The 72,089-nt window shown below is 39.3% G+C and overlaps 2 protein-coding genes across 4 annotated transcripts; one reads left to right on the forward strand and one right to left on the reverse strand.

Moving 5' to 3' along the window:
- Positions 1 to 1,082: 1,082 nt before the first annotated feature.
- LOC135595152 (probable transcription factor At5g28040) lies at positions 1,083 to 10,095 on the forward strand. 3 transcript variants are annotated; one of them, XR_010480288.1, is made up of 3 exons: positions 1,083 to 2,584; positions 7,150 to 7,290; positions 9,134 to 10,095. XR_010480288.1 is itself a non-coding variant. In XM_065085700.1 (2 exons), exon 1 carries the CDS (start codon positions 1,254 to 1,256, stop codon positions 2,562 to 2,564), a length of 1,311 nt encoding a protein of 436 aa, XP_064941772.1. In that variant the 5' UTR covers positions 1,083 to 1,253; the 3' UTR covers positions 2,565 to 2,584; positions 9,134 to 10,095. The 3 variants fall into 3 exon arrangements, 1 of the variants encoding a protein (XP_064941772.1); XR_010480289.1 differs by having other exon boundaries at positions 7,182 to 7,290; XM_065085700.1 differs by lacking the exon at positions 7,150 to 7,290.
- Positions 10,096 to 34,050: 23,955 nt separating this feature from the next.
- Positions 34,051 to 36,788, reverse strand: LOC135595153 (putative L-cysteine desulfhydrase 1). The gene is made up of 2 exons (XM_065085701.1): positions 35,199 to 36,788; positions 34,051 to 35,124 (listed from the first exon to the last, which is right to left on the reverse strand). Exons 1-2 carry the CDS (start codon positions 36,591 to 36,593, stop codon positions 35,095 to 35,097), a joined length of 1,425 nt encoding a protein of 474 aa, XP_064941773.1. The 5' UTR covers positions 36,594 to 36,788; the 3' UTR covers positions 34,051 to 35,094.
- Between the last annotated feature and the right edge of the window lie 35,301 nt (positions 36,789 to 72,089).

The raw sequence follows: 72,089 nt of genomic DNA on the forward strand, positions 1-72,089 counted from the left end.
GCATCACTCAAAATGCAGTTTAAATCATAAACACATATCAAGTGGTTTCATCATCAAAATACGAGATTCAACATAGTTTTTATACACCCTTCTGGGGTTCGACCGTTTGTAAGTTGTTAGCATTTGTCGATATTTCAGACCAGTGATTCGTCTGTTCTGGAACGATTATTTTGATCCCATGCTGTGAGGGGTTGTCTCCTCACTTTCCGGTGCCGCTTTATATGATTTCGAGCGATGTAGATTATGCTTTATATTGCTTTTGAATCGGGTTGTGTTGCTTTAGGACATAGTCGTTTTTGAGTTGGGTTGTGTTGTTTCGTACCGTTTTGAGATATGTATGTGATTTTGACTGAAGTGGTACCACTAATATGAGGTGACTGTCAATTGGGTGATGCCAAAATATCCTCTATCACCTGCTAATCGATCGTATTCTTGTAATAATTCATCTATCTTGAATGAAGATAAACATAAAAACATAGACAATATCAAATTAGAGAAATAATTGGATGAACCCTTAGTTTCATGGTTGGCGTGATCTATCACCTGATTTGATGGGACCAATTCGTATTAGCTACATGAATCAGACATATAATACTCCGTATGATTCATCACGCACGCGCGGTAGTTCTCCAGCCCATCGAGTGTGAATAGGACACCTCACACGGGTCTTACATTCGGGATGATCTCACCTACTGGACTGCGGATCCCCATAACGGTACCAATTGGTTCTCAAACTAGGGATCCCAATTCAAGAGCCATTTCACGTTTGGACGTCCGACACGTGCATAATATGCCTATCCAACAATCATCGAAGCGCTTTGCCTCGTGATTCTGATGGGCACCTTCGTCAACTACGACGGTCAAAGTCAAGTGGGCCGAACTCGACAGCAACTCGAACAGAACAGAGTCGTTGCACCAATGCTGACCGTACGATTGGTGGAATCTTTCCCATTGACAAACGAACCAGCGGTTATGATTGATACAGATGACGACGCACAGGAAACAAATACGAAACGTGCTTTCTGTCACGACTGTACGATTCTCCCGGCAAAGAGTCACATTTTAGGGGAGTCACTTAGACCGTGACTCGAGTGAACGTCCAAAGAACCGCTCGGTTCTTATCCGTTCAGCGAGAGCTGAAGCAATCGTCGTGCCTCTCCGCCCCAAGTGTCCCGATTTCCAAACCCAATCCCAAACCCGAACCCCACGCCTACGTCGTCCTTGATCGATCCATTAAAGAAGAGGAGGAAGAGATGCCGACCGCCGAAGAAGCAGAGCAGGAGCGCCCCGTCTTCGACGACGACGACGACGATGACGTCTCCGAGAGCGTCGGAAGTGAAGACGATGACGTTGACGGCAACGGCCACGCGACGCCGCCGTCTTCTCAGCTGCAAGCCACGACGGAGCCAAGCGTAGTGGTTGCGGCGGAGTCCGGCGGTCTACACCCTTCCGCCTCCTCCGATCAAGCCACAAACCTTAACCCTAACCCCAACACCACACTCTTCGATCCCACTGCGGCCGCTCTTTCTCCTCCCCAGAACGGCGCGATCCCAGTTCCAGTCCTCCCCATAGCCGCTATCTCTTCTCCCTCGGCTGATGCTGCCTTCTTCAACCCCACTTCCTCATCCGTTGCTGTCCCCGGCACCACCACCTCTGCCTCTGAGGAGAGGAGGTCCCTCGCCGTCGTCTCCTTCGATGAGTCCCGCCGTCTCTTCCAACGCCTTTGGACCGACGAGGAGGAGATCAAGATCCTGCGAGGGTTCTTCGAATTCACCTCGAAGCGCGGCACTACCTTCGCCTCCCACCAGTACGACACCGGCCCCTTCTACGAGGAGATCAAGAAGCAGTTCCAGATTGAATTCACCAAGAACCAGCTAATTGAGAAGCTCCGTCGCCTGAAGAAGAAGTATCGGAACTGCGTTAGTCGGATGGGGTCCGTGGGGAAAGGCTTCGCCTTTAAGAGCTCACACGAGCGGGCCATCTATGACATCGCTCGCAGGATCTGGAGCGCTGGCTCCAAGAGGGTCCACGAGAGTGATGATGAGGACCTTAATACATCAAACAACGCCATCTCTGACGAGATCATTGCAGTTCCGATCAACGATGGTTCTTTGGGTTCTCATAGAAGGATCTCAAGATCAAGAAGGTGCATGAGAAGGAGAATGGCAGAAGATGTGGCTACAGTGGATGCTACTACTGCAGTCGGTGGAGTAGCTATAGACCATTCCACTCCAGAGATGCACACACCTTTCGCTTCAGCAGCTGGGATACCAAACATCATCGAGGAGACTGTAAAGGACTGCCTCTCACCACTGTTTAAGGAACTCATCCATTCTGCTATTGGGAGCCCGCTTGGTCCAGGACTCATTGGTGGGACATCACCATTGAACCTGCTTCCCATGAGCCTCAGGGGTGGTGGTTCTTTGGCGGCCCCAGGGATGACTATAGATGACAAGTGGAGAAAGCAGCAGATTCTAGAACTGGAGGTTTATTTAAAGAGAATAGAGCTTGTAATGGACCACATCAAGGCAACAATGGAGGAACTCAGGTCTGCAGCGAGCTGATTAGAGTTTCTGCTACAAAGGTTGTAACCCTTAGTGCTGGATCCTTTGCTTTGTGATTCTTGTTTATTTGGATACTTCCTGTTATATCAGTCTGTTAAACTAACACTTTTTTCTCCTTATATTAATCTCTATTTAGTCTTAGCTCCTTTTGATTGTGTATTTTTCACTTTCTGGGTTTTATGTGGAAGAAGAATAGGAGGGAGTAAAGCTGGCAGCTTTTACTTGAATTTGTCTTGTTGGTATACTTCTTCTTTTCCTTTGAGAGTCACTTGTTTGTGGAAATGCTTCCAATTGCTATGCTTGGATATAATAGAATCCTAGATTTTGTTTCTGCTTCATGTCCTTTTCTGATTCGGCAGGAGTCACAGGACTGCTTGTTTCTATAGGATGTTATCACTTCACGAAAATTAGGAATAACTACTAGGCATAACAAAGATATGGTTACTTTTTAAAATGTCATTATCCCTTTGATGGGACAATATTCAGAATACATGTTCTCCATTCTCTTCTAGAGCATGGTCTTTTCTTTACATTGTGGGTATGATGGTATTATGAATTTTATGACACAACTAAACTGTTGTTTGGGTGTTGTTGTATTTGCTTGAGTTTGTTAAGCTACAAATTTGTTTGCATGAATTGGTAATTTGAAGAAGGAGAAGAATTTCTTTAAAGTTGAAGGTGCATAAGAGTTGGCAATTATCACTAGATAGGCTATAGGGAGACCATTTTTTTGGATAATCAACATTGGGTCACAACAGAAGTAGGATTAGGCATGTAGTAACATTGCAACAATTTAAAGAGAGTAACAATGTGTTTCATCTACATGCATTTTGCTTTGACTTGTTGTTCCTTAAAGATGGAAGAATACAACTTTGGACATAATTGGGAAGCTGTAAAAGCTAGCTCTAATGAAAGCCAAATTTTGGTACTAGCCCTTATACATTGTAGAAATGTACTTAAATTGCATCATACAATTTAAATATGAGCAATCATGATTTAGTAGTTGTTTTATGTGGTATAAATATCTTTTAATATTTAAATAATCTTATATGTTGACGTGTTTAGAATTAGTGTTTTTAGTTATATAGGTTGTATTTGTTTTACACTAAAAGATAGGCTAAATAATCAAAGTGATCAATCTTAGTGGCCAAAAGTGCCCCAGTAGCCCATAATCCTCGATATTGACTCGTGATACCTCATCGGATGTGTAACCACATGGAAGTCATGACTCCTGAATTTTGGAATCAAGAAAGTACCTTGAACCACTATGTGGTCATGGACATTAGAGAAGCTAGAAGAGTGGACAAAGAGGAAAACGAGATAAGGATGTATTTAGGCTCCTTCGGCCTTGGGCCATCCCTGCTACTCAGTGCTGTTGCTGTGATCCTATGCTATTATTGCTGCTAGCTTGACAGAGGGGAGAGAGGGAAAGGTAGCAAAGTGATTGAGAGAAGATATGACCACAAGATATAAGTTTCTTTTTAGTTGGAACATTTTGGATTTTGTCCAGTTGAAATTTTAAGTTTGATTTTAAAACATTGAACTCTAATTGGCACAATCTATTGATGAGGGAAAGTGAGGATAGTAGACAAAAGAAGAAATGAAAAGCAGGGGAAAAGAGAGGAAGCGAAACAAAGACAAGAAAAGAGAAGAAAAAGAAAAGAAGATAAGAAAGAGTAAAAGAAAATAGAGAAAAAAATATTTAGGACATTTAAAATAGATTTACTGATGTAAATTGTTTAGGAAGCATCTCACATAGATGCTTCCAAGGTGCTCCCTACCTATGTGGTTTTAAGTCTAGCTGCTACCTCAAATTGCATCTAGCCACCCCCTCAAACTGACCCCTAGTTTTCCATATGTTTTCACTTTTGGCTACTGACTAATCAACATGCAAATATTAGGAAAATCAGAAGGGATGAACTTGTGTATATAAGACGTAGGATTACAGTTATCAGATGAGTCGGTCCACTTGTGGGTGGCCTTTTCTTGGCGCGCTTGTATCACTATGCCAATTTGTTTCAGGCTGAGGGTTTATTGGCTGTGACCTGCACTCAGCCAGCCCAACCAGGTGTTAGACCAAGTTGGCCCAAGACTACATGCTGGTATGGCTAGACCCAAGTTCATGCTGGTGGGTGCATTGTTTTTCTGCACAGACTGTATCATCAGATCAACCAGATTGCCACAAAAATTTCTGATGGATTGTCTGCGCTACATATATAAATGTCCTTTATCACTTTAATGTTGTTACTGCAAGGGAATGTAAAGAACTTGCCTTATATTCTTTCGCAAAGATCATTTGTAGTTAAATACTTCTGTTTCTTTTCAGGTCAGAAGAATAAACCAAATTGGGGTTCTTGCTTAAGGAACTTTTATATAATTAGTTGAGTGAGAAGATACATTTTTTCGATGAAACTGTGCCATTCTAATGGTTTATCAACGGATCTTTGCTATTGTTATGTTCTATTGGATTGTGTAAATTGACTTTTAGTGTTTATCTTATATCAATATTTTTCATTTTGTTAACATATGAACTCATATAAGTTTATGTTATCACTTTAATCTAGCTACTGTAAGGAAATGTAAGGAACTTGCCTTATATCCTTTACTGAAGATCTATTTTAGTTAAATACTTCACTCTTAGGTTAGCAGAATAGACAAGATTGAGGCTTTTGCTTAAGGATTTTTTTATATAATTAGTTGAGTGAGAAGATAAATTTTGTAGATGAATCTGTGTCATTCTAATGGTTTATCAATTGCTGTTTGCTATTGTTATGTTATATTGGATTGTGTAATTTGATTTTTTGTGTTTATCTAATATCAATATTTTCCATCTTGTTAAACAGAAAGGACTTGATTGTAGAAGGTTTATGAGTTTGGTGACAGTTGTTTCATATAGCCTTGTGTTGCATTGTTTGGCAATGACCACTATATCATTGGTGCATAAGAAATCTTAGATTGTGGTTCACAGTTTCAAGTATTGTTGGAATTTTCTAGGAGTATATCTTTGTCTCCTATAAGGAATTGAAAGAGCCTCAATGCCTCATATATGGAGTGGTGCAATCAAATTAATTTTACCACTATTTTATGCCATATCACTTATTTCATGAAACTTGTAGATGACCTCTTTGTAAAAGTCTCATAGATCGGGTTATATCTATGTTATCTCCAGAATGTTCTATGTGATTGCCAGCCCTTTCTTGTTGGAAATTTGTGTTGCTGACTTAATATAATGCTATGTGGCTGACTTAATATAACACTATGTAGACAAGCAGTATTGTTTGACTGGTAGCCTCTTGGATTTTCTAAGTTGCTTTTGTTTATGATTTATGTATGATTCCTGCAAATAATAATAGCTAATCTGCACAGACAGTCTTCAGTGCTTGCATTGACTATCCTGACATTTGCAGAATATTTCTGGAAATTGATGGTTCTAAATAAGTATAATATATAAGAGTTCATTTTAAATCTTATAAAAAATTCAACTTTTTGAAGAAAAGAAATTGGAAATTGGTCATTAATTTGCAGCTAGTTTGATTTATGTAACCGTAGAAGATAGTTTTCTGTGTTCTTCCTATTTTTGTTGGGGAAGTTGAATGAAGGTTCATGAATGTTAGTACCATGACAGCAGACAGAATTCATGAATGTTAAAGGTTCAAATATTCAAATACAGTGAATTCTCATTTATTTAGGGAGTACAGAAATTTAGATAAGATTTGGTGAGTTGGAATCCTTGATGACATTTTAAATTCAACACAAATTTAAAATATTTATCAAGAGGGAATTCATGAATGTTAGCACCATGACAGCAGACAGAATTCATGAATGTTGAAAGTTCAAATATTCAAATACAGTGACTTCTCGTTTATTTACGGAGTTCAGAAATTTGGATAATATTTGGTAAGTTGGAATCCTCGATGACTTTTTAAATTCAACACATTTAAAATATTTATCAAGAGGGATACCAAGTTGGGCTTGGTGAGATGGAGAGATTTGATGTATTGCAATTTGCTTAGAAATATTGCTAGTATGTACCTTCACAGAGTTGTATGCTGTCTTCTAAAATCCATCACTGCTTTCTTTGCGTTGTTTACAATATTGTCATGAGAAGCATAAATTGTTCAATTTTGCTGCTTGGCCCAGATGTATCCTGCAGCTGAGTATTAAAATACAAGCTACAATGTCATGAACATAACGCATCAGGTAGAACTGCACTTTGTGGATGTCATAGTTAGATATACTTAAATGTGCTATCCATCATTCTTTTAATATATACGTAAATAATATGGTTGATTTCTCTCTGTAGTTTGGATGAGGCAATTTTGTTGCTGGAGTTTGATTAATTGGACACATCTTGTCGCTTTGATTTTATAGATAGTGGACCGGCTTTTTTTTATCTTTAATCTTGAATGACCTTTGCCTCCATCAGTAGATCTGTTAATAATTACTTGCTTGTTGCTGTTTCATTTGACTTGATTATGGCAACATAAATAATCTGAGCTAGTCTGGATTTAGTCTTTGATTTATCCTGCTTGCTGGATGGGATATGGATTTACTGATTTTGCAAATAGAATCAGTACATTTTCAGATTTTCTTCTGGATGTGGATAATTGTGGGCAGGTGGTCAACTGCCGCACATCACACAAATCTGGGAAGCAAGAATATGACAAAACTGTTGTATTTTTAGATTGTCAACGTGAACCTTGCCTGGATAATTGGTGCTATTAGTGTAAGTTTCAAGTTTCAGCCCCTTTTTATTTAGCATCATCAAATGCGAATGAATCTGGCAACATTACCGTTATGAATGTGATTTTATGTTATATTTCAGTTATGTTTACATCATATTATAGATTTGCATTTGCATGAAATTTATTGAAAATTTTTGTCATATTAGAAGTATGCAAATCACATTCATCACTAGTTTGATGAAATTACTGAAGTTATTTTTTTCTTTCCGCTTGTAATTTCAACCATATGGTAAACACTGATCACTGATCTTCGTCATTTTGTCTTGGTAAACATTATTTCTCCTTGTTTTACCCTCTGCTTCAGTCTGGCGACATACATAACTGACTGCACTTAATTGTATTTTGTTTCTACCTCTCTTGCTCAGCGATTTAAAAAGGCTCTCGGGCGCTCGCCTAGGTGCTCAGGCGAGGCGAGGCGAGGCTTGAGCGCCTCGCTAATCTCCTAGGCGACGCGCTTCAAACAGGCGCCGCTTGGGCGCTCGCCCGAGCCCAAGCGCTGGGCGCTTCGGGCGAGCGCCTGGGTTAACTAAGGCGATCGAATCAGGATTTTAGGTCTGGTTCGGTCCTGGTTCGGTCTCCGATGGTTAGTTGGTTCAATCGAACCAACTAAAACTACTATAAGTGACAACCGAACCCTAACCCTCGTCGCTGTCGCTGCTCACAAATGCTGCCGCTGTCATCGCTCGTCGCTGTCGCTGTCGTCGCTCGCGCCTCCCGTTGCTCGCCGCTCCTGCTCCCGCTCCCGCTCCTACTCCTGCTACCGCTGTCGCTGCTCGCAAACGCTGTCGCTGTCGCCGCTCGCGCCTCCCGCTGCTCGTCGCTCCTGCTCCCGCTCCCACTACTCGCCGCTGTCGCTGTTGCTGTCGTCGCTCGCTGCTGCCGCTGCCGCTGCCTCCTTACACTCCGCTGCCGATGCCGCTTCCTCTTTTCTCAATCAGCAGGATCAGCACCCCCTTACACTTCCTTCTTCTCCTTCTGTTAACGGTATACAGTATACTGTTAACAGTATACTATATACTGTTAATATTGTTAGGTTTATTTGAAATTATTAATTTTCAATACTGTTAATAGATTTTCTTAATTTAATAGTATATTTTAATTTAAAATTTTAAATAATTATATTTATTAATTATATTATATTTTAGCGTCTCGTTTCGCTCGGGCGAGCGCCTCGGGCATTTTTGGACCTTGGCACCTTTTGACGCCTAGCGCTTTTTAAATCACTGCTCTTGCTTAAGACTTATTACTGCAACTGGTAATCTCTTTTCTTCACTTCAATTCATGCCTGCACAGCTTCACTTCAGTCTTTAGTTTGATATAATTGTTTCAACCAATCTAAATATTGTGTTGCCTAACATAGCTGAAATTGTGGTTTTCCATTCATCACAATTCTTGTATCATTCTTCACTTTCTCAGCTGCTTCTCCCACTGAGGTGCGCAAACCTTTTTCCTTTTGGCATAGTCTTGTATGCTTTTGAGATGTATTACAAAATTTTCAACATAGAAAGTTGGCAAGTATATATTTTTTTTCACTAAATTGATAGACTAACGTATCGCTGTGTTGAAGCCTTACAGGGTCTATATGGAGCATTTTGCTTAAGCTTTCAAAAATCTCTATGTACATATAGATATATATTTGCTTAAGCTTTCAATAATCTCTATGTACATATAGATATATATTTGCTTAAGCTTTCAATAATCTCTATGTACATATAGATATATATCCTTCCAGTCCAACTACATCAGATGAAAGCAGCCTTCTTCTCTTGTTGGAAGACTTGTAGATGGATCGGATACTAATAATTGTTGCATTTTACTTTGCAGAAAAGGTGGCGGAAGACCTCCGAAACTGGGGAGATTCATGTACTACGACATTAGGCCCTACCACAGCACTGTTCATGCTTTCTGGTGCATCCGTAACTGATGCAATGGCTGCTGCCACTGCTGCAGCGATGTTAGGATGAGTTGCAATCGCCGCAGTGACAGTCTGCACCACTGGCCGTGTCACCATAGGGGTCGGCATCAATGGAATGTAGTCTCCCCGTTGGATCAGCTGAAGTGAACTTTGCATTTTGGTGAAACTAAGGGTGACAGAATTGGACGTCGAGGAAGCATACAGTGTCGCCATGGTGTAAGCACTGGGCATGCAGAAACCACCGTCCGTGGAGCCAGATATGAGCACGGCGGCAGTGGCTGACATGGTGTTGGCCATGGCAGCGGCAGCAAGGGGGGAGGGGGTGGTTGTGGTTGCCCTCGTAGGTGGTCGTGAGGATGATCTTGACCTCAGCACATCTCTGCACCTGCCGCATTACTTAATTAGGCCATATCACACTCTAGCATGCTTCGCATGGAGTGCGATTCAAAAGAACAAGTAGCTGATCAAGACCTTAAATTTTCGTGTAATACATGAAAAAAAACTCTATCACACACCTAAATTAATATACCACTATTAGGCTGAGGGTAGATATAGGCTAATAGGACCTGTAAGATGTTGAGAATTGGTTGACCTCTAAGATTGTGGCAGTGGTCAAAGTATACAAGCCTTGATGATAAAGGGGATTTGGATAGTTTAGTTAAAGGTTACTGTACAATGTTGACCATCAGTTAGTTGCAGAGCCAATTATGCAGGTGTGACAGTCTCATCCAGGAGGACCCTCGTGAATAGCAGGTTCCTTGTAGGGAATTGGAGTCAAACTTATCATCTATTTTATCATGTTGGAAAGAGAGACAGGGGAAAACATTAATTTAAAATTTGGTGTTACTTCATTTATATCATTTTATCAGTATATCTAATCTACCATATTTTCACTGCATTTTTTGTTTAATGTATATATACACTGCTATTACAAAATGCATTTAGCACAAGCAAGCATGTAAACTATATTTTAAACCGACTTTTACCTCAAGTGACCAACTTTTTAGTCCCTCGTACCTGCACAAAAATCTCAGTTTTATTTTTCGATCATAAAGTAATCCTTAATGCATAATACTCAGTTGGCTTCATGAGGGATTAGACAACATAGACAACAGAGAGAGTCTAATTGTTTCCAGTACTGGTGTCACGGGGAGTAAATTGTCAGATCCTTCACTCACTGCATGAGAAAAAAAAAAAGGGTGATAGTTAAATAGTTCTTTCACTGCTTCAACTCCTCAGCTCAGTTGCTGGGAAGCGTTTAATACTAGCTGATCACCACATAATCATATATAAAGAGCATTGTTCCTACCTGTTTCATTAAGCTTGACCTGTGAGTTGCAAAGCCCACCATCGATGAAGCTTACCTGCTTTCTCACGGGGCAGCCGTTGGCCATGGTGCAGCGATAGTAAGCCCGTGGGCAAGGATTGCCCTTAGCCATCTTCTGCCTGTATTTCCCCGAAGGTTTGTCTGATATCACTTGCATAGAACTTCTGCTCATTCATGTGCTCCATGAATGGATTTGCTAACAACGCCAAAGGAGCTGGGTTGTCAGCCTGGTGGTCAACCTTCTGAGAATGAAACAAAGACAATTTGAGAACCCAGTAAAAGGTGTAAAGGAAGGCGTTAGTTCAAACAGATCTTTATTAAGTGTGTGAGGAAGGCGATGAACAATTAGATTGTTGCACACAACTACGCCATGTCATTCTCACTTAAAACATTCCTGTTTATCATCTACCTAGTGGCACTATAATTCAACCTTTTGTCGAACTTAACTCTATACAATCCTTTAATTATAGACTTGGGGTTCTCAAGTGTCTCTTTTGCAGATTAGTTACTAATATGTAGGAGTTTTAGAGCAGAGGATAAATCCAGGCATACCAATAAAATCTCATGCTCGCCTTCGTGTTCTTGGTGATGCTCTTTAATTATTAGAAGAAGCTGGTCTTGTAGAGCACTAATAACTTGTTCTAAGCTGTTCCAGCGTGCTCCTCAATCTCCGGTTCTCATCACTCGCTTGGATTAGCTCACTTCGAAATTTGATCAACTGCAAGTATCATCTAGAAATATTATGGATTACAAACAACACAATCGATCTTGTTGATAACCCACTTCATATTTGGCTTGCTACCTTCCTCAAGAGCTTGTTGGCTTTTCTGAGAGTTCACCGTCTGTAGTTTCAGTTCGGTCTGCAAGTTGACAAGGAAAAGAGAAGAAAAAGAACCTATAATAGATATGGAATTAATGGGATATAAAGAAAAATAAATTTTTGTATATGAATAAATACTAGCAGGTCATAATACACAGTAGAATTAAATAGAATCACAATTAAATACAACGTCAAAATTTATGTGAAAAATCCCTCCAACGTGAAGGGTAAAAATCACGGGGCAAACTAGAGATAATCCACTATAAGAATAATAAATATACAAATCTCATTCTTTTGCCCAAAACTCAAGCAACAATCTCAAGAGAATAACTGGGATACAAGGATTATGTCATTGTGTACAATATCTAAATTCTTCCCAAGTAATCACAGTAAAAATCTACTATAGATCTGATCTAACTTGAAATGAGAATACTACATAGATGATTGAGAATAGTCTCTCTGCATTATCCTTATCTTCTTCCTTTTTCTTCTCTTGTTTTTCTGTCCTTTTCTCTTCCTTTTTGAATTAAGATGCTATTGCAATTTTCTACCTCATTGTTATAGTTTTCCCCCTTATTTTCATAGCCACCACACTCCCCTAATTTGATCTAGGGTTAGGTTAAAAGAGGAGGTGGGGTATGGGTTGTTAAAGCCCACTATGGGCTGAACTTGTGGGCTGTCAACCCAACAACCTCCTCCTTCAGCCCATAAGGGAGGTTATCCCATGACTCCTCAATGTGAAGCTATGCCGATCAGTTGTCGGCATATCTCCTATTTTTTTTTTGGTAAAGTTTTTGTCAATATGTCTGCTCCGTTGTCATCTGTGTAAATTTTCTGAAGCTGCAACTGCTTCTCTTCAAGTACACTTCGAATCTAATGGTATATGACATCTATATATTTTGACTTGGAATGAAAAAATGGGTTATTTCACAAATTGATGGCACTCTGGCTGTTACAATGCACCACATAATTTTTCTATTTCAGCCCCAATTCTTGTAAGAATTTTTTCATCTATAATATTTCTTTGCAAACCTTTGTAGCAGTAATATATTCTACCTCTATGGTGGAGAGAACAATACACTTTGCAATCTGAATTGTCATAACATAGCTCCCCCTACAAAAGTAAGTATAAAACCTGATGTGGACTTCTTCGTATCAATATTGCTTACCATATTTGCATCTGTGTAACCTGTCAACACAGGTGGTCCACCTCCAAAGCTTAAACAAACTTTAGAACTCCCTCTGAGATATCTAAAGATCCACTTCACTACTGCTCAATGCTTTTTGCTTGGATTTGCAAGAAATCTGCTAGTAACACCCATTGCAAATGCGATGTCCGGCCTTATACATACCATCGCGTACATTAAACTTCCAACTGCTGAAGTATAAGAAACCTTTTGCATTTTTTCCTTCTCCTCATCACTTGATGGACTCTATTCTGAGTACAAATTGAAGTGACCTGCAAGAGGAGAACCAACTGGCTTTGCATTACTCATACTCAACCTTTCCAATACCTTCTCGATGTATTTCTCCTATGACAACCAATTTTTTTAGTTTTTCTATCACGAAAAATCTACATGCCTAGTATTTGCTTTGCTGGCCCCATGTTCTTCATTGCAAAAGACTCATTCAGTTTCTTTTTCAACCTGTCAATTTTAGACATATCTTCCCTAAGGATAAGCATATTATCAACATAAAGTAAGATAATAATAAAATCCTCACCAAACCGTTTGATGTACATTTAATGATCTAAAGCTATTCTTTTGCATCAATTTTCAGTCATAAATGAATCAAACTTTCTGTACCACTGTCTTGGAGCTTGCTTCAGCCTATACAAGCTCTTTCTCAACTTGCAAACAAAGTTCTCTTTACCTTTGACTTTGAAGCCTTCTGGTTGCTCCATATAAATTTCGTCTTTCAAATCACCATGAAGGAAAACTGTCTTCACATCTAACTACTCAACCTCCGAGTCCTAGCTAGTAGCAATACCAAGAGCAACACGAATAGAAGACATTTTAACAACATGAGAAAAAATCTTTTCAAAGTCAATACCTTTCTTTTGACCAAAGCCTTTCATAACCAATCTAACTTTGTACTTTGGTTGAGAACATTATTCTTGAGTCTTTAACCTGAAAACCCATTTGTTCTTCAAGGCCTTCATTTCCTTTAGTAGTTGTACTAAATCATAAGTGTGGTTCTTCTATAGAGCATCCATCTCTTCCTACATAGTAACTAATCACTTCTTTTTCTGCTCATTTTCAACTACTTCTTGGTAACTCTTTGGTTCACTTGTATTAGTAAGCATCACATACTCATTTGTAGAGTATCTTCTGGAAGGTTGACGTTGTCTAGAAGATCATTTCAACTGAGGTTCTACGGGAAGTTGCTCTCCAACTTCTTCTTGCTCAACATGTCCTACAGGTAGATCAACATCAGGCTCTACATAATCTTCCTATACATCTCTCCCATCACCCTGATATACTAGAAGAGTAACTGGGTCACAATATGCTAATCATTCTGTAGAAGTCTTGGCTGGTGTGTTCTTCTTCAAATCCTCAAAGGTTTGATTCTCAAAGAAGACCACATCTCTGCTTCTAAACACCTTCTGCTTTTCTGGATCCCAAAGACTGTAACCAAACTGATTATGTGAGTAGCCAAGAAAAATATATTATTTTGTCTTACCATCTAGCTTAGACCTCTCATTGTCTGGAACATGTGCAAATGCATGATAACCAAACACTCTCATATGCTTGTAAGAAACATCTTTCCTTGACCATATATGCTATGTAACATTTGTTGAATTTCATATTTTGATGATGAAATCAATTGTAATTTGTTTGATCTAATCTATATATTGAAAAAAGTGTGTAGGATTAACTACGATGGCAGTAAGACATGTAGCAGGTGTTGTGCCGAAGTCAAGATCGAGATCACGTTGGGAGTTCGAGAGTTTGTCGGAAGTTCGGACGTTCGTCGGAAGTTCTGCGGGAACCAACCGAGAAGTCCAGGAGCTTGCCATAGAAGCTCGTCGGAACATGCCAAGAAGATCATCGCAAAGTCTAGGAGCTTGTCGGGAGTCTATCGGAGCATTGTCGAGAGTTCGTCGGATGTTCACCGAAAGTACGCCGGAAGCTTACCGGAAGTGCGATTGATGCACTCAAACATGAATTGCAGTAATCATGTCTTAATTATCATAGTTAGAGTATAAATTAAGTTAGGATTGGGAGGTAATCCCACTAACTTAAATAAGGGCTAATTGAGCCCTAAGTTAGGCTAGTTTGGGCTGGATTCAAGGCCCAACCAAGACCTAGAATTCTCGACCGACGGTGGCACCACATGAGGGACTCGGTCTCCTAGGAATTCTGGGCAGTAGTACCACCCCTATTAGGCGGTAGTATCGTCAGCCGTTATTACTGCCAACGAGGGTACCGCCCCTGTTAGGCAGTGGTACCGCCAGAGCTCGGTCTCCGAGCTCTGTTTGGTAGTAGTATTGCCCAATCACAGATGTCAGGCAGTAGTACCGCCCAGTAATGGTGGTGGTACCGCCAAGACCCTAGAAAACCGGGATGAGACACTTCTTGGCTCCATTTTTGAAAGTCATTGGGGTCTATAAATACCCCACCCTTTTCTGCATGAAAGGGGAATGAAATCTTGATATATTCTTGAGTCTTTGAAGTGTTAAAGAGTTGTAAAAGTGCTAGAATTCTCCTCCTTCCTTTTCTAAGTGTTGAGATCATTCAAGAGAGGAGTGAAACTTGTAAGGGTTGTCTCCTAAACTCGGCAAAAGGAGAAAAGCTACAAAAGGTGGTTGGCCTTCGCCTATTGAAGGAAGACCTTTAGTGGACGCCGGTGACCTCGTTGAAGGAGGAAGCCGAAAGTGGATGTAGGTCACGATTGACTGAACCACTCTAAATCTAGTTTGCATCTCGTTTTGAGTAATCTTCTTTAACTGTAAATCATTTTATAGCAAAGTACTTCTTCTCCTCATCTTGCTTTCACTACACTTACGCTCTCTTGCGTTTTAAAGTAGTTATATTTCCGAATCGATTTCCTTCGAACATTGAAATATTTTCTGAAATCGCATAAGTTTTCCGCTGCACTAATTGACCCCCCCCTCGTAGTGTGCTCTTGATCCTAACAATTGGTATCAGAGCAAGGTTCACTCTTAGTTGGTTTTAAACCCAAGAGAGATGGCATTTGTCGGCAACCAAGAGGGTCATTCAATTACACGTCCGCCTATGTTCAATGGGACGGATTACACATATTGGAAGACAAGAATGAGAATCTTCTTTAACTGGACGCCGGTGACCTCGTCGGAGGAGAAAGCTGAAATTGGATGTAGGTCACGATTGACCGAGCCACTCTAAATCTGGTTTGCATTTCGTATTGAACAATCTTCTTTAACTGCAAATCATTTTATAGCAAAGTACTTCTTCTCCTCATCTTGCTTTCACTACGCTTACGCTCTCTTATGTTTTAAAGTAATTATCTTTCCAAATCGATTTTCTTCGAACGTACGAAATATTTTCTGAAATCACATAAGTTTTTCGCTGCACTAATTCACTCCCCCCCCCCCCTAGCGTGCTCTTGATCCTAACAATTGGTATTAGAGCAAAGTTCACTCTCAGTTGCTTTTAAACCCGAGAGAGATGGCATTTGTTAGCAACCAAGAGGGTCATTCAATTACATGTTCGCCTATGTTCAATGGGATGAATTACACATATTGGAAGACAAGAATGAGGATCTTCCTAATTTCAATAGATTTTGAGCTTTGGAATATTGTAGAAAATAGATTTCAAAAGTCTTCTCTTCCAATGAACGATTGGAATGAGTTGGAGATGAAGACTTTCGCTTTAAACACAAAGGCTATGAATGTCTTATTTTGTTCATTAGATAAAAACGAGTTTAATCGAGTATCAATTTGTGAAATAACTTTTGATATTTGGCACACACTTAAAGTGACTCATGAAGGCACTAGTAGAGTAAAGGAGTCAAAAATCAATCTCTTAGTTCATTCTTATAAGTTATTTCGAATGAAACCAAATGAGACCATTGGAGACATGTACACCCGATTTACGGATGTCTTCAATGGTCTAAAAAGACTTGGTAAATGTTTCTTGGATTTTAAACTCGTTAATAAAGTTTTAAGATCCCTTCCAAAGAGTTGGGACCCTAAATTTATGACTATTTAAGAGGTCAAAGATTTAAATAATTTTCCTCTTGAAGAACTAATTGGGTCACTAATGACCTATGAAATGACATGTAAAACTCATGAAGAGCTTGAGAATACCCTTCCAAAGAACAGGAAGGACATGGCATTGAGAACACAAGAAGACCACTTGAGAGAAAACTCAAGTGATGAGGACTTTGATGATGACTTGGCACTTTTAACAAGAAAATTTAAAAAATTTATTAAAAGAAATAAATTTAAAAATGACACTAAAATTAAATTTGAACCTAAGAAAGATCAAGTAATTTGCTATGAATGCAAGAAACCGGGATACTACAAGAGTGAATATCCCCAAGCCAAGAAGAGGACACCAAAGAAGAAGGCGCTCAAAGCAACATGGGACGACTCAAGCGCATTCGAAGAAGAGGAGCCAACCAACACCGAGCAAGTTGCTCACTATGCGCTAATGGTCATTAGAGGTGAGATAACATGCTCAATTGATGCAAATTTATCATTTGATGAACTATTAGATGCTTTTCATGATTTATTTGATGAATGCAAAACAATGAGTAAAAAATATAAATTGTTAAAAAAGGAGCATGATTCGGTTGTTAATAATTTTGATAAATTAAAAATTGAGCATAATGATAGTTTAGCTCCATGTATGAAATGTCATGATTTAGAAATACTTCAAAAGAAAAATATGCTACTTAAGAAAACCTTAGAGAAGTTTGAGGTTGGTAGCAAATCCTTGAACATGATCCTTGCCAATAAGGGTCACATTCATAGAAAAGGTGGAATCGAATTTATGAGTAGCTCTCACCATAATCTAACCACCTTTGTTAAAGGCCCTACCTTATATATTTCACCCCAAAATAAATATAACTTTTGTTATAAATTTGGGCATATAATTTATCATTGTCCATTCAAGAAATGTAGTCCACATAAATTTATTTGGGTTCCTAAAAGAACCTCAAATAACTCAATGCAATATGATAAGAAATTTAGATCGATTTTTAAGGCACCCAAGATCAAATGGGTACCTAAAAATCATCCTTTTTTGTAGAAATATTTACCATTACAAGCTAGGAGCAAGAGATGGTACCTTGATAGTAGATGCTCAAGGCATATGACCAGAGATCCATCTCAATTTTCTAAGCGCACTAGCATAGACGAAGGATATGTCACCTTCAGAGACAACAACAAGGGTAAAATCATTAGCAAAGGAACTATAGGTAACAAATCCAACTTCTTTATTGAAGATATATTGTTAGTTGATGGATTAAAGTATAACCTCTTGAGCATTAGTCAATTGTGTGATAAAGGATATATTGTTAAATTTGAATCTAATGCTTGCATTATTGAAAAACCACACAAAAACACATCTATGATTGCACTAAATGAAATGTGTTTTTTGGTTTTGAATGATGATGCTTGGCTTTGGCATAGGAGATTAGGTTATGCTAGCATGAAACTAATCACCCAAATTTCATCTAAAGAACTTATAAGAGGAATTTCACATATCAAGTTCATCAAAGATAATGTGTGTGATGCATGTCAACTAGGAAAACAAATAAAATGTAGCTTCAAACATAAGAACCAAATAAGCACCTCTAGACCTTTGCAATTGATCCATATGAACTTGTTCGAACCAATTGCTACATCAAGCCTAGGAGGTAGCAAATACGCATTTGTCATCATGGATGATTATAGTAGATACACATGGACTTATTTTTTGGCATACAAAAGTGAATGCTTTAGGTATTTCTCTAAGTTTTGTAAACTTATTCAAAATGAAAAGAGTTTTATGATTTCCTCAATTCGAAGTGACCACGGTGGTGAATTTCAAAACTGTGATTTCCAAGAATTTTGTGAATCTAATGGATATAACCACAACTTCTCTACTCCAAGAAATCCTCAACAGAATAGAGTAGTAGAAAGAAAGAATAGAAATTTACAAGAAATGGCAAGAACCATGTTGAATGAACATAGTCTACCCAAATATTTTTGGGCCGAAGCCATAAACACGGCATGCTATGTCATGAATAGAGTTCTAGTAAGACCTTTACTCACCAAAACTCCTTATAAGTTGTGGAACAATAAAAAACCCAATGTTTCATATTTTATAGTTTTTGGGTATAAGTGTTTTATCTTGAATGAAAAAGATGTCTTAGGAAAATTTGATGCTAAATGCGATGAAAAAATTTTTCTTGGCTATTCTTCTATTTCTAAAGCATTTCGTATATTTAATAAATGAACTTTGATTATAAAAGAATCCATTCATGTTGTTTTCAATGAGATTTTCAAAATTAAGAAAAATGATTTTGATGATGATGTTAATTTTAATGCTTTGAATTTAAATAAAATCCTTTCTCCATCTAGTAACTTGGATGCATCTACTTCCGAAACATCCTTACCCAAGGATTGGAAGTATGTAGATGCTCATCTAAAGGAGCTAATCATAGGAACATCTGATCTTTTCCATGATGGTGCGGTTCATCCTCTCTGCAATAGCATTATGCTGAGGTGTACCAGGAACTGTTATCTCATGTTGGATCCCATGTGACCTGCAATAATCATTAAATAATCCTGTATAATCACCACCATTATCTGATCTTATGCATTTCAATTGCCTTTCTGTCTCCCTTTCAACCCTAGCATGAAACTCTTTGAAGACATTAATAACCTGATCTTTGGTCTTCAAAGCATAGGCCCAAACTTTCTTGGAAAAATCATCTATAAAAGTGACAAAATAAAGTGCACCACTTATACCAAGAACATCAACAGATTCACCAGGAGTTTTTGTCCTCAAAGGACCACATACATCTGTATAAAAAACACGGTCTAAGGCATGTATTTTTCTAGACAAAGTAGGACTAGCAAATGAAACTCTATTTTGTTTACCTGCCAAACAATCAATACAAGGGTTCAGATGTATACCTTTAAAGTCTGGTAATACCTCTCTCTTGGAAAGAGTTTGCAGCCCTTTCTCGTTCATGTGTCCCAGTCGCCTATGCCACAACTCCATGTTGAAGTCTTTTTCTATAGCATTTAATTGCTCACCATAAGCTTTAGCCTGCAACCTGTACAAAGTATGATATTTCTTTCCATTAGCTATCACAAGAGAACCCTTACTGAGCTTCCATTGCCCTCTATGAAATCTACTATCATAGTCTTCATCATCTAGCCTTCCAACTGAAATTAAATTCAGCCTCAAGTCAACCACATGCCTAACATCCTTAAACACCAACTTGCAGCCAAGGTTGGTCTTTAAATAGATATCACCCATGCCTATGATGTCTGCTGTGCCATAGTTGCCCAACTTGACAATACCAAAATTTTCGAACCTGTATGTAGCAAAAAACTCCCTCCGTGGTGTAGCATGATAAGAAGCACCTGTGTCAATCTCCCACTCAAGATCCTGACACACACAAGAAAAAATATCATCCGAAGGAGACAATCAAATAATCACCACCTTGCACTGTAGCTATGATATTATCATTTGACTCTATAGACTCCACTTCTTTTTCCTTTTTCTTGCTCTTCTTAGGTTGCTTACATTGGTTCTTGTAATGTCCTTTCTCACCACAGTTATAGCAAACAATATCTTTTCTTGATCTTGACTTGCTCTTACTCATGCGTGAATTGCTTTTAGACTTTGACCTTCCTTTGTTCTCTAAGATAAGTGCCTGTGAATCATTCTGAGATGTTGCTGAACTCTTTCTTCTCAACTCCTCATTTAACAAACTACTTGTTACTTGACTCATAGTGATAACACCATCTGACGCAGAATTACTGAGGGAAACCACTAGTGTCTCCCAACTTTCTGGTAATGAACTGAGAAGTAACAATGCCTGCAACTCATCATCAAGAGACATTTTCATAGAAGATAACTAGTTAGTAATACTTTGCATTTCATTCAAATGCTCAGCAATAGAAGCACCCTCTCTATATTTTAGGTTCACAAGTTTTCTGATAAAAAAAGCTTTGTTGCTAGCTGTTTTTCTTTTATAGAGACTTTCCAACTTTTTCCATGTTGAATCTCGGATTTTGATGATGAAATCAATTGATGGGTTAATTGATCTAATCCATATTATTGAGTTAAGTGTGTAGGATTAACTACGATAACCAGAAAACACAAAGCAAGAATACCGGAGTCAAGATCGATGGACGTTTAAGAGTCCGAAGAATCGTCGGAGATGCTGCCGAAACCAACCGAGAAGAAATCGGGAACCTATCAGAAGTTCGCCGAAGAGATCGTCGGAGGTTCACGGAGATCACTGAGAAGGCTCGGCTACTCGTTAAAGTCATCACAAGATCGGGAGCTTGATGGGAGTCCGTCGGAAGAAGCTCGTTGGAAAGCTCGCCGAAACAAGACTCGACGTTCGCGGTTGAAAGCTTGCTTAGGATGTGTTTTTGTTATGTAGTTCACTTGTAATTAGGATTAGGATTAAGAGATAATCCTATATCCTGGTTAGGGGCCAACTGGGCCCAAAGTCAGATATGGTTTGGGCTTAAATTAAGCCAAACCAGTGAAATCGGAGTGCCAGGCGGTGGCACCGCCTGGCTGGGCGGTGGCACCGCCCAGCACCCGAGAGCTGGGCGGTGACACCTCCTTGGCTGGGCGGTTGCACCGTCCAGCACCCGAGCGCTGGGCGGTGGCACCGCCTGGCTGGGCGGTGGCACCTCCAGCACCGGAAACCCTAAGAAAATTCAAATTTTGGAGCCCAAAATTTGAATCCTCTTGAGGCCTATAAATACCCCTCAAATCTCAGCTGAGGTTACAACTTTTGAGAAGCATTTTGATTGAGAGAAAAGTCTTAGAAAGTCTTAGCAAGTCTTGTTTTCAATTTGCTAGAGAGTTCTCCTCCTTCTTTCTTATTGAAAATTTGTAAGAGGTTGAGCTGCTTGTAAAAGGTTGTAAGAGGGGTGTTTACCCTTCCATTTCAAGAGATTTGCTAGTGGAAGGTGGGAGCCTCATCGAAGAGGGGCATCGCAAGTGGAGTAGGTCATTTGACCGAACCACTCTAAAAATCGGCGTAATATCTGGTTTGCATTTTATTATTGTCATTTACATTACTGCAAATCTTCTTACTGCTTTAGTTCCTTATTACCCTTGCTGCGCAATTTTAAGAATACGCTTTCAAGTTAAACTTTTCAAGTTCCGTTCTTATCGTACGAAAGATTTTGTTAAAATCGAAGTTTTAATCCGCTGCACTAATTCACCCCCCCCCCCTCTTAGTGCCGCTCCGATCCTAACATTCCAAAGAGAATATGCAGAAATTTCAGTACAAACATGGTGAAAGATATTATCATCAAGCCACTTTCAAATAAACCCAATTGTTTTTCGATCTAACCTCTTCCACTCATCATCTGTCATAGTTGTGGGTTTTGCACTATCTCTCTACAAAGGTCCATACAAATCTTTGTAATACAAGAGATCTTCCATTCTTGGTTTCCATATCATCCAATTGTTTCCATTCAAACTAATCATGCGAGAAACATTACTGGCCTCCATGTTCAAATACAAAAATTAAATCAACAAAACCCTTGCTCTGATACTAGTTGATGGGGATATAAAGTAGAATAACCTTTGTATATGAACAAATACTAGTAGACCATGATATACAGCGAAATTAAATGAAATCACAATCAAATAGAACACCAAGATATACGTGGAAAACCCCTCCAATGTGAAGGGTAAAAACCACGGGGCAAACTAGAGATAATCCACTATGAGAATAATGAATATATAAATCTCAATCTCTTGCCCTAAACCCTAGCAACAATCACAAGAGAACAACTAGGATACAAGGATCACGTCACTGTTAATGATATCTAAAACCTCCCCAAGTAATCACAGCAAGAGTCTACTGTATATTTGATCTAACCTGAGATGAGAACACTACTAGATGATTGAGAATAGTCTCTCTGCGTTGTCCTTGTTTTCTTCCCTTTCTTTCTCTTGTTTTTCTGCCTTTTTCTTCTCCTCTTTGCTATTGCGAAGATCACCACGTTACTGCCCTTTTCTGCCCAAAAAACGCTGCCACCTTCTTACTAAAACGCAGCCACCACACCCCCCTTATATTGATCTAGGGTTAGATTAAGAGAGGGTATGGGCTATGGCCTGATAAAGCCCACATAGGCTGAATATGGGCTGTCAGCCCAACATCCTCCTCTCTAGTAGTGGCCCACATAGTAGGATAGCAATGATGCTCCTCCAAACTCGAGGCCTGTTGGTGGAGAGGGGGGAGGAGAATATGAGAGACAAAAAAAAGCTCTAGCCTATGAACCACTGAATCCCTCCTATTTATTAAGGTCTCCTATCAACTTAACCCTAATGGATCCTCCCCTATTAGGTATTGGATCTTCATCCAAATACCTAAGCTTCTTAGATTAGTGGATCTCTATCCAATAATCTCTCATGGGCTTTTATTGGATCTCGTCTATGGGATAAAATAATTCAAGGGCTTATTGGATATCCAATAAGATAGGGGTTCCGATGGATATCTCATATCCGAACCTCTACTCATCGCAACACCTACCATATGCGTGTGACCCTCTAGGCCCAATATCGAGCTGATCGTGAGTCATACCTGTGAGAACTTATTCTGGCTCAATGAATTATTATCTTCATAATAATTCACTCGACTCATCGATTGCAGACATACTAGGCCGCTACATCGCAGTCCCCAACCGATACAGGGGAATCCAATCCATTAGACATGTCTGTCTTTAGTTACCATGTACCGATAGTCCCTCATCCATCTAATATCCCAAAGACCATATACCGGGCATGGTGCTGTCAAACCCATACGGTTTCTTCTCGAGTCTTCCTCTAATCGGATTCTCCTAGAGAACTCTTTCTCTCTCAATCCGAATGACCCTGGCCAGTGATTTGTTTGAGCAAGAATACATGAGATATTCCTCTCATGACACCGAGAGTGGATGATCATTTATCGACACTCAATAGCTCTCGTAAGGTTGACTACCACTCTCGATGACCGGCTATACTAGATCTAGGACATCCCAACCTATAAGTTTGGTATCAAAGAATGGAGCACTCATACAGGACATCCTTGGTGTCTCAAGTCTAAGGACTAGATACACTATTGGGACTATGAAATCACTGTCTGACAATAAGGTATCATCAACCATCCAACATTCCATAAGCGGATCAATCAGTGTACTCATTCTCCAATGAGCACCTGTACTATATCCCTAGTGTCCCCACACGAGCAGCTTTGAGACCTACTACATCCATCATATGGACGAGTATATAGCACACCAGTCTGTCCAGTTAGTGTACAATTCATCATGGGTAGGTCAGTGAAACTCATCATGGACCATACCATATCTAATAGTGTACAATTCCTCCTTTCAGACACACCATTGAGCTGAGGTGTATAAGGAGGTGTCCATTGGGATAAAATCCCATGGTCCTTGAGGAACTGAGTAAACTCTGTACTTAAGTACTCACCTCCTCGATCTGATTAAAGAGTCTTAATAATCTTTCCAGTCTGATTCTCCACTTCATTCTTATACTCTCTGAATTTCTCAAAGGCTTCAGACTTATACTTCATTAAATACATATATACGTACTTTGAGAAATCATCAATGAAGGTAATGAAGTAGGAGTAATCACCAATAACATTAGTTGACATGGGTCCATATACATCACTATGTTTGAGTTTCAGTAGCTCAGTGGCTCTCTCTCTAGTTCCACTAAATAGAGAATTGGTCATTTTTCCACGAAGGCAAGGCTCGCAAGTTGCATATGACTCATAGTCGAATGGATCTAGATATTCATCCTTTAGCAACTTTTGAATCGTTCCCTCATCGATGTGACCTAGCATACAATATCACACGTATGCACTATTCACCTCATCTTATTTCTTCTTGGACACATCTACATTCATGATATGTAGAGTAGTGTCTAGCATAAACAAAGCATTATATAATGTTCCTTTCGCAATAATCTCATTATCTAATAATATTGAATAACCATTGTCCTCAAAAACTAATTTATATCCACTAATTGTCAAAATAAAATGGAAATAATATTTTTGATAATAGAATGAACAAAATAACATGCATCTAATGCAATAATAGCTCCACTAGGCAGATGTAGGGTGACCTTGCCAATAGCTGTTGCAACAAATTTTGCTTCATTGCACATCTTGAGGTTCATCTCGTCACTCGCCAATCTCCTAGGCCTTACCATAACCTATAACGAATTGCATATATGATAACCATTACCGGTATCCAATACTCATATGTTATCATTAGAGTCTGACAAATGGAGACTGATCATGAATGTACCTGAAGCATTTTTAAGCATCTATTTCACCCTCTTTGTAAGGTACTCTTTGCAGTTACTCTTCCAATGCCCATCTTTGCCACAATGAAAGCATTAGCCTTTGTCCTTTGCTGGGTCTTTCTTAGCAACATTTGCTTTACTAGGTCTGCCCTTGCCCTTGCATTTCTTAAGGGATTTTTCTGCTTTCCTTTTCTTTCTGGTCTCACCAGTGTAGAGAACTAGTTTCTCCTTTTTTATAGTACTCTCTGCCTCCCTCAACATATTGAGGAGTTCTAGGAGAGTCACCTTAAGCTTGTTCATATTAAAATTCATTATAAACTATGAAAAGAAATTTGGTAGGGACTGAAGCACAATGTCCACACATAAGTTATCCTCTAGGACCATTCTTAGACCTGTGAGTTTCTCTATCCACTTAATCATTTTTAGGACATGGTTATGAACCGGTGTCCCCTCAGTCATCCTAGCTCGTAAGAGGCTCTTGGATATCTTATATCGCTGAGTCCTTCCCTGTTCCTCAAATAATTTATGAACATGTAGTAGTATGGATCTGGCATCCATCTTTTCATATTGTCTATGTAACTCAAGAGTCATAGAGCCAACATATAACACTAAGCAAGAGTGGAGTCATCAATGTACTTCACTTAGCGAGTGATCTCATCCTCGCTTGCCCCTTCCTCGAGCATAAGCATCACCATATCAAGGACATACACGATTTTCTCCACCGTGAGAACAATTCTTAAGTTGCGGAGCCAATCCGTATAATTTGGACCAGTGAGGCGGTTGACATCAAGTATGCCACGTAAGGGATTTGAAAGCAACATTTTCTGAAAATAAAGATATAGTAGAAATAAATAACATGTAGATTTTATAAAAAATAAACAATCAAGATATGAACTTCTATCTTAATATGCTCTCACTATTTTACTTATGAGTCACACGACACCCTTAGCACGTAAAACAAAAGTCTCCAGTAGACTTCTAGTGGAGATCAGGATCCAATCAGCGTCTTAGTGTAACCTCGAGGGACTCGACCAATCACACTAAGTCCAAAAGGTAGGCAACTCTTGCCGATCACAACTCCTTGTGATTCCCGTCTTGTTCGACCTCCGAATCACCATGGTCTTTGAGAGACTCGACCAACCATGATGCTCGGTTACGTCAATACCATCGTTACAAGATGAGTCTGATTCGATGATTTATTCTCGAGGGACTCGACCAAGCATACCATGTCCTCAGGTCATTGGTGACATCTCTATATCATAGGCAAGATAGCGAATCGCGATATAGGTGAGTCTTGAGGGACTCGACCAACTCAACCTACACCGGGAATTGGTCCCTACCTATAATGATAGAAAGTCACATGGGTTAATCTAATTGCTTCATGTTTACCGATTTAATATTATCGAGAGAGGGGTTTCTATGATTTGGTCTCCTAATATTATATGTCACACGTATACATATTTAATATATATATATATATATATATATATATATATATATATATATATATATATATATATATATATATATATATATATATATATATATATATATATATATATATATATATATACATATCTAGTAGGTGTATAAGCAATCATACCAGATGATCATGGACCATAGCCTAATGTGATCAAACCCGAGCCAATGGGTCTAATCACTTACATCAAGATCTATATGTGTAGTGGTGCATCTCCATGCCTTATGATCGTCCATCTCATCCTCGTCGATTCCATCGACATCTCGACGCATCTTCATACATCGCGATTGTCTATCTCGTGGGTCCTGCTATTGTTTCTATACTCCCGCTGCGCCTCCTCGTGTGATTACAACTTAATCATAGATACGCAGGCCCGATAATAAACGAGAAATAAAAAATGGAGGCTTGTAATCTACAATAATAATAATCACAAGTACACACATCATACGATCCATGATCATCCGTCCATATATCATACATCACATGTATAAATCATCATAATATAGGACAACTAGATAATAATAAAATATAATAATCAATTAAACCTTTTAATAAATTAATATTTTCTGAATTCAGGGACATATAGGGAATTTTTTGACATTTTGAGGGGTATTTTCATAATTTTAAAAAAGGATAGAAATAGAATTTCTCAAATATTAAGGGGCAAAATTATCTTTTGCCAATAAACCCTAAGCCCATTCCTCACTTGCTTGCTGTTACCGCCGCCACCCTATCGACGGCGGCCTATGCGGTAGGGGGCATGGTTGTGTCACCCCTGCCTATAGGCAGCGCCGCCGCTGCAGGTGGGCGCCCCCCCCGGCGGGTGGCTCTACTCGCGAGCGGGTGCCCTTGTGGGCGCCTCTACACATGGGGGCTACTCCCACAACCGTTGCCGGTGCGGGCGAGCTCTATTGCGGGCAGGTCGCCTACAGGCATCGCTTACCCTTGTGGGCGCTATGGCCATAGGCAACGCCGGCGAGTGGGGCACCCGTAGGTTGCCAGCCCCATCGGCCGTAAGCCTGTTGCATGTAGGCCGCCGACTGCAAGCCTACAGGCTCAGCACCTGCGATGCCGCTGCAGGCGACTGCACGCATGCAAATCGAGGGCAGCAAATATTGCTGCCCTTTCTCTCGCTTTTGCATCAACGATCTTGATGCCAAAAGCTTCTCCAAAACACAACACACACAGTTCAAAACTAATCTTCACACAAACAACCGGGTTCTGATACAACTGTTAGAAAATCTTGGGGGGCAATATCACATGCATAGTGGAAGAACAAAAACAAAATCCTCTATTCCCAAAGAGATGCTTGTCGTCGTGCGATGATTGGTGTGCAAAATCTGTGAAATAAAAAACTACGTATAGTAAAGATTGTATTACCTAGTGAGATCGTATATCCCTGAATCCTTGCAGATCTCTAGGAGAGGGTGAAGGAGGTCAAGTACCCTCCTCTCTAGTAGTGATCCACACAGCAGGGTAGCAACGATGCTCCTCCAAACTCGAGGCCTGTTGGTGGAGAGGGGGGAGGAGAATAGGAGAGACAAACAAAAGCTCTAGCCTATGAACCACTGAATCCCTCCTATTTATTGAGGTCTCCTATCAACTTAACCTTAATGGATCCTCCCCTATTGGGTATTGTATCTTCATCCAAATACCCAAGCTTCTTAGATTAGTGGATCTCTATCTAATAATCTCTCATGGGCTTTTATTGGATCTCGTCTATGGGATAAAATAATTCAGGGGCTTATTGGATATCCAATAAGATAGGGGTTCCGATAGATATCTCATATCCGAACCTCTACTCATCGCAACACCTACCATATGTGTATAACCCTCTAGGCCCAATATCGAGCTGGCCGTGAGTCATACCAGTGAGAACTTATTCTGGCTCAATGAATTATTATCTCCATAATAATTCACTCGACTCATCGATTGCGGACGTACTAGGCTGCTACATCGCAGTCCCCAACCGATTCAGGGGAATCCAATCCATTAGACATGTCTGTCCTCAGTTACCATGTACCGATAGTCTCTCATCCATCTAATATCCCAGAGATCATATACCGGGTATGGTGTTGTCAAACCCATACGGTTTCTTCTCGAGTCTTCCTCTAATCGGATTCTCCCAGAGAACTCTTTCTCTCTCAATCCGAATGACCCTAGCCAGTGATTTGTTTAAGCAAGAACACATGAGATATTTCTCTCATGACATTGAGAGTGGATGATCCTTTATCGATACTCAATAGCCCTCGTAAGGTTGACTACCACTCCCGATGACCGGCTATACTAGATCTAGGACATCTAAACCTATAAGTCCGGTATCAATGGAGCACTCATACAGGACATCCTTGGTGTCTCAAGTCTAAGGACCAAATATACTATTGGGACTACGGAATCACTGTCTAACAATAAGGTATCATCAACCATCCAATATTCCGTAAGCAGATCAATCAATGAACTCATTCTCCAATGAGCACCTGTATTATATCCCTAGTGTCCCCACACGAGCAGCTTTGAGACTTGCTGCATCCATTAAGTATATAGCATACCAGTCTGTCTAATTATCTCGATGTCCTTCTCGAGTAACCTATGACCGGGATTATTTAGGATCTGTGTTTAAAGGCGAATCGATCTCATTATCATGATCTCATCGCGATCCAATTCCCATTGCACAGATCCATGGACATCACAATATATAAATGCATATATGCAATAAGTAATATAAAGTGATAAATGAAATAAATATAATAAGCAAAAAAATTACATGTCAAGTCACACGTGTGATCACTCACGTGATAGGCTTGTAGGGCACATATGATTAGCAGTTGGCCTCTAATTGGGTTTGTAGGATTTCTCCCAAACCTAACTCAAATTAAGACCTAACTACATCAAATAAAGTTAAAACAATTACAATCAAGCAATCTAGTTGTCTAACATGTCAATTGTCCATCCGAATTCCTAACGAAAATTTCAATGCACTTCTAGTGAACTCCTGGTGAGCTTCCAGTGAACTTTCGGCACATTGTTCAGATATTCGGCATATTGCCTGATCCGTCGATATGTTGACTCCTACAACATATGTTCTTGGCACATACTCTGATTCTTCCGACCCGATGTTCGATCTTTGACTCCGACCTAACGTTCGATTCTTTCGTAATTATTTTACCTTTATCCACGTAGTTAATCTTGTATCACTTATCTCAATACATTTATTAGATCATTAATTTATTAATTTATTTCATCATCAAAATTCGAGATTCAACATGGATGAGGGATTATAGATATATGGTAATTGAGGATAGATATTTCCAAAGGATTATATTCCCTTGTATTATATGGGGATTGCGGCATAGTGATCTAGTACATCCGTAGCCAATGAGTCGGATAAATTATTATGAAGATAATAATTTACTGAACCGGAAGGAGTTCTAACACGTATGACTCATGGTCAACTCGATATTAGCCATATCTTTTTGTTTAGTAAATTAGTATGATTCATACTTAAGATTGCATATACTCTTATTGATAATAGTAAAAGAATTAGAAGGTGATATTTTATTTTAGTCATGCATAAAGTATTGTACTTAGTGGTTCAATTGCATCGTTACTTTTTGTTTAGAAGTCGTGTAATCGAAATCAAATTTGTAGTTCATAATATTGAAATTGGAACAGTCAAATCTTTGACAAATTTATCTCAAGTAATCCAAATTCGAACTCAACACTTAGTTTTAATATGCTGGTTTAGTGGTAATTCTTTGTGTATGTTGTGATCTATTGCAATTCTATATATTTTTAATTTTGTTTTTTTATGTTTATAAACAGCATTTTTTGAACATTTTATTAGCATGTTATTCAAATATTAATATTATTCTGAATTATTTATGAAGATTATTACTGTTTTTTTTTTTTTTTTTGTAAATGTGTATTATCAAGCAACATCATTTGGTAACATAGGCAGCAATGATCATAGAGAAAGCACGTTGAATACATCAACACAGGCATTTTGCTACTTGTTATATAAGCATCACTCTCAATATTGTTTGCAAAATTTTTCAATCTTCAATTGGAACATCGGTAAAACATTTCCTTCAACAAAAAATTAAATATGAAAACAATATTGAAAGGCTTGATTTGGAATGCAATTGGAAAGATTCGAGGAAATCACAAAGACTGCAAAATATTGTTGCCATAGCTGAAAATTAGCATGTACATAAGAATGGTCATGTCAGTTGAGTTGTAGCAATGGGCACAAGAGTGAGCCTGTGAAGTATACAAGTTCTGGTCACTTCACTGAAAATGTTGCCCACATCCACAACTGGTTCCAAGATAAAAGAAAGCCAGAGTGACACAACACACCTTGATAGAGATGCCATAGAACCTTGTTGCTTACAATATCTCCTCCAATACAAAATGAGCGGAGAAAGAGAAAACTAAATTAAGCATAACAAATTACTTCTCATGTAAAGAATTTATTTGGCATCTGAAGATACTGTAGCAATCTCCATGGTGTTAATACATGAGAACTAACGTTAACCTATTAAAAAAAAAAAAAAGGAAGAAAGAGAGAGGAAGGTGTTAATAAAGAGGCAGTCACATCTTTTAACTCCCTCTCTATTATGTCTTTCTCTCTAGCTGCAATGATCATGAAAAATGTGGATGAAAGAGATCAGAAGTCGTGGATTATAAATCTTGCTCAAATAATTAAAGAACAACTTCCTAAAGGGACATGATTGCATGGAGTGACCTGAGGTCATGAATCATGGATAAGCTAGCAGTTCCATGATCAGATACAATTTTGGTAACAACATGTTAGTTTGGCAAGTCCCATAATCTCACATCGGGAAAATCAGACTTGTTGTCTCTTATTGGAACTATAAATAAGGGCCTGGGCTTTGAAGTCAGATGCACCACAAGAAAAACCTAAGTATTTGCTTTAGGTTTAAGTCCACACTCAGTTAAATAGTTTGGGCTTATAGTTTGGATTTTTTCTTGTTTAGTATTTTTGGGTGTTTTATGGCCTAGGAACATCTTCCTAAGGCATTTGTAATTATCCCTTTCATAGTAGTGATTTACTCCTCTTTCGTTTGTGGATGTAGGTCAAGGTTAATTGACCGAACCACATAAATCTGGTGTTCTTGTCGCTTTTATTCTTTCCGCTTTATTGTCTTTGTCGGGTTGCCAAAATTACCCTTTGGTAAATTTCCTGGGGCTAGCTTTAACAAACTGGTATCAGAGCATGGTTTCGAAATCTTTTGGCAACGATGACAATAACAAAGATTGTTGTCGAGAAATTCGACAAAAATGTCAACTTCGGCATGTGACAACTCAAGATGGAGGCCATTCTGATTCAAGACGGAGTTGATTTGGCAATATAGGGGGCTGAGAACATTCCAGATGGTACGTTAAAGGAAGATCTTGCGGGTATGGATAAGAAGGCCCGATCCAGCATTATTCTAAATCTCTCTGACGAGGTTTTACGGGAGGTAGCTACGGAGACTACGACTAAGAGCATGTGGGACAAGCTTAAAGCCTTGTATACGAAGAGGACAGTAGAGAATCGTCTCTACTTAAAGCAGAGTTTGTATATGTTTCGGATGATTGAAGGTACATCTATACTCTCACATCTTGATAAATTTGATTCCTTAGTTATGAATTTGGAGAATATAGATGTAAAAATTGATGATAAGGATAAGGCCCTGTTACTTTTGTGTTCTCTTCCCCAATCTTTTAAGTATTTCCGTGATACTATGATTTATGGAAAAGAAACAATTTCGTATTAGGAAATTAAATCTGCACTAAAATCTAAGTAGCAGATAGACAGAGATATCATTGGGGAAAGTAGAGGGAATCAGGCTGAGGGTCTGGTTGTCAGGGGTAGAACAGATAAAAGAGAATTTGACAGTAGTAGATTTAAATCCAAACATAAAAATTTGGAATGCAGATATTGTCATAAAATGGGGCACATTAAGGCTGATTGCTTTAAATTGAAAAATAAATTAAAGCAAAAGAAAAAAATTATTGAGAAAACTACTGAATCCGCTGAAGCTAGTGTAGCAACTGATGAGAATGTTGGAAATATTTTCTTTGCTACTGATGACAGGACGAGGTCTAAAAATGAATGGATTTTAGATTCAGGTTGTTCTTATCACATATGTCCTAATAGAGATTTATTTTCCACATATGAATCTTGTAATGGTGGAATTGTTTTGATGGGCAATAATGCAGCATGTGATGTTGTTGGTAGAGGAACAATCCGAATTAAAATGCATGATAGTATTGTGAGGATGCTCACTAATGTTAGACATGTTCCTGATTTAAAAAAAAATCTCATCTCTTTAGGCACCCTATAGGCCCTTGGGTGTAAATACACAGCTGAAGGTGGAGTTATGAAAGTTTCTAGAAGTGCTTTTGTTATTATGAAAGCTTGTAGGTCTGGTAGCTTATATATTCTGCAGGGAACTACTATCACAGGCTCGGTTGCAGTCTCGTCATCATCATTGTCTGATTCTGACATCACTAAATTATGACATATGCGTTTGGGTCATATGAGCGAAAAAGGTTTGAGCATATTGAGCAAAAGGGGTCTACTTTGTGGACAGAGTACTGGGCCACTTGATTTTTGTGAACACTGCATTTTTGGAAAGCAGAAAAGAGTCAGTTTCAATTCTCCGGCAGTTCACAAAACGAAAGATACTCTTGACTATATTCATTCAGACCTTTGGAGTCCAACTCATGTTTAGTCTAAGGATGGTGCTAGGTATATGTTGACTTTCATTAACGATTATTCTAGGAAAGTTTGAGTTTATTTTTTGAAGCATAAAAATGATGTTTTTCTAACCTTTAAACAATGGAAGACTTTGATTGAGAAGCAAACAAGTAAACATATTAAGCGGCTTCGAACAGATAATGGCATGGAATTTTGTGAAGGTGACTTTGATGAATTCTGCAAAAAAGAAGGAATTGTTCGGCATTACACTGTTAGGATGATGCCTCAGCAAAATGGTGTGGCCGAACGCATGAACAGAACACTCTTGGAGAGAGCAAGGTGTATGATCTCAAATGTAGGGTTGACAAAGTACTTTTGGGCAGAGGCGATTAATATGGCCTGTTACGTTGTCAACCGCGCTCCTTCTGCAGCACTTTACTTTCAAACTCCAAAGGAAGTTTGGTCAGGTACTCCTGCTGATTACTCTGATTTAAAAATTTTTGGGTGTCCAGCATACATGCATATAAATGAAGGAAAATTAGAGCCTCGAGCTAAAAAGTACATTTTCCTTGGGTATGCTTCTGGGGTGAAAGGATACAGATTATGGTGTTCTGATCCCAAATCCCCAAAATTTGTAATCAATAGAAATGTTACTTTTGATGAATTATCTATATTATCTTCTAAAGAGGATTCTACTAGTTGTACAAATGATAGTGCGCAGAAGCAGGTGGAGCTTGAGATTGGTAGGTCTAATTCTTTTTAGTCGAACTCTTCTACTCAAAGAATGTCAGTAGATGGTCCCGAGTCTACTAACGCAGATGATTCAGAGGAAGAGCAATATTCCATATCCAAGGATAGACCACGGAGAGATATTCGACTACCAAAAAGATATGCAAATTTGGTTGCATATGCTTTGTCTGTTGCAGAAGAAATAAATGAAGTTGGTGAGCCTACTACCTACTCAGATGTAGTTTCTTATGATAATTTCGCTAAGTGGTTGATTGCGATGAATGAAGAAATAGAATCTCTCCATCGGAATAGAACTTGGGATCTTGTGAAGCCGCCTTCGGGTAAGAAAATTGTTGGATGCAAATGCGATACTATTGCTGAGGGAAAGGTCCTTATTTAGAAAATTCATATGAAGGACAATCTAGCTGATGTGCTTACGAAGCCTCTTCTGGTTTAGAAGTTCAAGCAGTGTTTGGACTTGGTTGGTGTTCATTGTTGGTGATTGCCCGTTGGGGCTTTTATGAAGAAGGTGGAGCAAGTTTTGTTGACATGCTAAGGTAGAGATTTGTTAGTTTGGCAAGTCCCATAGTCCCACATCGGGAAAATCAGACTTGTTGTCTCCTATTGGAACTATAAATAAGGGTCTGGGCTTTGAAGTCAGATACACCACAAGAAAAACCTAAGTGTTTGCTTTGGGTTTAAATCCACACTCAGTTAAATAGTTTAGACTTATAGTTTGAGTTTTTTCTTATTTAGTATTTTCGGGTGTTTTATGGCTTAGGAACATCTTCCTAAGGCATTTATAATTGTCCCTTTCATAGTGGTTCGGTTAAGGTTAATTGACCGAACCATGTAAATCTGATGTTCTTATCGCTTTTATTCTTTCCGTTTTATTATCTTTATCGGGTTATCAAAATTATCCTTTGGTAAATTTCCTGGACTAACTCTAACAGAACAAACTCAGATAAGCCTATGCGTTCTACAAAATTAATATAAGACTTCATCAAAATTCACCCTTTTACATGACGATTTATATTTTCTTTGCTTCCAGAAATGATCCGTGCCATTTAGAATCAATCCAACAGGAAGCACTTAGAAAAGCTTAATCAAAATCCAGCAAGCAGCTAGCTGCTGTTTCCCAGTCAAGCTTCAAGAAGCCCCCAATAAGCACCAACTAACTGGTCCTAATGGTCTTTGAAACTTGCCACAGCCTCCATGCTTAGAAAATCTTGACTGAAATCCAATAGCTGCTTCTCACTTAGAGCTATGTTGAATTCCTTCCTACACAGCCACAAGAAAGTCTCTAACCAAATGGAGTTCATCCATCTTTGACTTTAGATGGCACGCGCTGCACAGGAAAATTCAATTGATTCTATCGAAAGGAAAATTCACTTTGGTTGATAATGGCGAGACTGACTATACCTCTGTGCTTTGGATGCAACTGAATCCATCGTGAACGAGCTTGTGAACAGCATCCCGGAGTCTGCAGTAGTCGTTCTCCACATTGTACACCTGATGGGAAATTCTCGCATAACCCGTGACCGTGGCGCCGCTCTCGTCCGTCGCCCCTGCTGCCTCACCGTCCTTGGGTGGTGACCGGTAGTGGATGGGCACTTCGATCTTGAACTCATCCCTCAGCAGGGCCCTGAGCTTCATTGCGTCTGTCTCGCTGGAGATTCCTAGGCAGCCCGGCAGGCCCACCATTATCATGCTGCAGCTCATCTCCGGCGGGCACCCGAGAAAAGTTCCCCAGGACTCGGCCAGCATCTTCCCCATCTCCACCACCTTCTCGTGGTTTCTCCGCCGGATCCCCTCCAAGCCGCCCTCGAACCTCTCCACGAACTCCACCACCGCTGGCACCACCAGCTGCGGGGTGTAGTCCCGGTTGCCGATCCACCCGCTCTCGAGCGGGAGGCCGTTGCCGTACTCGTGCGAGACCACGGGGTGGTGCAGGCGCGGCGCGGCCGCCGATGACCCCCTCGTGTGCAGGAAGGCCACCGAGGACGGGCAGAAGAGCCACTTGTGGAGGTTGCTGGTGTAGAAGTCGGCTCCTATGTCCTGCACGTCGACCTCGACGTTGCCGATGGAGTGGGCACCGTCGACGAACACCTGATCGACGCCCTCCTCGCGGCAGATCCGGGTGAGCTCCTTCACCGGGATCACGACGCAGGGCATTGAGGTTATGTGGTCGATCACGGCCAGGCGGACCCTCCGGCCTCCGGCCCGGCAGAGGCCTAGCGTCCGGCGGAACTCGGCGACGACCTCGTCCGGGGAGGACAGCGGGAAGGGGAGGGGGACTTCGACGACGTGGCCGCCGGCGCGGGTGACGTAGGCGTGGATGGACCGCTTGACGGCGCCGTAGGCGTAGTGGAGCATGACGACGGCGTCGCCAGGGTTGAAGGCGCCCTCGATGAAGGACCAAGCGACGTGCTGGAAGATGATGGCGGCGGCCGTGGTGGCGTTGTCGACGAGGGAGACCTCGTCGAGGTGAGCGGCGTTGATGAGCTCCAGGACGAGGGAACGGGAGCGGGTCAGCGAGGGGTGAAGGCTGCTGAAGTAGAACTCGTCGGGCTGCCGGAGGAACAGGCGCTGCCACCGGAGCTGAGCGGCGAGGACGGACGCCGGACAGCAGCCGAAACTGCCGTTGTTGACGCGCGCCACGGCGGGGTCGTTGTGGGAGAACTCCTCCACGATCTCAGCGGCGGAGATGGGCGCAGGGTGAGGCCGCGGCCGCTTCGAAAGCCGACCATCGGCCTCACCGCAGCCGTTGCCATTCCTGTTCTCGGAGAGGCGGTGGTCGTCGCGTGGAGCGTCCATTTCCAACGGTGTCTCCCGGCGTGGACTTTCGTTGGTCAATCAAATATGGGGAGCGCCCGTGGCTTTTCTGACCGCGGATATGTGATAACCTCCTGTCCTCCAGACACTAAAGCATATGACCTACGAGCAATCGTTGGGCATGTAGTGCGGCATTAAAATAGAAAGGAAGGCGATGATGCATGCGATGGGCAAGCTGGCATGGTTGCTGTTAGGGTGTGCGGCAGCACATGGAGGTACCGGCTGTTGGACCAAAGCGAACGTATGTTCTATGTCGTGACCAATGGAAGTTGCTGAACAAAACGAAGTGTTTGGCTATTTTATTGTTCCCGATAAGTTTGTTCATAGAGCGTACGGCAACCTACATACAGCATGGTGCATCTCGGCATTGCTCCTAAGTCGATCAGAATTAGCATCGATATAAATAGAGTGATACGCTATGAGATAGACTAGGAGATATGGGAGGACACAATAGTGAAAATGACAAAATTTGTTTGTATGATAGAATAGGGAATCCAATCTCCGCAATCTCATATCTGAACGCGAGGCTTCTTTACCCTTGCTATTATTTTCTCCTTATGATATAATAAGCATGATTAATACCCCCTATGTCCGTCTCATTAGGTTAAGTTTCACCTCAGGTTAACAGAAAATATAACTGCATGTTAAGCAAAACCTGTACAGTTCTTGTTCCGATGTTTACAGATTATTATATGTTTGGCTTGCCAACATGATCCTGACTCATATCCCATTACACATCTGCTTATTTGTCAGATTAATTTGTTTAGTTTGCCGCATGTTCCTGACTCATACCACATTATGTATATAGAGAACGGAAATTAAACCAAACAAAGTTAGCGCAGGTCAAACAATCATTCATCATGCATAGTTGCGATGTCATAAAGCTGATCACAGACAGTGTCTCTTGCCATCTAGGCCACAAAAAAAAACGTTATTGATTCTACTTAAGCATTAATATCACAATCCACGTGAACCCTTTGAAGATGACCTACACAAGTTAAGAACAATTTAAGCAAAGGGCTCAAAGCGGAGATAAGCGATAGATATTGTTTCTGTGGACTCACAGCCCACATGTTTAGCCTACATTGGCTTTAACATTTCACACATAAAAATTGAGGTGAAAAATTGTAGCACTAACTTGATTCAAAAATAAGAAGAAAAAGATAGAAAAATAAGAGAATAAAAGGGAAAAAGATAAGGACAACGCAGAAAAACTGTTCTCAATCATCCAACAGTATTCTCATCTCAGGTTAAATCAGATCTATAGTAGATTCTTACTGTAATTACTTGGTGAGAATTTGGATATTGTACACAATGACATAATCCTTGTATCTCAATTATTCTCCTGAAATTGTTGCTAGGGTTTTGGGTAAAAGATTAAGATTTGTATATTCATTATTTTTATAGTGGATTATTTCTAGTTTGCCCCGTGGTTTTTACCCTTCACGTTGGAGGGGTTTTCCACGAAAATCTTGGTATTCTATTTGATTGTGATTTCCATTTAATTCGGCTACGTGTTACGGCCTACTAGTATTTGTTCATATACAAAAGTTTATTTCTATTTATATCTTATCAACTGATATCATATCAAAGTTTATTTCTATTTATATCCCATCAATTGGTATCATAGTAGGGTTTTAGTGATTTAATTTTTATGTTTGAACATGGAAGCTGGTAGTGTTTCTCGTATGATTAGCTTGAATGGAAACAATTGAATGATATGAAAACAAAAAATGGAAGATCCCTTGTATTGCAAAGATTTGTATGAATCTTTGTAGGGGGATAGTGCAAAGCCTTCAACTATGACAGATGATGAGTGGAAGAGGTTAGATCGAAAAACAGTTGAGTTTATTCGACAGTGGCTCGATGACAGTGTCTTTCACTATGTTTCTACTGAAAGTTCTTTATATTATCTTTGAAAAAAGTTGAAAGGTCTTTACGAAAGAAAAACAGCTGGCAACAAAGTTTTCTTGATCAGAAAATATATAAACCTGAAATATAAAGAGGGTGCTTCTATTGCTGAGCATTTGAATAAAATGCAGAGTATCACTAACCAGTTATTCTATATGAAAATGTCTCTTGATAATGAGTTGCAAGCATTGTTACTTCTCAGTTCATTACTAGAAAGTTGGGAGACATTGTTAGTTTCCCTTAGTAATTCTACGCCAGATGGTGTTGTCACCATAGGTCAAGTAACAAGCAGTTTGTTGAATGAGGAGTTGAGAAGAAAGAATTTAGCAACTTCTCATAATGATTCATAGGCACTTATCTCAGAGAACATAGGAAGGTCAAAGTCCAAGGATAGAAGCAATTTACGCATGGGTAGAAACAAGTCAAGATCAAGAAAAGATATTATTTGCTATAACTATGGTGAGAAAAGACATTACAAGAACCAATGCAAGCAACCTAAGAAGACCAAGAAAAAGAGAAAAGAAGTTGAGTCTATAGAGTCAAAAGATAATACTACAACTATAGTGTAGGGTGGTGATTATTTGATTTTGTCTCCTTCTGATGATATTTTTTTTTTTGTGTGTCAGGATCTTGAGTAGGTGATTGACATAGGTACTTCTACTAGTTATATGAGCCCTGCAAGCTAATCACGTGAGCCTTTTTGCTTATTATTTTTTTTTGACATTTATCACTTTATGTCACTTATGACATATATATATATATATATATATATATATATATATATATATATATATATATATATATATATATATATATATATATATATATATATATATATATATATTGTGATGTCGTTGGATCTGTGAAATGGGAATCGGATCATGATAAGATCATGATAATGAGACCGATTCGTCTTTAAACATAGATCCTAAATAATCATGATCATAGGTTACTCGAGAGGGACTTCGAGATAACCGGATAGACTGGTGTGTTGTATACCCATCCATATGATGGATGCAGTTGGTCTCATAGTTGCTCATGTGGGGATACTAGGAATACAATACAAGTGCTCATTGGAGAATGAGTTCACTGATTGATCCGCTTACGGAATACTGGACAATTGCTGATTTCTTATTGTCAGACAGCGATTTCGTAGTCCTAGTGGTGTATCTGGTCCTTAGACTTAAGACACCAAAGATATCCTATATGAATGCTCCATTCATTGATACTAGACTTATAGGTTTAGATGTCCTAGATCTAGTACAGTTGGTCATTGGGAGTGGTAGTCGACCTTACAAGGGCTATTGAGTGTCAATAGAGGATCATCCACTCTCGGCGTCATGAGAGGAATATTACACGTGTGCTTGCTTAGACAAATCACTGGCCAGGGTCATTCGGATTGAGAGAAAGAGTTCTCCGGGAGACTCCGATTAGAGCGAGACTCGAGTATAAACCGTATAGGTCTGATAGCACCATACCCAGTATACGGTTTCTAGGATATTAGATGGATGAGGGACTATAGGTATACGGTAATTGAGGACAGACAGGTCCAATGGATTGGAGTCCCTTGTATTGTTTGGGGACTACGGCGTAGTGGCCTAGTACGTCCGCAATCAATGAGTCGAGTGAATTATTACGGAGATAATTATTCATTGAGCCAAAAGTTCTGACAGGTATGACTCACGGCCAGCTCGATATTGGGCTTAGAGGGTCACACACATATAGTAGGCGTTACGATTGTTGAATCTCGTATTTTGATGATGAAACTACTTGATATATATTTATGATTTAATCTGCGTTTTGAGTGACGTAGGATGCTTCGATCAGGATGAGACAATTAAAGCAGGAAAATCATGTTGTGCCGGAGGAACATGTCAGAAGATTGGACGTCGGGTCGGTGGATCGGTCGACGTATCGACAGAAGGCTTCGGGCCGTGGACTCGGGCATCGGGCCAAGAAGAGCGGGTATTGTGCCAAGGATATCGGAGTTGTGGAGTCAACTGGCCTATTGGGCAATAGGCTGTAGGAGAGGACGATGCGCCGAAGAATCGGACGAAGCGTCGAGGGACCAATGACATGCCGGACAACTTGGTTAATTGTTAGGATTAATTGTCTCGATCGAAGTTTTGTTTTAAGTGTGCAGGATTAACTACGATGGAAGAAAGACATGCAGTAGGAGTTGCGCCGGAGTCAAGACAAAGATCACGTTGGGAGTTCGAGAGTTCGACGGAAGTTCGGACAATCGTCAGAGGTTCTGCGGGAACAAATCCGAGAAGTCCATGAGCTTGCCAAAGAAGCTCGTCAGAACTCGCCAAGTGGATCGTCGCAAGTCCAGGAGTTTGCCGGAAGTCCGCAGGAGCATCACCGAGGGTTCATCGGATGATCGACGGAAGTTCGCCGGAAGCTCGCCGGAAGAAGCGATTGACGCACCAGAGCAAGTTGCAGTAAATGTCTTAGGGAATATCGTAGTTAGTACAATGATTAAGTTGGAAATGGGAGGTGATCCCATTAACTTAATCTTAGGGCAATTGGGCCCCTGAAAAACCCAAATTGGGCCGAATGGATCAACCCATTCGGACCCTGATTTCTGTTGGGAGGTGCAACCGGCCCAGCCAGGAGGTGGCACCGCCTGGGCTAAGTCTCCGAGCAAGACTGGGTGGTGCAACCGCCCTAGCCAGGAGGTGGCACCGCCTGGATTCAGTCTCCGAGCGAGACTGGGCGGTGCAACCTCCCCTGACAGGAGGTAGCACCGCCTGAGCTCGGTCTTCGAGCTCTGGCAGGAGGTGCAACCGCCTCAGTCAGGCGGTGGCACCACCTGAGCTCGGTCTTCGAGCTCTGGCTAGAGGTGCAACCGCCCCTGACAGAGGTGGCGCCGCCTAGAGGCTCAGTCTTCGAGCTCTGCCAAGCGGTGCAACCGCCTTAGTCAGGAGGTACAACCGCCTGATCCCGGAATTCCAGGAATTGACAGATTTGAGCTCCAAATTTGAACTAGGTTGGGGCCTATAAATACCCCACCCATTCAGCACTGAAAGGGCACGAACTTACACCGAAATCTTGATCTTGTTCTGTGATTTTTAGAGCTCAAAACTATTGTAAAGGCCAAAAGTTCTTCTCCCTCTTTTCTTCCAAGTTCTGAGCTTTAAAGAGAGGAGAGAAAATTCTGTAAGGGTTTTCTCCTAAGCTCGTCAAAAGGAGTGAAATTGTAAAAGGGTGGTTGGTCTTCGCCTATTGAAAGAAGGCCTCTAGTTGATGTCTGTGACCTCGTCGGTGGAGGAAGCCAAAAGTGGAGTAGGTCAAGATTGACTGAACCACTCTAAATCTCGGTTTGCATTTACTTTGAGCATCTTATCTTTACTGCAAACCTCCTCAATAGCTTACTGCCTTCTATGCTTTTACGAACTTGTTTCAAAGTTCAGTGCTTTCCGAATCGGCGTTTAGACGCAAATCAGTTTTATCGTACGAACGTCGTATTTCAGTTTGCGCTTATATTCTGATTTTTATCATAACTTCAAATTGCCTTCATAGATTTACTTTAACGTCATCTCGCTTGATCTTAAGTTAAAGTAATCTTAGAATCGGCTTTCACACCGAAATCGCTTTTATCGTTCGAACGTTTTTTAATCGTAGAAAGATTTCCGCTGCACTAATTCACCCCCCTCCCCCCCCCCTCTTAGTGCTCTTGATCCTAACAATTGGTATTAGAGCCCGGTATTTCTCATTTCGGATTTACACCCGAGAGAAATGGCTCTTCATGGCTTTCAAGAGGACTTATCGGTTGTTCGTCCACCGTTGTTTAACGGATTGGACTACACTTATTGGAAAACTCGAATGAGAGTCTTCTTGATTTCTATAAATTTGGATTTATGGAATATCGTTGAAAACGGTTTTCAACTTCCCTCTAAACCGATGAATGAATGGTCGGATTTGGAGAAGAAGTATTTTTCTTTAAACGCAAAGGCTATGGATGCCTTATTTTGCGCTTTGGACAAAAATGAGTTCAATCGGATTTCTACGTGCGAAACGGCTTTTGACATTTGGCGAACACTTGAAATCACGCACGAGGGAACTAGTAGAGTCAAAGACTCGAAAGTTAACATTTTATTGCATGATTTTGAGCTTTTTCGAATGCAACCAAGTGAGACTATAGGCGACATGTACACCCGTTTCACGGATGTCATCAATAGTTTAAGAGCTCTTGGAAAATGTTTTTCGGATTTTAAACTTGTAAACAAGATTTTGCGTTCTCTTTCTAAGAAGTGGGATTCAAAAGTAACTGCAATACAAGAAGCTAAAAACCTAAACAACTTACCACTTGAAGAACTAATTGGTTCTTTGATGACATATGAAATGGTGCACAATGCACATGATGAACATGATGAACAAAATCACCTTCCAAAGAACAGGAAGGATTTGGAACTCCGGACAAATGAATACCACTTGAGCGATGATTCAAGTGATGAGGACAATGATGAACTTGAACTTCGAACACTAAATCTTAATAAGTTTATTAAACAAAAATCTAAAATAAATAATAAACTTGAACGAAAGAAGAGGCCAAAGAAGAAGAACACAAAGTGGGATGAATCGAGCTCCTCCGAAGACGAGGAGAAAATCAAGAAAGGCGAGGTGACAAACTACACCTTAACGACATTCAACAATGAGGTAATCAAAACCCCCTTAATTTATTTGGAAATTACATGATGCTCTTCATAATGCATTTTCTTTTTTAGTATAGAATTAATTTTCTTAAAAATTAAATGTTTAAAAAATATATATATATATGATGAAAATGCAAAATTTATGATCATGCTAGTAGTTCTGAAAATAATCATGAAAAATACATATTTTATGATAAACAAACAAAATGATTTTGATTGAAAATATGAAATCATGCTTTATGATATAATGATGTTTTGATACCATGATTTTATTCTATGCATGAGATTTTAAAAATCATGTTTATTGGTTTTATAATTATGGATGATGAATCTTGTGATTTTCGATTTTCACGGTAATGAAAGTGCCTTATTGATCTTTGTCATAATAAAACTTGCACTTTCGATTTTAAAACATGCTACATGTTTGGCATAGATGAAATAAAATGAATTAAAACAACTAAAAAGAGAAAAGTATTTTTCTTGAAAATTTATTTTTCACTATGAGATTAATAAAATTATCTATGCCATTTTGAATCTCTTGAAAGTAATGTTGAGATTTTGATTATTTGAATTTAATAAGTTTTATCGAAATCATGATCTTAATTTCCCATGATTTATAACTTGAAATCATTTATGAATCAAGATCACCTATTTTGTGTTCTTATTGAAATTTATTGAAATGAATCGTGATTTCTTGGAATTATAACTTGAGAATTCTTTTTATAAATCAAAATAACTTACTATGATTCTTTCTTTTTGCTATTTGAGTTATCTAAAAAGAATCATAATATGTCTCTTAATATTCATAATTTGTCTACATGATTCGTAAATCTCATTACCAATTCTTCTTGATATTCCTTATGTGATGATATGAATACATGAAATATTCATTAATTTATTTTGATGTGTATACAAATGAAAAGTTATGATCATGCATGGTAGGATATAATTTGACAAAATTGATACCATCATGATATGAAGCATTTATGATTTGCAATGATGCATGCAATACTTGAGCTTTTTAATTATGATGTGATGTATTGTATATGATGTAAATCATGATTTAAAATGCTATGAGTTGTTACTAAAATGATATATTATAAATGTTGATTTAATGTCATGAATACTCTAAATGATGAATGTTTGGTATCATGATCAAAATGTTGATAAATAGTTAAAAATTTAAGTATCATGTATAATATGCTCATAATATTGATTGATTTATTCAGTATCATGCATGAATGAAATATAAGGTTTTTGAAATTGTGCATGTTCGAATTTGAAAATATAATGATGCACAAATAAGATTGAAACCTCCCTTTGTCATGATTTAGAAATTAATGTAAAGGGTCTTCCCTTCTTTTTGCCAATGACATAGGGGGAGAAAGAGTTGCTAATGTGTATATCTCAAAGAGAAAATTGCTAGCTCGCATGTCTTAAAATGTTAAAAATTTTTTGCTAGCTTGTATATTGTAAACTTGCTATCGTACTACCATGATGATGAGCATGTCTTATCTTAATGATTGTATTTGAAAAACTATGACAAAAATATGTCTGAATGATTGAACTTGTTAAAATTAATTTTCAGACTTTCTTTATTGAATGATCAAATCACTCGATTGCCATGATGATTTTACACAATTACATGCCCTAATAACAGGTTGGAAATTATGTGCTTTGGATACAAAAATTTCCATGATAATAAACATGTTTTGTCCTCATGATTGTATTTGAAAATCAATAGCACAGCCTTGTCCGAATGCATGAAAGTGTTAATTTCATTTTCGGATTCTCTTAACTATTGGTATCCTAACAATTGGATTTTCGAATTATCCCCTTCTAGACTTAATAAGCATATGTCATAACAAGTTTAATTCATATCATTGATTTTTGACATATGGAATCAACTAGCAAATACATCTCTCATACACTTATTATGTGAACAATATTTTGTTTTGAGAAATGGATTTGATAAAATGATTCCTGCTTATAAATTCCTTCTTGAAAAAGGAAGTCATTTTTAGGTACAAGGATTTGATTCACATACATATCTTGATACTTGTAAAAATGAAGCGTGCTTTAATATCTTATCAATTTTAACTTCATTCGAGTAAGCTTAGAAATAGCTTTCCTCCTTCATGTAAAAGGAAAATAACAAATAAAATGGAAGAAGTTTTCATAGCTATCTCCATGTCATGTTTTCCTTGAGATGTTTGAATATTTGGTATCTTATCACTCTTTGTTGAAAAATGACATGAACCTGCTTATGGTATCACACTTATATTTAAAATTTGCTTATATCATTCTCCTTTTTGTTGACAACAAAGGGGGAGAAATATATGAATTGATGCTATGATTGCCATATTTGCTCTATGCCATGGTTGCATTATCAAGAACTAGCATCGCAACTTTACGTATTGATATCTTGCCATGTGATGAAATGCTACAATTGATAAACACTTGAAATGTTTGCGTTACGATATCAAAAGCTTACATTGCAATCTTACATGTTGATATCATACCATTTGATAATAGCAAACTTGCATGATGGTAAAAATGGATATTATGTTTTTCATGCAATGAGTTGAACTTATATCACAAACACTTGATTGTGGTACTTCTTCTTTTTGTTGATGACAAAGGGGGAGAACTATATTGATGACATGACATGTTATGCATAAGTTTATGCATAAGTTCATGATGACGTGTTGCAAGTATTCATGATGAATATTGCAATGACTTGAATTCAGTTTGAATTCAAGGTTCTATCAATATGGTATATTGATAGGGGGAGTTTGTTTAAACTCCGGGAGTTAAGTTTAACTCCGTCATCAAGTGGTTGTCATCATCAAAAAGGGGGAGATTGTTGAATCTCGTATTTTGATGATGAAGCTACTTGATATATGTTTATAATTTAATCTGTGTTTTGAGTGACGCAGGATGCTTCGCTCAAGATGAGACAATTAAAGCAGGAAAATCATGTTGTGTCGGAGGAACATGTCAGAAGATTGGACGTTGGGCCGGTGGATCGGTCGACGTATCGACAGAAGGCTTCGGGTCGTGGACTCGGGCATCGGGCCAAGAAGAGCGGGTGTTGTGCCAAAGATATCGGAGTTGCGGAGTCAACTAGTTGATTGGGCAATAGGCTGCAGGAGAGGACGATGCGCCGAAGAATCGAACGAAGCGTCGAGGGACCAATGACATGCCGGACAACTTGGTTAATTGCTTAGGATTAATTGTCTCGATCGAAGTTTTGTTTTAAGTGTGCAGGATTAACTATGATGGAAGAAAGACATGCAGCAGGTGTTGCGCCGGAGTCAAGACAATGATCACGTTGGGAGTTCGAGAGTTCGACGGAAGTTCGGACAGTCGTCGGAGGTTCTGCGGGAACAAATCCGAGAAGTCCATGAGCTTGCCAAAGAAGCTCGTCGGAACTCGCCAAGTGGATCGTCGCAAGTCCAAGAGTTTGCCGGAAGTCCGCAGGAGCATCACCGAGGGTTCATCGGATGATCGACGGAAGTTCGCCGGAAGCTCGCCGGAAGAAGCGATTGACGCACCGGAGCAAGTTGCAGTAAATGTCTTAGGGAATATCGTAGTTAGCACAATGATTAAGTTGGAAATGGGAGGTGATCCCATTAACTTAATCTTGGGGCAATTGGTCCCTTGAAAAACCTAAATTGGACCGAATGGATCAACCCATTCGGACCCTGATTTCTGCTGGGAGGTGCAACCGCCCCAACCAGGAGGTGGCACCGCCTGGGCTAAGTCTCCGAGCAAGACTGGGCGGTGCAACCACCCCAGCCAGGAGGTGGCACCGCCTGGGCTCATTCTCCGAGCGAGACTGGGCGGTGCAACCTCCCCTGACAGGAGGTAGCACCGCCTGAGCTCGGTCTTCGAGCTCTGGCAGGAGGTGCAACCACCTCAGTCAGGCGGTGGCACCGCCTGAGCTCAGTCTTCGAGCTCTAGCAAGAGGTGCAACCGCCCCTGATAGGGGTGGCACCGCCCAGAGGCTCAATCTTCGAGCTCTGCCAGGCGGTGCAACCGCCTTAGTTAGGAGGTGCAACCGCCTGATCCCGGAATTTCGGGAATTGAGAGTTTTGAGCTCCAAATTTGAACTGGATTGGGGCCTATAAATACCCCGCCCATTCAGCACTGAAAGGGCACGAACTTACACCGAAATCCTGATCTTGTTCTGTGATTTTTAGAGCTCAAAATTGTTGTAAAGGCCAAAAGTTCTTCTCCCTCTTTTCTTCCATGTTCTGAGCTTTAAAGAGAGGAGAGAAAATTCTGTAAGGGTTGTCTCCTAAGCCCGTCAAAAGGAGTGAAACTGTAAAAGGGTGGTTGGCCTTCGCCTATTGAAGGAAGGCCTCTAGTTGACGTCGGTGGAGGAAGCCAAAAGTGGAGTAGGTCAAGATTGATCGAACCACTCTAAATCTCGATTTGCATTTACTTTGAGCATCTTATCTTTACTGCAAACCTTCTCTATAGCTTACTGCCTTCTGTGCTTTTACGAACGTGTTTCAAAGTTCAGTGCTTTCCGAATCGGCGTTTAGACGCAAATCAGTTTTATCGTACGAACATCGTATTTCAGTTTACGCTTATATTTTGATTTTCATCATAACTGCAAACTGCCTTCATAGATTTACTTTAACGTCATCTCGCTTGATCTTAAGTTAAAGTAATCTTAGAATCAGCTTTCACACCGAAATCGCTTTTATCGTTCGAATGTTTTTTAATCGTAGAAAGATTTCGCTGCACTAATTCACCCCCCCCCCCCTCTCTTAGTGCTCTTGATCCTAACAACGATGAGTAGAGGTTCAGATATGAGATATCCGCTGGAGCCCCTATCTTATTGGATATCCAATAATCCCTTGAATTATTAGATCCCATGGACGAGATCCAATAAAAGCTCATGAGAGATTATTGGATAGAGATGCATTAATCTAAGAGGCTTGGGTAATTGGATGCAGATCCAATACCCAATAGGGAAGGATCCATTATGGTTTGACAAGGGACCTCTATAAATAGTCGAAATTCAGTGGTTTATAGGCTAAAGCTTTTGCTTGCCTCTCCTATTCTCCTCCCCCTATCCACCTCAAAGCAGTTCTGGAGTTTTGAGGAGCGTCGTCGTAGCCCTACTGTGTGGATCACCGCTAGAGAGGAGGACGCTTGACCTCCTTCACCCTCTCCTAGAGATCTGTAAGGAAACAAGGATATACAATCTCCCTACATAACATAACATATTCTATACGCATTTTGTTTCGTAGATTTTTTGCTCACCAATCTTCGCACGATGACAAACATCTTTTTGGGAAATTTGGATTTTGTTTTCTTATTCTTCCGTTGTGCATGTGATGTAGCCCCTAAGATTTCCCAACAGTGGTATCAAAGCTAGGTTGTTCGTGCGAAAGATTAGTTGTGAACTGTGTGTGTTGTGTTTTGGAGAAACTTTTGATATCAAAATCATTGACGCAAAATCAAGGAAGGGCAGCAATAGTTATTTCCCTCGATCTACGTGCCTGCAACCACCTACAGTGGTAGTCGTAGCCAGGCAGCACAACGCGGGCGCATGCGCAAGCGTTGTGCTTGCAACAGCTGGCCGACAGCCTGCTTGCAACAGGCTTGCGCCCGGCGGGGCTAGCAGCCCACGGGCAAAGGCGTCGCGGGGTGAGGTGCTGCAGGGCAACAGCGCCTGGAACCGTTACGCCCGCGGGCATAGCCACTCGCGAGGGTGCCCACCTGTAGGGGTAGCGCCCTTGCCCCCCGTCACACAACCTTCCGTCGGCAGGGTGGCGGCGGCGACGACTGTAGCAAGGGAAAGGGAGAAAGGGGCTTAGGGTTTCTAGGCAAAAGATAATTTTGCCCCTCAGAATTTAAGAAATTCTAATTCTATCCTTTTATCCAAATTATGAAAATACCCCTCAGAATTTAAAAAATTTCTATATGTCCCTGAATTCAAAAAATATTAATTAATTAAAAGGTTTAATTGATTATTATTTTTTATTATTATCTAGTAGTCCTGATGATGATTTATACGTATGATGTATGATGTGTGGACGGATGATCATGGACCGTGTGATGTGTGTACTTGTGATTATTATTATTGGGGTCTGCGAGCCACAATTATATTTCTCATTTATTGTCAAGCCTGCGTGCCTATGATTAAGTTGTAATCACAAGAGGAGGCACAGTAGGAGCGTGGAAGCGATAGCGGGACCCATGAGATGGACAATCACGATGCATGGAGATGCGTCGAGATGTCGATAGAACCGACGAGGATGAGATGAACGATTATAGGGCATGGAGATGCACTGCTGCATACATAGATCTTGACGTAAGCGATTAGGCCCACTGTCTCGGGCCTGATCATATTAGGATGTGGTCCATGATCATCTGGTGTGATTGCTTATACACCGACTAGATATGTATATATATATTTATATGCGATATAAATATATATTAAATATGTATATGTATGACATGTAATATTAGGAGACCAAATCATAGAAACCCCTCTCTCGATAATATTAAGTCGATAAACGTGAGGCAATTAGATTGACCCACGTGGCCTTCCATCGTTATAGGTAGGGACCGATTCCCGGTATAGGTTGAGTTGGTCGAGTCCCTCGAGACTCACCTATATCGTGATTCGCTATCTTGCCTATGACATAGAGATGTCATTGGGTGACCTAAGGACATGGTATGCTTGGTCGAGTTCATCGAGGGTATATCATCTAATCAGACTCATCTTGCAATGATGGTGTTGACTTAACCAAACATCACGGTTGGTCGAGTCCCTCGAGGCCATGGTGTTTCCGAGGTCGAACAAGACGTGAATCACAAGGAGTTGTGATCGGCAAGAGTTGCCTACCTTTTGGACTTAGTGTGAATGGTTGAGTCTCTCGAGGTTACACTAAGACACTGATTGGATCTTGATCCCCACGAGAAGTCTACCAGAGACTTCCGTTTCATGTGCCGAGGGTGTCGCTGTTGAATCTCGTATTTTGATGATGAAACCAATTGATAATTATGTTTATGTTTAACTGCATTTTGAGTGATGCAGGTCTACTCGATCAGGATTAGACAATTAACGCAGGAGGAATTGAAGTTACGCTGGAGGAGATCACATCAAGATATTGGACGGCAGAAGGCTTCGGACGTCGGGCATCGGGCCAAGGAGAGCGAAATTACGCCAAGGATATCGGGGTTGTGGAGGTCAACCGCCGATTGGGCAACAAGCTGCAAGAGAGGACGATGCACCGAAGAATCGGACGAAGCGCCAACCAATGACGTGCCGGGCAACAGAATGTCAATTCGCGTTGTAATAATTGTCTAGAAAGGAGTAGAGTTTAAGCTTATGTGTGCAGGATTAACTACGATAATGACGAAGACATAAAGCAAAACAAAGTGTCGGAGTCAAGCACGAAGGATTCATTGCGAGTTCAAGAGTTCGACGGAAGTCCGAAGGTTCGTCGGGAATGCTGCCGGAACTAGCCGAGAATGAGTAGGGAGCTTGCCGAAGGGTTTTTCGGAAGCTCACCAGAAGGTTCGTTGGAAGTTCGTGGAGCTCGCCAAGAAAGATCGGAGCTTGCCGAAGAAGCGCATTGGAACTCGTCAAGATCAAATCGTGAAGTCTAGGAGCTTGCCGGGAGTCCGCAGAATGGTTTCCGAGAGTTTATCGGAAAACCGTCGGAAGTTCGCCGGAAGCTCGCCGGAAAAAGTCTTGACTTACGGACTTTGTAATAGCTTAGAAAATGTCTTTAAATTCGTAGTTAGCACGTTAATTAGGGTTAGGATTAGGTGTTAATCTTATAACCCAAGTAGGGGCCAATTGGGCCCGAGTTCGGACTGGTTTGGGCTAAGTTTGGAGCCCAACCAGTGAGCTGAATTAGCCTAGGCGGTGGCACCGCCTAGCACTGTCAATGTCTAACAGTGACAGGCGGTGGCACCGCCACTGACAGGCGGTGGCACCGCCAGCATCGGGAACATAAGAGAATTTAAATTTTTGGAGCCCAAATTTAAATCCTCTTGAGGCCTATAAATACCCCTCAAGTCTCAGCTGAGAATACAACTTTTTGAGCAGCAATTGTTTGAGAGAAAGGTCTTAGAAAAGTCTTTGCTAGTCTTGTTTTCAATTTGCTAGTATTCACCTCCTTCTTTCTTGCTAAAAATCTGTAAGAGAGTGAACCGCTTGTAAAAGGTTGTAAGAGGTGTATTTGCCCTTCCATTTCAAGAGATTTGCTAGTGGAAGGTGGGAGCCTCATCGAAAAGGGGCCTCGCAAGTGGATGTAGGTCATTTGACCGAACCATTGTAAAATCGGCGTGATTTCTGGTTTGCATTTACTTATTGTCAATTACATTACTGCAAACCATTTGCACTTTAATGCTCTACTTCTTTGTCTCCGTCTTACTTATCTCTTCAAGTTAAAACGCAATCGAAACGATTTCAAACGAAAACGTTACTTTTATCGTACGAAGTTTTCGAAAGTGTTTAAATCGTAAAAAGTTTATCACACTTTACCGCTGCACTAATTCACCACCCCCCTCTTAGTGCCGCTCCGATCCTAACAATTGGTATCAAAGCCCGGTATTTCTCATTTCGGATTTACACCCGAGAGAAATTACTCTTCATGGCTTTCAAGAGGGCTTATCGGTTTTTCGTCCACCGTTGTTTAACGGATTGGACTACACTTATTGGAAAACTCGAATGACAGTTTTCTTGATTTCTATGAATTTGGATTTATGGAATATTGTTGAAAACAGTTTCCAACTTCCCTCTAAACCGATGAACGAATGGTCGGATTTGGAGAAGAAATATTTTTCTTTAAACGCAAAGGCTATGAATGCCTTATTTTGCGCTTTGGACAAAAATGAGTTCAATCGGATTTTTACGTGCGGAACGACTTTCGATATTTGGCGAACACTTGAAATCACGCACGAGGCAACTAGTAGAGTCAAAGACTCGAAAGTTAACATTTTATTGCATGATTTTGAGCTTTTTCAAATGCAACCAAGGGAGACTATAGGCGACATGTACACCCGTTTCACGGATGTCGTTAATAATCTAAGAGTTCTTGGTAAATCTTTTTCGAATTTTGATCTCGTAAGTAAGATCTTAAGATCCCTTCCAAAATGGTGGGATTCTAAAATAACCGCAATACAAGAAACAAAAGATTTAAATATTTTTCCACTTGAAGAACTAATTGGTTTGTTGATGACATATGAAATGGTGCACAATGCACATGATAAACAAAATCACCTTCCAAAGAACAGGAAGGATTTGGAACTCCGGACAAATGGATACCACTTGAGCAATGACTCAAGTGATGAGGACAATGATGAACTTGAATTTCGAATACTAAATCTTAATAAGTTTATTAAACAAAAATCTAAAATAAACAATGAACTTGAACAGAGGAAGAGGCCAAAGAAGAGGAAGGCAACCAAGGATGAATCAAGAACTTCCAAAGGTGAAACGGCGAATTGGGCTTTGACGGGCTTCGACTACAAGGTAAGTAACTCAACTCTCTTGAATTATTTTGAAATTACTTGATGTTTTCCATGATGCATTTTCTCTTTTCTTTTGAATAATTATTTTTCTTGAAAATTGTATGTTTTATGTTAATAGAATAAAATGTTAGATTTAAATAATCATGTATATGTGCTTGAGAAGTAAGAATGTGTATTTTGATGATTTCCATATTAACTTTCAATGATGATGCATGGTTTTTATATGGAAGGCTTGATGATATTTTTTTTAAACCTTGTCTTTGGTTTTCAAACATGATGTATGTTTTTGACATAAGAACAAAACTTGAGCATGCTAATATAAAGTCAATCACATAAATTAAAACTAAAGAAGTTTTAGTTATCTATAAGAATCATTCAAAATTATGTTCAATGAAACCATTGCATAATGATGTAATGAAAATATTAAACAATTTTGAAACCATGTTTTAGTGTCATGCATAATGATCATGCTTAATAAATTTCAAAATTATGCATATGAATCTTGTGATTTATGGATTATTGATTTTTACCATAATGAAAGTGCCTTATTAATCTTTGTTGTAATAAATCTTACACTTTCGGTTTTAAACATTATACATGTTTTTATTTGGTATAAGTGAAATAAAATCATATGAATTGAAACAACTAAAAAGAGGAAAATATTTTTTCCTTGAAAAATTATTTTTCTCTATCCTATTGATCTTGATGTTTATTATGATAAATCTATGTATACCATTTTGAATCTCTTGAAAGTAATGTTGATATTTTGATGATTTTGATGATTTAAATTTGAAATGAGTTTTATCAAAATCATGATATTGATTTCTTGGAATAACATGAGATTACCTTTGATGATCATTTTGATTCATGGAATTTTGGATTCATGACTTGGTCTTACATTTGTTTATGAGATGGTTGAAATCTTTGTACGTTTGAATTCTTCCCTTCTCCTTTCAATTTATGCATGTTATATGTTAAAGATTTAAAACCATGTTTTGGTATCATGCATATCTAAGAAACATTGATGTGACAAATTGAATAAGTTAAAAATGAATGATGATTTTTCTCTTGAATATAACTTGTGATATTTTTTTTATATAAATCATCATTTTGATTTCTCGACATTCGATACATGAGATTTTATTATAAATCAAAATTTCTCATTAATCTATCTTCTACGATTTTACTTGATATTCTCTTGAGAGGAGATTTTCTAAATGAATTATGATTTTTCCTTGTGAGTTCTTGGAGTTATTACTTGATTTTTCTTTTAAAACAAGATCTCTTCTTTGTACTCCTATGATTTTTCTTGATATTTTATTTAAAGAAGATATTTACTATATGAATCATGTCTTTTGGTATTCAAATGATTTTATCCTTCATGACATGATTTCTTTGTATTTATCGCTTGCATGGCTTGAAATGTTTTGGTATGATGCATGCAATGATGAAATATTCATAAAGTTAAAATGATGTATGCAATACTTATGATAATGATGTACATGATGTATTTATTGCATATGATGTGTATCATGAATGCTTTAAATGATGAATGTTTGGTATCATGATCAACATGTTGATAAATGCTTGAAAATTTTAATGTTTGAGTATCATGTATGATATGCTTATTAATGATGATTGATTTATTTTTCGGTATCGTGCATGAAAAATAAGGTTATTGAAATTGTGTATGTTTTAATTTGAATATATAATGATGCACAAATAAGAATGATACTTACCTTTGTCATAATATGAAAATTGATATAAGGGTCTTCCCTTCTTTTTGACAATGACAAAGGGGGAGCAAGAATTTCTAGCGTGGACATCATGAAAAGAGGCAAACTAACTAGCTTGCACAATTCAAGATGAAAGCAAAAATTATACTTCTCAAAAGAGAAGATGCAAATGTAACATTTGCCAAATTGTTTGCTTGCCTCATGTAAAACATTATCTCTTGCTAGTTTGGCATTTTTGCTAGCTTGTATGTTGCAAAACTTGATCACTTTTTCAAACATTTTGCTAGCTTACACTTTGCAAAGAAAGCAAAAATGATACTTCTAGAAGAAAGAGCTTATTATTTTGAACATCACAAGCTTGCCTATCTTAAGAAACAAAAATTACAAAAGTGCTATCTTGCCTATCTCAAGAAGCAAAACTTGCAAATTGCACATTGCAATAGGAAGCAAGAATTATGAGCTTACACAAGAAAGCTATCTTGCATTTGCTTTCAAAATTTTTGCTAACTTGTATATTGTGAAACTTACATAACGTAAAAATTGCTAGCTTGTAGTCTAAAGAGAAGCAAAAAGTTGCTATCTCAAAAGAAGCAAATGTGCTATCTTTCCTATCTTAAGAGGCAAAAATGCTAACTTGCACATCTTTCAAAACTTGACAAATTTGCATATTTCAAGAAGCAAGAGTTGCTTTCTTGAACATCTCAATATTGCTAGCTTGCATGATGTAGAACTTACTATCTTGAACATTACCAAAAGTGCTATCTTGTATGCTGTAAAACTTGCATATCTAAAACTTGATAGCTTGAAAGTCCTAAGCATGATGCATTACTTGCTAAATTTTCTAGCTTCAAAACTGCATGATGATAAAACTTAATATTATGTTTTTCATGCAATGAGTTGAACTTATATTACAAACACAAAGAATAGTTTACTTCTCCTTTTTGTTGATGACAAAGGGGGAGAAGTATGTTGATGACATGATATGCATAAGTCTATGCATGAGTTCATAATGACATGTTGCAAGTATTCATGATGAATATTGCAATGACTTGAATTCAGTTTGAATTCAAGGTTCTATCAATATGGCATATTGATAGGGGGAGTTTGTTTAAACTCCGGGAGTCAAGTTTAACTCCGTCATCAATTGGTTGTCATCATCAAAAAGGGGGAGATTGTTGAATCTCGTATTTTAATGATGAAACCAATTGATAATTATGTTTATGTTTAACTGCATTTTGAGTGATGTAGGTCTACTCGATCAGGATTAGACAGTTAACGCAGGAGGAATTGACGTTACGCTGGAGTAGATCACATCAAGATATTGGACGGCAGAAGGCTTCGGACGTCGGGCATCGGGCCAAGGAGAGTGATATTACGTTAAGGATATTGGGGTTGTGGAGGTCAACCGCCAATTGGGCAACAAGCTGCAAGAGAGGACGATGCACCGAAGAATCGGACGAAGTGCCAACTAATGACGTGCCGGGCAACAGAATGTAAATTCGCGTTGTAATAATTGTCTAGATCGGAGTAGAGTTTTAGCTTGTGTGTGCAGGATTAACTACGATAACGACGAAGACATAAAGCAAAACAAAGTGTCGGAGTCAAGCACGAAGGATTCATTGCGAGTTCAAAAGTTCGACGGAAGTCCGAAGGTTCGTCGGGAATGCTGCCGGAACTAGCCGAGAATGAGTAGGGAGCTTGCCGAAGGGTTTTTCAGAAGCTCGCCGGAAGGTTCGTTGGAAGTTCGTGGAGCTCGCCAAGAAAGATCGGAGCTTGTCGAAGAAGCTCGTTGGAACTCGTCAAGATCAAATTGTGAAGTCTAGGAGCTTGCCGGGAGTCCGTAGAATGGTTTTCGAGAGTTTATCGGAAAATCGTCGGAAGTTCGCTGGAAGCTCGCCGGAAAAAGTCTTGACTTACGGACTTTGTAATAGCTTAGAAAATGTCTTTAAATTCATAGTTAGCACATTAATTAGGGTTAGGATTAGGTGTTAATCTTATAACCCAAGTAGGGGCCAATTGGGCCCGAGTTCGGACTGGTTTGGGCTAAGTTTGGAGCCCAACCAGTGAGCTGAATTGGCCTAGGCGGTGGCACCGCCCAGCACTGTCAATGTCTGACAGTGACAGGCGATGGCACCGCCACTGACAGGCGGTGGCACCGCCAGCATCGGGAACATAAGAGAATTCAAATTTTTGGAGCCCAAATTTGAATCCTCTTGAGGCCTATAAATACCCCTCAAGTCTCAGCTGAGAATACAACTTTTTGAGCAGCAATTGTTTGAGAGAAAGGTCTTAGAAAAGTCTTTGCTAGTCTTGTTTTCAATTTGCTAGTGTTCACCTCCTTCTTTCTTGCTAAAAATCTGTAAGAGAGTGAACCGCTTGTAAAAGGTTGTAAGAGGGGTATTTGCCCTTCCATTTCAAGAGATTTGCTAGTGGAAGGTGGGAGCCTCATCGAAGAGGGGCCTCGCAAGTGGATGTAGGTCATTTGACTGAACCACTGTAAAATCGGCGTGATTTCTGGTTTGCATTTACTTATTGTCAATTACATTACTGCAAACCATTTGCACTTTAATGCTCTACTTCTTTGTCTCCGTCTTACTTATCTCTTCAAGTTAAAACGCAATCGAAACGGTTTCAAACGAAAACGTTACTTTTATCATACGAAGTTTTCGAAAGTGTTTAAATCGTAAAAAGATTATCACACTTTACCGCTGCACTAATTCACCCCCCCCCCCTCTTAGTGCCGCTCCGATCCTAACAGTTGCGTGTCTCACTAGTAAAATAGTAGGAGCATATTAAGATAGAAGTCCATATCTTGATTGTTTTTTTTTGTAAAATCTGTATGTTATTCATTTCGACTACATCTTTATTTTCAGAAAATATCGCTTTTAAATCCCTTACGTGGCATACTTGATGTCAACCACCTCACTAGTCTAAATTATACGGATTGGCTCTACAAATTGAGAATTATTCTCACGACGGAGAAAATCGCGTACGTCCTTGATATAGTGATCCCTACGCCCGAGGAAGGGGCAAGCGAGGATGAGATCACTCGCTTCGTGAAGTATATTGATGACACCACTCTTGCTCAGTGTTACATGTTAGGCTCTATGACTCTTGAGTTACAAAGACAACATTAAAAGATGGATGCTGGATTCATTCTCCTACATGTCCGCAAATTGTTTGAGGAACAAGGAAGGACTCAGCGATATGAGATATCCAAGAGCCTCTTCCGTGCTATGATGATTGAGGGGACACCGGTTCAGTACTATGTCCTAAAGATGATTGAGTGGATAGAGAAACTCACAGGTATAGGAATGGTCCTAGAGGATACCTTATGTGTGGAGATTGTGCTTCAGTCCCTACTAGATTCCTTTTCACAGTTCATAATGAATTTTAATATGAACAAGCTTGAGGTGACTCTCCCAGAGCTCCTCAATATGTTGAGAGAGGTAGAGAGCACTATAAAAATGGAGAAGCTAGTTCTCTACATTAGTGAGACCAGAAAGAAAAGGAAAGCAGAAAAGTCCCTTAAGAAGGGCAAGGGCAAGGGCAGACCAGGTAAAGCAAAGGTTGCTAAGAAAAAGACCCGATAATAGACAAAGGTCAGTACTTCCACTATGGTAAAGATAGGCACTGGAAGAGGAACTACAAAGAGTACCTTGCAAAGAGGGCAAAATAGAAGTTTGAAAAAGTTTCAGATACATTCATGATCAATCTCTAGTTTGTTAGATTTTTATGATAGTGCATTGGTTTTAGATACCAGTATTGCTTATCACATCTGTAATTTGTTGTAGATTCTAGCAAAGTTGAGGAGATTGGTGAGAGGAATATTGTATAATGGTTTGTTTATGCTAGACACTACTCCACATATAATGAATGTAGATATGTCCAAGAGGAAATAAGATGAGGTGAATCGTGCATACATGTGATATTGTAGGCTAGGTCACATCGATGAGGGAAGGATTCAAAAGTTGCTAAAGGATGGATATCTAGATCCATTCGACTATGAGTCATATGCAACTTACGAGCCTTGCCTTCGTGAAAAACTGACCAACTTTCCATTTAGTGGAACTGGAGAGAGAGCCATTTAGCTGTTGGAACTCATACATAGTGATGTATGTGGACCCATGTCAACTCATGCTATTAGTGGTTACTCCTACTTCATTAACTTTACAGATGATTTCTCAACGTATGGATATGTGTACTTAATGAAGTACAAGTCTAAGGCCTTTGAGAAATTTAGAGAGTATAAGAATGAAGTAGAGAACCAAACTGGAAAGAGTATCAAGACCCTTCGATCAGATCGAGGAGGTGAGTACTTAAGTACATAGTTTACTTAGTTCCTCAAGGACCATGGGATATTATCCCAATAGATACCTCCTTATACACCTAAGCTCAATGGTGTGTCTGAAAGGAGAAATCATGTTGAATCTCGGATTTTGATGATGAAACTAATTGATTGTGTTTAGATGTTTAACTGTATTTTGAGTGATGTAGGTCTACTCGATTAGGATTAGACAGTTAATGTAGGAAGAATTGACGTTGCGCTGGAGGAGATCACGTTAGGATATTGGATGGTAGAAGGCTTCGGACGTCAGGCATCGGGCCAAGAACGGAATTGCGCCAAGGATATCGGGGTTGCGGAGGTCAACCGCCAATTGGGTAACAAGCCGCAAGAAAGGACAATGCACTGAAGAATCGGATGAAGCGCCAACCAATGATGTGCCGGGCAACAGAATGTCAATTCGCGTTGTAATAATTGTCAAAATCGGAGTAAAGTTTTGGCTTGTGTGTGCAGGATTAACTATGATAACGATGAAGACATAAAGCAAAACAAAGTATCGGAGTCAAGCGCAAAGGATTTGTTGCGAGTTTGAGAGTTCGACGGAAGTCCGAAGGTTCGTCGGGAATGCTGCCGGAACTAGCAAAGAATGAGTAGGGAGCTTGCCGAAGGATTTTTCGGAAGCTCGCCGAAAGGTTCGTTGGAAGTTCGCGGAGCTCGCCGAGAAAGATCGGAGCTTGCCGAAGAAGCTCGTTGGAACTCATCAAGATCAAATCGTGAAGTCTAGGAGCTTGCCGGGAGTCCGCAGAATAGTTTTCGAGAGTTTATCGGGAGACCGCCGAAAGTTCGCCGGAAGAAGTCTTGACTTGCGGACTTTGTAATAGCTTAGGAAATGTCTTTAAATTCATAGTTAGCACATTAATTAGGATTAGGATTAAGAGATAATTCTATATCCTAGTTAGGGGCCAATTGGGTCCAAAATTAGACTTGGTTTAGGCTAAATTTAAAGCCCAACCAGTGAACCGAAGGGTCTGGCGGTGGCACCGCCCAGCACCTGAGAGCTGGGCGGTGGCACCGCCAGCATCGGGAACCAAAGAGGATTCAAATTTTGGAGCCCAAATTTGAATCCTCTTGAGACCTATAAATACCCCTCAAATCTCAGCTGAGAGAACAACCTTTTGAGAAGCTAAAAGTTGAGAAAAGCTTTAGGAAAAGTCTTGTTTTCAAAAGCTTGAGTGTTCACCTCCTTTCTTTTCATTGAAATCTTTGTAAAAGGGGTGAACCACTTGTAAGAGGTTGTAAGAGTGGTGTAAGAAGGAGGTTGAACTTCGCCTAGTAAAGGAAGATCGTTAGTGGATACCGGTGGCCTCGACGGAAGAGGAATCGGAGGAGTGGATGTAGGTCATGATTAACCGAACCACTATAAACTACCATCTTCTCTAGTTTGCATTTACTTCCTGCTATTACCTTACTGCAAACCCCTTCAATAGCTTACTGCCTTCAAGTTAAAACGCAATCGAAACGGTTTCAAACGAAACGTTGCTTTTATAGTACGAAGTTTTCGAAAGTATTTAAATCGTCGAAAGTTTATCATACTTTACCGTTGTACTAATTCACCCCCCCCCCTCTTAGTGCCGCTCCGATCCTAACAATTGGTATCAGAGCCCGGTATTTCTCATTTCGGATTTACACCCGAGAGAAATGACTCTTCATGGCTTTCAAGAGGGCTTATTGGTTTTTCGTCCACTGTTGTTCGACGGATTGGACTACACTTATTGGAAAACTCGAATGAGAGTTTTCTTGATTTCTATGAATTTGGATTTATGGAATATCGTTGAAAACGGTTTTCAACTTCCCTCTAAACCGATGAACGAATGGTCGGATTTGGAGAAGGAGTATTTTTCTTTAAACGCAAAGGCTATGAATGCCTTATTTTGTGCTTTGGACCAAAATGAGTTGAATCGGATTTCAACGTGCGAAACGGCTTTTGATACTTGGTGAACACTTGAAATCACGTACGAGGGAACTAGTAGAGTCAAAGACTCGAAAGTTAATATTTTAATGCATAATTTTGAGCTTTTTCGAATGAAGCCGAGCGAAACCATTGTTGACATGTACACCCGTTTTATGGATGTCGTCAATGGTTTACAAGCTCTTGGCAATTGTTTCTCGAATTTTGAACTTGTTAGTAAAGTTTTACGATCACTTTCTAAAGCTTGGGAATCAAAAGTAACGGCAATACAAGAAACAAAAGATTTAAATATTTTTCCACTTAAAGAACTTATCGGCTCATTGATGACATATGAAATGGTGTACAATGCACATGATGAATACAATCGACACTTGAACCACCTTCCAAAGAATAGGAAGGATTTGGAACTCCGGACTAATGAATACCACTTGAGCGATGACTCAAGTGATGAGGACAATGATGAACTTGAACTTCGAACACTAAATCTTAATAAGTTTATTAAACAAAAATCTAAAATAGACAATAAACTTGAATGAAGGAAGAGGCCAAAAAAGAGGAAGGTAACCAAGGATGAATCAAGAACTTCCAAAGGTGAAACGGCGAATTGGGCTTTGACGGGCTTCGACTACAAGGTAAGTAACTCAACTCTTTTGAATTATTTTGAAATTACTTGAAGTTTTTCATGAGTGCTTAATTTAAACAGTAGGAATAGGAAATAAAAAAATTGTTTTTAGCATCTTTGAAAAATAAAAAATTCAATCATGAAAAGTATATTGCTAAGGTTTCATACATGTTATGTTTTGAAATGTTGAATGATGTATGCAACATTAGGGATGATAACTATATGATATGTGATAATGCTTAGGATTAATTTATGCATGTGTATCTTGATGATTTTATGTCATGCATGAGTTTTGAAGTAAATATTGATTTGAAACTCTCATTTTAAATTAACAATTGGATTAACATGTTTTTGGTTTAATAATTTTTATGATGAAGTAAGATGACATTCTCATGACATAATAAGATGACATAATGCATGTACATCTTTGTATGAATTTCTTGATAGTCTTTTGATGATAGATGTGATATCATTTTTGATGTGTTTGGTCTTGACGGCTTAATAACGAAACTTATGTTTTGATTTTAAATGATGATACATATTTTCAAAAAAAGACTTGAATACCCTCACATGAAATCAATTGTATGAAATAGAAATGAATTTTATATCCTATTAAGATTAATGAATTTATTTTACCAATCTTGTGAATCTCATGAAAATAAACATGATGAATATTTTGAAAATAAATGAGTGTGTCATGCATTTGGTCTTAATGATTTCTCTTGAACATACTTTTTAAAATCATACTTGATAATGAATATCAGGATATTAAAAGGATGTTATCATGGAATCATGCTTGATAATTTATTTTACGAAATTTACCCTTCTATCTTTAATGTTGACATTTAAAAAAATAATAATAATAAAGAAGGCAAAGGCATGCTCATAAGAAGCAAATCACATGAATAGAAATTTATAAAAATGAAAAGTAATCCTCTATCTTATTGATTTTTCAATAAATCTATGCTTGTCATATATGAATTTATTGAATGTAATTTTGAGGATAATTTCAGATTTGACAAATGCTTGATTCGTATTTGCGACATAAGATACATTTTAAATATGAATCATGCTTCAATCATGTTAAATGCTTCAATCATTTTCTATCTCTAGAGTTCTCGATTTTGATGAAATACAAGTGATAAATTCATTTATGATATCTTGTAAATCACTTGAATTATGAATGAGTTTTTTTTTTTTATGTGTTAAAAGAATCACTTAAAAAGAAAATGCTTTTCCCATCTTATCGAGATTAATGATTTCATGATATTGTGTGAATCTCGAAATTGATTTTGATGAAATAGTAATAACGTTATTCATGTTATGAATCTCAAAAATGATAATTTGATTATGATGTTTTTTAATTAACTTGAATGAAATTTTGTTTTAACCGAATCATGAACTTTCCCTTGACTTCTTGACTTAAGAAGAAACATGATGATTACTTGATATTTGATACTTGAAATTTCTTGTGAAATGTGATCTTATTATGCAAATTGTTCTCCTTGCTATTTATTACCAAATGAATCATGATATCATTGCTATTATATCTCCTATGATTCATGTGTAGAGAAAGAATTTATAAATCATAATACAATGAGATTTTTTATGCAAAAATAAAGTGTTTTTGTGATTCTTTGCTAAAGAAAATAATTAGTAAAATCATGATCTTGATAATTATAACATGAAGTTCTTTATAAATCAAGATCGTTCATTATGCTCCCTCCATTTATCAAAAAGGAATTCTTCAAATGAAGTGTAACTTGTCTTTTGATTTCTAAGAATTCAATGAAGTGTCATATTGATATCTTGATACTTGGAATATTTTAAAATATGATCTTGATAAGAATGTTTCAAGTTGCTCTTTGTGTTATATCTTTTCCAATGAATCATGAGCCTTAATATCATATATTTCATAATATAGAAATAACAAGATTTCTTTGTCTTGTATGCCTTGTGTGATAATTGTACATCAATTTATTTTATTATGAATTACATGAATCTTGATCGTGAACTTGTTAAGAAGAATTTTAATGAACCATGAATCATATCTTTGGTATTCACGAATTGATCCTTATTGATATCTTTCATGAATTCTTTGCATATTTGGCTTGTTGAATGGTTGAAATTTTTAGCCATTGAGTTCTCCCTTCTTTTTGACAATGACAAAGGGGGAGATAGATTGCTAGCACAATTCAAGAAAAAGACAAAAAAAAATTACACTTCTCAAAAGAGAAGAAATTGATATCTTGAACATCACCGAAAATTGCTAGCTTGAAATGTTAAGAAAATGTAAAAAAATTATTTACTTTCCTGCACATCTAAAGAGAAGATGCAAATGTAACACTTGCCAAATTGTTTGCTTGCCTCATGTAAAACATTGTCTCTTGGTAGTTTGGCATTTTGCTAAGAAAGCAAAAATGACACTTCTCAAAAGAGAAGAAAGAGCTTGCTATCTTAAACATCACAAGCTTGCCTATCTTAAGAAACAAAAATTTGCAAAAGTGCTATCTTGCCTATCACAAGAAGCAAAACTTGCAACTTGTACATTGCAATAGGAAGCAAGAATCATGAGCTTACACAAGAAAGCTATCTTGTATTTGCTTTCGAAATTTTTGCTAGCTTGTATGTTGCAAAACTTGCTCACTTTTTCAAACACTTTGCTAGCTTGTACTTTGTAAAGGAAGCGAAAATATCACTTCTCAAAAGAGAAGAAAGAACTTATTATCTTGAACATCACAAAAATTTGCTACCTTGCATGATGTAAAATTTGCTAAGATCACTATCTCAAAAGAGTTGCTATCTCAAAAAAGGCAAATGTGCTATCTTGCCTATCTCAAAATACAAAACATGCTACGGAAGCAAAATTGCTAGCTTAAACATTGCAAAGGAAGCAAAAATTTGCTAGCTTGCAACTTGCATATCATGAAAATTGCTAGCTTGTAGTCTAAAGAGAAGTAATTAGTTGTTATCTCAAGAAAAGCAAACATGCTAAACTTACACATCTTTAATTGCTAGATTGCATGACGATAAAATTTGATACTATGTTTTTCATCCAATGTATGAAACTTTTTTTCTCTAAACACATAAGAGTAGGAACTTCTCCTTTTTGTTGATGACAAAGGGGGAGAAGTATATTGATGACTTCATGCATTAAATTGAATATTTTATATATTTGCATGATGGTTTAAATGTTTATCAGAACAAGTGATGAATATTACTTGGATTTGTGATAATCCAAGTGTTCTATCAATGACATATTGATAGGGGGAGTTTGGTTAAACTCCGAGGAGTTAAGGTTAACTCCGTTAGTCATCAATTAGTTGTCATCATCAAAAAGGGGGAGATTATTAAATCTCGGATTTTGATGATGAAACTAATTGATTGTGTTTAGATGTTTAACTGCATTTTGAGTGATGCAGGTCTACTCGATCAGGATTAGGCAGTTAACGCAGGAAGAATTGACGTTGCGCCGGAGGAGACACGTTAGGATATTGGATGACAAAAGGCTTCGGATGTCGGGCATCGAGCTAAGAGCGAAATTGCGCTAAGGATATCGGGGTTGCGGAGGTCAACCGCCAATTGGGTAACAAGCCGCAAGAAAGGATGATGCACTGAAGAATCGGATGAAGCGCCAACCAATGACGTGCCAGGCAACAGAATGTCAATTCGCGTTGTAATAATTGTCTAGATCGGAGTAGAGTTTTGGTTTGTGTGTGCAGGATTAACTATGATAACAATGAAGACATAAAGCGAAACAAAGTATCGGAGTCAAGCGCAAAGGATTTGTTGCGAGTTTGAGAGTTCGACGGAAGTTCGAAGGTTCGTCGGGAATGCTGCCGGAACTAGCCAAGAATGAGTAGGGAGCTTGCCGAAGGATTTTTCGGAAGCTCGCCGAAAGGTTCGTTGGAAGTTCGCGGAGCTCGCCGAGAAAGATCGGAGCTTGCCGAAGAAGCTCGTTGGAACTCACCAAGATCAAATCGTGAAGTCTAGGAGCTTACCAGGAGTCCGCAGAACGGTTTTTGAGAGTTTATCGGAAGACCGCCGAAAGTTCGCCGGAAGCTCGCCGGAAGAAGTCTTGACTTGCGGACTTTGTAATAGCTTAGGAAATGTCTTTAAATTCATAGTCATCACATTAATTAGTATTAGGATTAAGAGATATTCCTATATCCTAGTTAGGGGCCAACTGGGCCCAAAATTAGACTTGGTTTGGGCTAAATTTAAAGCCCAACTAGTGAACCGAAGGGTCTGGCGGTGGCACCGCCAGACTGTGCGGTTGCACCGCCCAGCACCCGAGAGCTGGGCGGTGGCACCACCTGGGCTGGGCGGTGGCACCGCCAGCATCGGGAACCAAAGAGGATTCAAATTTTGGAGCCTAAATTTGAATCCTCTTGAGTCCTATAAATACCCCTCAAATCTCAGCTGAGAGAACAACCTTTTGAGAAGCTAGAAGTTGAGAAAAGCTTTAGGAAAAGTCTTGTTTACAATAGCTTGAGTGTTCACCTCCTTTCTTTTCATTGAAATCTTTGTAAAAGGGGTGAACCACTTGTAAGAGGTTGTAAGAGGGGTGTAAGAAGGAGGTTGATCTTCGCCTAGTAAAGGAAGATCGTTAGTGGATACCGGTGGCCTCGACGGAAGAGGAATCGGAGGAGTGGATGTAGGTCACGATTGACCGAACCACTATAAACTATCGTCTTCTCTGGTTTGCATTTACTTCCTGCTATTACCTTACTGCAAACCCCTTCAATAGCTTACTGCCTTCAAGTTAAAACGCAATCGAAACGGTTTCAAACGAAACGTTGCTTTTAGAGTACGAAGTTTTCGAAAGTGTTTAAATCGTCGAAAGTTTATCATACTTTACCGTTGCACTAATTCACCCCCCCCCCCTCTTAGTGCCGCTCCGATCCTATCAAATCATACGCTGTTAGATATGGTACGGTCTATGATGAGTTTTGTTAACCTACCCTTCTCATTCCAGGGATATGCCCTAGAAATCGTATCTTACCTTCTGAACTGAGTTCCAATTAAGTCGGTAGTGTCTACACCATATGAGATATGGAAAGGGAAGAAGTCCAATCTTAAGGTTGTTAAGATTTGGGGCTATCCTTGCCCATGTTAAAAGACACAACCCCGATAAGTTAGAATCGAGGACAAAGCGGTGCAAGTTCATGGGATACCCCAAGGAAACTTATGGGTATTATTTCTATCATCTCGATGACCAAAAGGTCTTTGTAGCCAAGAGAGTAGTGTTCCTTAATAAGGAACACATTCTTGGCGGAGACAGTGGGAGCATGATAGAGTTGAGCGAGGTTGGAGAACCTAGCTCAAGCATCACTCTACAGTCCGAGTCTGTTCAAGTATCTAATACACAAGTTCCAACTTTACATAGATCTAACAAAGTATCCCATCCTCTTGAGAGATATATAGGACATATTAGAGGAGAGGATGTTGAGGATATTGATCCTTCGACCTACGAGGAGGCTATTATGAGTATAGACTCTAGGAAGTGGCAAAAAACTATGAATTCTGAGATGGATTCCATGTACTCAAACAAGGTTTGGAATCTAATTGATGCGCTCGAGGGTATTGTACCCATCGGTTATATGTGGATCTTTAAGAAAAAGATCGAAGTAGATAGAAATGTAGAGACCTATAAAGCAAAGCTAGTGACTAAGGGGTATCGTCAAAGGCAAGGTGTTGACTATGACCAAACATTCTCACCCGTAGTAATGCTAAAATCTCTTTGAATTCTATTGGGTATTGTAGCACACTATGATTATGAGATCTGACAGATAAGGTGTGCTGGTTGCTTAGATCCATTTATGGACTAAAATAATCTTCCCGAAGTTGGAATATAAGATTTGATGAGGCAATCAGACCTTATGACTTCGTTAAGAATGAAGATGAGCATTGTGTGTATAGGAAGGTAAGTGGGAGCGCTATCACCTTTTTGGTGTTATATGTGGATGCTATTCTAATAATTGGGAATGATGTAGGAATACTATCCATAGTAAAGGCTTGGTTATCTAGACACTTCTCCATGAAGGACTTAGAGGAAGCATCCTATATCTTGAGGATTCAGATCTATAGAGATAGATCTAAGAGGATGCTTGATTTGTCCTAATCCGGGTACATAGATACCAGTGTCAAAAGATTTGGTATGAAAAATTTCAAGAGAGGTCTCATACCGATGAGACATGGGATATCGCTTTCTAGGAATATATCCCCAAAGACTCCTAAAGAAAGGGCAAACATGGATAGGATACCCTATGCCTCAGCAATAGGGTCTATCATATATGCTATGCTATATACCAGGCCTGATATAGCACATGCTCTGAGTGTCACAAGTAGGTATCAAGCGGATCCAGGCTTGGAGCACTGGAAAGCAGTAAAGTGAATCTTTAAGTACTAAGGATCTTTTACTGGTATACAGAGGTAGTAGTTTTAGGGTTGAAGACTACACAGACTCGAGTTTTTAGTCTGATGTCGATGATAACAAGTTGAATTTGGGGTGTGTGTACACCCCAAATGGAGGAGTAGTGCTGGAATAGTTCCAAGCAAGATACTACTGCTGACTCGACCGCAGAGGCGAAGTACATTGCTACAGCAGAGGCAGCAAAGGAGAGAGTATGGATGAAGAAGTTCATTAAAGATCTAGGTGTCGAGCTAGGCAACGAGCCGATTCCTTATATTGCGATAATAATGGGACGATTGCTTAAGTGAAGGAACCCAAGTCTCATCAGAAGTGTTTTGAGCGTTGAATCTCGTATTTTGATGATGAAACTACTTGATATATGTTTATGATTTAATCTGCATTTTGAGTGACGTAGGATGCTTTGATCAGGATGAGACAATTAAAGCAAGAAAATCATTTTGTGCCGGAGGAACATGTCAGAAGATTGGACGTCGGGCCGGTCGACGTATCGAAAGAAGGCTTCGGGTCGTGGACTCGGGCATCGGGCCAAGAAGAGGTATTATGCTAAGGATATTGAAGTTGCGGAGTCAACTGGCCGATTGGGCAATAGGCTGCAGGAGAGGACGATGCGCCGAAGAATCGGACGAAGCGTCGAGGGACCAATGACATGCCGGACAACTTGGTTAATTGCTTAGGATTAATTGTCTCGATCGAAGTTTTGTTTTAAGTGTGCAGGATTAACTACGATGGAAGAAAGACATGCAGCAGGAGTTGCGCCGGAGTCAAGACAATGATCACGTTGGGAGTTCGAGAGTTCGACGGAAGTTCGGACAGTCGTCGGAGGTTCTGCGGGAACAAATCTGAGAAGTCCATAAGCTTGCCAAAGAAGCTCGTCGGAACTCGCCAAGTGAATCGTTGCAAGTCCAGGAGTTTGCCGGAAGTCCGCAGGAGCATCACCGAGGGTTCATCGGATGATCGACGGAAGTTCGTCGGAAGCTCGCTGGAAGAAGCGATTGACGCACCGGAGCAAGTTGCAGTAAATGTCTTAGGAAAAATCGTAGTTAGCACAATGATTAAGTTGGAAATGGGAGGTGATCCCATTAACTTAATCTTGGGGCAATTGGGCCCCTGAAAAACCCAAACTGGGCCGAATGGATCAACACATTCGGACCCTGATTTCTACTGGGAGGTGCAACCGCCCCAGCCAGGAGGTAGCACCGCCTAGGCTAAGTCTCCGAGTGAGACTGGGCGGTGCAACTGCCCCAGCCAGGAGGTAACACCGCCTGGGCTCAATCTCCGAGCGAGACTGGGCGGTGCAACCTCTCCTAACAGGAGGTAGCACCGCCTGAGCTCGGTCTTCGAGCTTTGGCAGGAGGTGCAACCTGTTAGGATCAGAGCGGCACTAAGAGGGGGGGGTGAATTAGTGCAGCGGATTAAAACTTCGATTTTAATCAAAATCTTTCGTACGTTAAGAACGAAACTTGAGAAATTTAACTTGAAGGCGTATTCTTAAAGTTGCACAGCAAGAGTAATAAGGAACCAAAGCAGTAAGAAGATTTACAGTAATGTAAACGACAATAATAAAGAGCAAACCAGAGATTACGCCGATTTTTAGAGTGGTTCGGTCAAATGACCTACTCCACTTGCGAGGCCCCTCTTCGATGAGGCTCCCACCTTCCACTAGCAAGTCTCTTGAAATGGAAGGGTAAACACCCCTCTTACAACCTTTTACAAGCAGCTCAACCTCTTACAAATTTTCAATAAGAAAGGAGGAGGAGAACTCTCTAGCAAATTGAAAACAAGACTTGCTAAGACTTTCTAAGACTTTTCTCTCAATCAAAATGCTTCTCAAAAGTTGTAACCTCAGCTGAGATTTGAGGGGTATTTATAGGCCTCAAGAGGATTCAAATTTTGGGCTCCAAAATTTGAATTTTCTTAGGGTTTTCGGTGCTGGAGGTGCCACCGCCCAACCAGGCGGTGCCACCGCCCAGCACTCGGGTGCTGGACGGTGCAACCGCCCAGCCAAGGAGGTGTCACCGCCCAGCTCTCGGGTGCTGGGCGGTGCCACCGCCCAGCTAGGCGGTGCCACCGCCTACAGTGTTTTCAGCCCGACTACAGTGTTTTCAGCCACTAGTTGGGCTTCAATCTTGGCTCTCTAGTTCGCTGGTTTAGCTTAATTTTTAGCCTAAACCAACTCTGACTTTGGGCCCAGTTGGCCCCTAACCAGGATATAGGATTATCTCTTAATCCTAATCCTAATTACAGGTGAACTACATAACACAAAAAAACATCCTAAGCAAGTTTTTTAACCGCGAACGTCGAGTCTTGTTCCGGCGAGCTTTTCGACGAACTTCTTCCGACGGACTCCCTGCAAGCTCCCAATCTTTGTGATGACTTTAACGAGTAGCCGAGCCTTCTCGGTGATCTCCGCGAGCCTCCGACGATTCCTTCGGCGAACTTCCGACACGTTCCCGATTTCTTCTCGGATGGTTTCGGCAGCATCTCCGATGATTCTTCGGTCTCTTAAACGTCCATCGAGCTCGACTCCGGTATCCTTGCTTTATGTTTTCTGGTTATCGTAGTTAATCCTGCACACTTAACTCAATAATATGGATTAGATCAATTAACCCACCAATTGATTATATCATCAAAATCCGAGATTCAATAATCTCCCCTTTTTTGATGATGACAATCAATTGATGATGGAGTTAAACATAACTCCCCCTATCTATATGCCATATTATGAGAAGATAAAAAACACTTGAATTCCATCCCATTGGATTCAAGCATAACCCGATAAGTTCTAATCGTAGAACTCTATCGTTATCCTCATTAAACAATAGTAAGTACGAAACTTTGATGAAAATCTTTTTCAAGTCGAAAGATAAGAGACAAATTTTACTATGACAAGAGATAAAGATTTTCAACTTGAATTGCATGATTATACATTTTAGACATGCATTCAATATGATCAATCAATCTTACGATATTTTCAAGGATTTTACAGGGCATATAAGATAATCATCGATCGATCACTTTTCTCAAGGATTTTGCAATTCATATTTTGTCATGCTATTAAGAATGATATAAGTCATCACTTTTCTCCCCCTTTGTCATCAACAAAAAGGAAAATGAGACTTGAAGCACATATTTTGTCATACAACGATTTTATCATTGAAAATTAAGTATGCAAAAATATTTACGCAGAGTTCATTTTAGAGGAAAATTCAGCATGCATTCATATTATCTAATCTCTTCTTTCTATGAATAATAGAAATTGTAGATGTATAAGAGAGAGATTGGGATAAAAAATTCAAGTAGTAATTTCACGAAGTCAAGATCATAATTCGAATACAAACTCATTCAAATCGTCAAATTCATGAAAATCTCAACATTACTTTTTAATCATCACATAAGGCATTTAAAGAATTTTTGAAACATAGGAGAATGATGAATTTAAGCATACAATGTTTCAATCAAATTCAAGTCATGAATGCCAATACTTTCATATTTGTAAGTATCAATTCATGAATGCCAAAAGATATTATTTGTGATTCCAATTTTGCAAGATCAAGATTATGATTTAGATAAAACTTATTTAAATCAAATTGCTAACTTGAAATTCATAATCAAGTCATCAAAGTCGATTTCGAGATTTCACAACATGTCATATGGAATTTGAAGGAGAATGAGAGATGGAAAGAAGATGAAAAACTTTACGGAAAATCCAATCAAACAAGTTTATTGTTTAGGGACAATTTAACATACCTAATTCCCTTCTAATGAATTCAAATTGGTCTTCATTCAAGGCTTTTGTGAATATATCTGCTAATTGATGCTTTGTGTCAATGAATTCTAGAACAACATTATTGTTAAGGACATGATCGCGTATGAAATGATGCCTAACGTCGATATGCTTAGTTCTAGAATGCTGAATTAGATTTTTAGTAAGGCATATGGCACTAGTATTATCGCATTTTATGGGAATATTTTCAAGGTGAATTCCATAGTCTTCTAATGTATTTTTCATCCAAATTACTTGTGCACAACATGCACTTGCAGCAATGTATTCGGCTTCCGCCGTAGATAGTGCAACTGAATTTTGTTTCTTGGAAGTCCAAGAAACAAGTGCATGTCCTAAAAATTGGCATGTTCCGGATGTACTTTTTCTATCTATCCTGCATCCGCCAAAATCGGCATCTGCATAAGCTATTAGATCAAATTTTTCAGATTTTGGATACCACAATCCTAAATTTGGAGTTCCTTTAAGATACCTAAATATTCTTTTAACACTCTTAAGATGAGATAATTTAGGATTAGATTGAAACCTAGCGCAAAGTCCTACACTAAACATAATATCCGGTCTAGTCGC

This window comes from Musa acuminata, chromosome BXJ1-10 (genome assembly GCF_036884655.1).
Source record: "Musa acuminata AAA Group cultivar baxijiao chromosome BXJ1-10, Cavendish_Baxijiao_AAA, whole genome shotgun sequence".
Taxonomy (NCBI): Eukaryota; Viridiplantae; Streptophyta; class Magnoliopsida; order Zingiberales; family Musaceae; genus Musa; species Musa acuminata.

Coding starts and splice junctions, on each gene's coding strand:
- LOC135595152 (XM_065085700.1), top strand. CDS start 1,254: ATGCCGACCGCCGAAGAAGCAGAGCAGGAGCGCCCCGTCTTCGACGAC.
- LOC135595153 (XM_065085701.1), bottom strand. CDS start 36,593: ATGGACGCTCCACGCGACGACCACCGCCTCTCCGAGAACAGGAATGGC. Junction 35,125..35,198: donor GTTGCATCCAAAGCACAGAG/GTATAGTCAGTC, acceptor TTTCCTGTGCAG/CGCGTGCCATCTAAAGTCAA.